The 72,089-nt window shown below is 36.9% G+C and overlaps 1 protein-coding gene across 2 annotated transcripts; it reads right to left on the bottom strand.

The window, feature by feature from the left end:
• Window positions 1-14,812: 14,812 nt before the first annotated feature.
• LOC145166016 (callose synthase 7-like) lies at window positions 14,813-45,025 on the bottom strand. Of its 2 annotated transcripts, XM_079084942.1 has the most exons (41): window positions 44,632-45,025; window positions 37,372-37,472; window positions 37,101-37,213; window positions 36,934-37,021; window positions 36,742-36,852; window positions 35,808-35,915; window positions 35,624-35,713; window positions 35,435-35,526; window positions 35,226-35,358; window positions 35,001-35,135; window positions 34,834-34,910; window positions 34,674-34,761; window positions 34,484-34,597; window positions 34,274-34,391; window positions 33,864-34,195; window positions 33,722-33,774; window positions 33,591-33,651; window positions 33,432-33,513; window positions 33,292-33,341; window positions 33,119-33,205; window positions 32,833-33,038; window positions 32,674-32,755; window positions 32,419-32,582; window positions 32,211-32,334; window positions 31,711-31,817; window positions 31,540-31,642; window positions 31,313-31,464; window positions 31,110-31,219; window positions 30,909-31,016; window positions 30,762-30,830; window positions 30,506-30,692; window positions 30,302-30,413; window positions 19,503-19,625; window positions 19,306-19,424; window positions 17,740-17,823; window positions 17,545-17,657; window positions 17,185-17,414; window positions 16,304-17,101; window positions 16,177-16,227; window positions 15,895-16,077; window positions 14,813-15,231 (listed from the first exon to the last, which is right to left on the bottom strand). In XM_079084942.1, the coding sequence occupies exons 1-41, from the start codon at window positions 44,837-44,839 to the stop codon at window positions 14,986-14,988; spliced, it is 5,712 nt and encodes a 1,903-aa protein (XP_078941068.1). In that variant the 5' UTR covers window positions 44,840-45,025; the 3' UTR covers window positions 14,813-14,985. The 2 variants fall into 2 exon arrangements, with proteins under 2 accessions (XP_078941068.1, XP_078941069.1); XM_079084943.1 differs by lacking the exon at window positions 15,895-16,077.
• Window positions 45,026-72,089: the final 27,064 nt, after the last annotated feature.

Genomic DNA, 72,089 nt, shown 5'->3' with positions numbered 1-72,089 from the left:
TATAGTTTTGGTTTAACTTCTCTGAATATGTAGATTAGTATAAAATAGATTGTATTAAGTTGTGAAGTTTATATATTAAACTGTAAATGGACTGTATTAAGTTGTATTTTATATAAATTGTGTGTTAAAATATTAAGGAATGCATAAATTAAAATATTAGACTATGAAATTACGATTTTTCCCTTTTCTTACCAAAAAAACAAATATCAATATTTTTAACATATTTAATAAGTATTCACGATACATAATTACTACCTGCCAATCTAGTGAATGCTACGGCCACCCTGCAGTTTTACAATACTTCATACTGTCATGGACCCAACCCCTGGTCTTACCGTCCATTTACCATACCAACTATAATCATCATGAGTCGAACCCACATCCGACTATTACCCAATCAGGTGTTTGGGTTATGCTTTGAACCCCAAAGCCTTTATCTGACAAGAACAGGAAGAGAGGCTCTAACACCACCCTCAACCTGAACCTAATCACATACCCGCCAAGAGCCACCACTAATGCACAAGGTAACCTGTAATCTCATTCCTTGTGCAATCCTTTAGTCCAAGTGGTTCTCCCCCACTTAGATTCTATTACACTCTTTCAACCACAAAATTGATAGATTTCCAATCAATCTCGCAACCTGACTACTCAAAGTTGTTGACAACCTGAGGTCACAAGTACTAGCATTCCATTACTAGCCAATCCTACCGAACACACACCTGCCAAAATTGAATGAATACTCCCTGAAATCTCAACGAGCCAATATTCCTGAGCACTTTCCACTGAATCCACAATAAATCATCGGTGACTTCATCGAATGACGAAGAACAAAATCTCAACTATCAAAACGGGTACCTAACCAATTCAACGACCTACTTGCACTAGAGTAATTCCCATGCAAACCTGCTACTGACCACACTTCGAAGGTATGAACTTGACAATTACTGATCTTATACCCACAATCAAACCAATTCCTCATTGCCTCATATCCCCGAAAGACACCTACAAATCCTGCATTCAAACCCAATATGCCTACCTTACGTATTCCTTAAGTTCCTTGCTAATACGACCAAAGATCGATATGGATGCTGGTTTTCTCGCTTTTAAAGCTTGCTCTGATGGTGGTCAATGCTTCCCACATCGAAATCCAAAAACGGCCTACCCAAATATCCTCTAAGAGCAACTCTCGGTATGGAATATGGCATATGAAGATTCTCAAAATAAAATGTTTGCGACGTCAACTGGTGGAACTCGGATCTCCTCGGCCTGTGACTGCAATGCTAGGCTCCTCACCATGGGAAAATCCAATCTGCCATCGCGACCATCAGTAATCCTCAGAGTGGCTGGAGCAGGTACCCTCACTGCCCCCCTCATCAACTCCGGTTAGTCGGCCTTCTTGTGGCCCACTTGGTTGTAGTGGAAACATAACGGACTCGTCCCCTAGGGACAATTTCTACTGACATGACCATGCCTGTCACACTTGTAGCAACCCAAACCCCAAGATCAACAAACTCGATCGTGTTGCTTCCTGCACGTGCACCACTGACCTCGGCCCTGTTGGCCTATCACTCGTTGATCAGTAGTCTTGGGTCTCTTTGCAGGACCCCCAATTGTTTTCACCTGTTCTGGCTTCCTCTTCCTGAGGTGCTCCAAATCAATATCCCGCTCCTGGGGTCTAGTATTCATATCATTCAGGGTCTTACACCCTGACAAGCTCATAAACTCCCTGATGTCATCCCTCATCATATGGTGATACCTCACCTTCTTCATCTCCAAGTCCGATGCATATTGCGGAGCCAACAAAGCCCTCTCCCGAAACCTGGGAGTGATATTTGCCACGGTCTCAATAGTCTAGCGAAGGCCCTGAAACTCCCTCTCCAACTGTTGTACTTCAATTGTCGGTGCAAACTCCTCTTATAATCTCATTACAAACTCTTCCCAAGACATGGCCACCACGATCGTAGATCCTAATGCCCTACTGACCTCCTCCCACCAATCACGGGCTCGGTCCCTCAAAAGACAAGATGCAAAACCCACATTCGCCCCTTCAAGGCAGAATCTCGTCCGCTGAGCATTCTCCATGTCAATGATCCATCTGCAGCTAGCAATGGGGTCCATAGCCCCCAAATAACTCTGGAGCTCCATAAACCATAAACTCCCTAAATTAGGAAGTTCATGCTCCCTACTGTCCTGCCGCGATCTCGACCCGAAAATCCCTGAGTCGCTCATCCAAAAACTCCATAATCCCATAATGGTGCGCATCCAGATGCTCCTGCATAATCTCCATGATCCCCTCCTTGATCGTACCAAAGATCATAGGAGCCTGCTCCAAAATACCGCGGGTGATGTCCAACGAGATAAACTCCTACAAATGCTCATCAATCGACTCAGTTACAACACCTAAGTATGAAATAGATCCTTCACCCTGAGTTCTCACCACCATACACAAATTCAACAATACAATAATCAGAACATACTCTAAGAATCCTCATGTAACGCTCGTAGATCCAGACTAGTCAATATAGAGATAATAGGGGTCAAAAACGACTTTTCAACAAAAGATTATTTAGAATAAATAATCTTAACCAAGTTGTAGAATATGTCTCAAGGGTTCCGTACATATAAAGAGCGCCGAAATCCGAGTTATAACGAAGAAGTTATGGCCCGTCGAAGTTTTTCGGCAAAACCGGCACGGCACCGGGAGACGTAAATAGTGAATTTACGATAGATGACTTTTTAGCCTTAGTGATATAAACAAAAGTTGTAGTATACGTTAAACCGAGAACATACAAAAAAAAGAACACCCAAATCTGACTTCGTAGGAGGAAGTTATGATTTTTCTAAGATTTGGCATAGCAGTGCACGACCCGAAACTTGAATTTTAGTTCGAGCGGTTTTTGGCTTATGCAACCTTAATGAGAGTTGAATATCTCATTAATAGGAACTCAACGGTAAAAAGACAGACGAAAACGGAGTCTGTATGAAGGAGTTACGAATTCTTCGTGGTCATTTAATAGTCTAATCTCCTCCTACTGTTAAATTTAAGATCGGTTCAGAATTAGCCGACGGAGTCTAAATGAAAGTTGTAGATCTTGTTCTTACCTATGCTTGGAAAAAAGAACGTCGAAAACGGAGCTCGTATGTGAAAGTTACGGGGTTTAGAAGTCGGCAGGGTGCTGCTGCAAAAGGGGTGACGTGGCTGAATATGGGCCAAGGCTTTCTCCCCAAGAAAAGCCATCAGGTGATGACACGTGGCACCAACTTGGTGAGTCAGTGAACCGAATTGGCGAGTCCATCAGGAATTCAGCCTATAAATAGAGGTTCCGGGTTCCATTCATTCTCATACCTTTCCAAACCATTCTTTCTCTCTCTAGACTCTCTCTCTAGCCCCCTAACCCCCCCCCCCCTAAAGCCTAGGTAAACCCCCTAGCACCCGAAGGAAGCCCCGAGGCTCCCGAAGTCCCGAGAAAAGATCCTTTTGGCTCGGGAACGCTGCTCCAGCGAAGCCCGATTTTCGAGAAAACCCGCTGTAAGTGAGCTACGCCTACGCTATTTTTAATATAGCTTCTAATTAATTATAGTAACATTATTAGGACCTTAAAATAATTATTTGTGATATTAGTTATATAAGAGTGTTTCTTAACGCTTATATAATAATAATAATAGCTAGACTATTAATTAATCGCGGTTAACGTTAGACTAAACCCTAGTGGTATTAATACTAGGTTTTGTCCGAGGGAAATTGTTTTAACAATAACGAAGTGTTGTCCGAGTGCCGAGTCACCACCTTATCAAGTGAGTGCATAGTTACTTTCATCTTACACATAGATATGAAGTATTTGATATAAATTATGTGCTATGTGTGCATATTATCTGAGTAGTTGTTGTCTATGCTGGATGAACGATTTTATACACGTTTTAAATGATTTAAACTGTATATGTATTTTATATCTACAGATATGTTGGGTAAAACATGGGTAGATGAAATATGAGTCGGATGATGAGGTGAGAGGTGAAATAGACCATGAGGTGAGGGTGAGAGGTGGACGATGTGAGAAGCATTGTACCCAAATGCTGGCCCGTCATCTAGCAGAGTATAGATGACAACCACAGACTATTCTAGACAGTCCAGTGGAACACTAGCAGGCTCGCAACCTGTAGGTGTTGTGAACGATGTGTTCACCGGTGTACTCTAAAAACCCATTGACATGTATTGCGAGTGAATTCTCGGAAACGATACTGTCGATAAACGAGATAACCCTGGCAGCTGCGCCTAAAGGACAATACCGGCAGATGCGCCTCGTAGAGAATGTCACAATTTTGGCAGCTGCGCCTAAGTGATAGAACTAGCAGCTGTGCTTGACAGATGTGTCATTGACAATGATGGACTTCGTACCTATTCCTTAGGATAATCCTTAGGAATAAATGAACGAGAAATAGCTGATTCTTAGGGTAGATCCTTAAGAATAAAGAAGATAATGGGGATGGGTAATTGGGTTAACTGTTTGAGGATTAAACATAATAATTATATTATTGTGGGTTGAAAACCCTATGTACTCACCAGGTTTCCCAACCTGACCCACTCAGTTTATTTGTATCACAGGTGTCGATATGAAGTTATATTACACTGAGAGATTAAGGAGATATAAATCACTGGTGTAAATGAATGTAAGTTCTGTTTATGCTTATGTTTCTGTATTGACGATGACATCCCAAATGTTTTAAAATGAATAAAATACGTTTCTTCGGAAATGATTTGATAACGTATTTATCGTGTTTTTCTAGGAACAAATTCCGCAACATTTTTATTAAAAGAGGTACTCTGATTTTCATAAAGCATAAACAAAATCGGTCTTTTCTGGCCGTGAAAATGGGGATGTCACAGTTGGTATCAGAGCATTAGTTTAAGTGAACTAGGAATTTGTAGGAAATTTCTAGACTTAAACTTAGAATGCTAAGCAATGATTGTGAGGAGTGTGTCTAATAAATTTAGGTAATACACCTGAATAGACAGAAGCACTAGCTTATTTAGGGAAAATGCCTAAAATGTTTTATGTGCTAAATGATTTATGTTATAGCTATAAAGATGCCTTATATGCTGTTATTTGTTCGGATCTATGGTCTGTTTCCGACCGGATCTGGAAACCTTATGTGTTCAGGATTCTAAGCGTATGATTACGATATTAGAACTAGCATGTAACGTTTCAGAGTAATAAGGAGATTTATACGTCAATCGTAAATAAGATCTTTCCTATCTTAAATTCTCGTCTTGGTACACCGAACGTCTGCTTGAGTGTACAAAACAAGAGGAAGATGACAACCTGAGCCTAAGAATGTGATGGGTCATGCATCGGTCGTTGCGCCTGCACCCGAACCTATCACAATGGCAGAAGTTCAGGAAGTGATGCGAACCATGATAAACTGAGAAAATAGAGGAAATGAGATGGCTTACGATACTGAATGATACCTATCGGAAGATATCATAAGAAAAGTATCTTGCCTTTAGAATACGTCTTATAAAATAGCGGTACGTCTATAAAAGTAGGGTACATCTGAATGTACACATTTGATTGGCGGGATGATAGAACGATTGGTGTAATTCCTAAAGTTTTCCTATCATCTGGAATGTCCATCACCAACCGAGTTGAAGCAGAATTGATGATTGAAGATATGCATGGAAGAAGTCCTAGTAGAGTCTAGGGAAATTTTTATGATTATTTGGACACACTCGTATGTGTTAAATTGTTTGTGATTTTAGGAATTGGGGACTGCGAGACAATACTTAGGACGAGTATGAGTAGGTGTGAAAGGTAGTAGATGCATATACTACCGGAAGCACATGACTCACGCTTGGATCAGGGAAAGTCACAAGGTTACCAAGAAGCTAGTAATTCATTCCGTTTTATTCAAGTATGTCATTACCATCGTTTCGGTAATGATTAAGAAGATGATTGTTATTCCGACCCTAGTGGTCATATCAAATTGAGTCCGACTACACTGAGTATGTTATGTGGTTCAGAGAATCAAGTTCGATGTAGCATCTGACTTAAGACGAAAGATTGAAATAAAAAGCGATCAGTAGAGGTATCGCGAAAAGTTGCTTGTAGCTAGAAATGCTACCTTTTAAGATGTTGTTAGAACATGAAGGAAGGTATAGTCTGTTCTGGAATTTGACTCTAAAAGACCTGAGTCCAAGCGATGCATCATACGATGAGAGGTCATTGAAACATGATCCATCGGTCTATTATGATAATCGAAGGAAGAAACTTATCTCAAGTTTGTTAAAGAAGGAGTCTCCAATAAAGATCGAGATCGCGACATGAAGATTATGATTGGAAGTCTAACATGAGATAGAGAGCGGGTCCAAGATCGGGCACCGCCTGCGGTCAGGAAGTCTTAGAGTTAGATACTCGTTCGAAGAAACATGAAAGTTACGGTTATTACTTAGGATGAAGAGATACCGTATGGTGTCATCATGTGAGTCCTGTTTCGTTGATGATTCCGGGACGTAATCATCCTAAGGGGGAGATAATTGTAACGCCCGTATATCCGGGCTAGTCAATTTAGAGATAATAGGGGTCGAAAACGACTTTTCGACAAAAGATTATTTAGAATAAATAATCTTAACCAAGTTGTAGAATATGTCTCAAGGGTTCTGTACATATAAAGAGCGCCGAAATCCGAGTTATAACGAAGAAGTTATGCCCCGTCGAAGTTTTTCGGCAAAACCGGCACGACACCGGGAGACGTAAATAGTGAATTTACGATAGATGACTTTTTAGCCTTAGTGATCTAAACAAAAGTTATGGTATACGTTAAATCGAGAACATACAGAAAAAGAACACCCAAATCTGACTTCGTATGAGGAAGTTATGATTTTTCTAAGATTTGGCATAGCAGTGCACGACCCGAAACTTGAATTTTAGTTCGAGCGGTTTTTAGCTTACGCAACCTTAATGAGAGTTGAAGATCTCATTAATAGGAACTCAACGGTAAAAATACAGACGAAAACGGAGTCTGTATGAAGGAGTTACGAATTCTTCGTGGTCATTTAACAGTCTAATCTCCTCCTACTGTTAAATTTAAGATCGGTTTAGAATTAGCCGACGGAGTCTAAATGAAAGTTGTAGATCTTGTTTTTACCTATGCGTGGAAAAAAAAGAAAGTCAAAAACGGAGCTCGTATGCGAAAGTTACGGGGTTTAGAAGTCGGCAGGGTGCTGCTGCAAAAGGGGTGACGTGGCTGAATATGGGCCAAGGCTTTCTCCCCAAGAAAAGCCATCAGGTGATGACACGTGGCACCAACTTGGTGAGTCAGTGAACCGAATTGGCGAGTCCATCAGGAATTCAGCCTATAAATAGAGGTTACGGGTTCCATTCATTCTCATACCTTTCCAAACCATTCTTTCTCTCTCTAGACTCTCTCTCTAGCCCCTAACCCCCCCCCCCCCCTAAAGCCTAGGTAAACCCCCTAGCACCCGAAGGAAGCCCCGAGGCTCCCGAAGTCCCGAGAAAAGATCCTTTCGGCTTGGGAACGCTGCTCCAGCGAAGCCCGATTTTCGAGAAAACCCACTGTAAGTGAGCTACGCCTACGCTATTTTTAATATAGCTTCTAATTAATTATAGTAACATTATTAGGACCTTAAAATAATTATTTGGGATATTAGTTATATAAGAGTGTTTCTTAACGCTTATATAATAATAATAATAATAGCTAGACTATTAATTAATCGCGGTTAACGTTAGACTAAACCCTAGTGGTATTAATACTAGGTTTTGTCCGAGGGAAATTGTTTTAACAATAACGAAGTGCTGTCCGAGTGCCGAGTCACCACCTTATCAAGTGAGTGCATAGTTACTTTCATCTTACACATAGATATGAAGTATTTAATATAAATTACGTGCTATGTGTGCATATTATCTGAGTACTTGTTGTCTATGCTGGATGAACTATTTTATACACGTTTTAAATGATTTAAACTGTATATGTATTTTATATCTACAGATATGTTGGGTAAAACATGGGTAGATGAAATATGAGTCGGATGATGAGGTGAGAGGTGAAATAGACCATGAGGTGAGGGTGAGAGGTGGACGATGTGAGAAGCCTTGTACCCAAATGTTGGCCCCGTGGAACACTAGCAGGCTCGCAACCTGTAGGTGTTGTGAACGATGTGTTCACCGGTGTACTCTAAAAACCCATTGACATGTATTGCGAGTGAATTCTCGGAAACGATACTGTCGATAAACGAGATAACCCTGGCAGCTGCGCCTAAAGGACAATACCGGCAGATGCGCCTCGTAGAGAATGTCACAATTTTGGCAGCTGCGCCTAAGTGATAGAACTAGCAGCTGTGCTTGACAGATGGTCATTGACAATGATGGACTTCGTACCTATTCCTTAGGATAATCCTTAGGAATGAATGAACGAGAAATAGCTAATTCTTAGGGTAGATCCTTAAGAATAAAGAAGATAATGGGGATGGGTAATTGGGTTAACTGTTTGAGGATTAAACATAATAATTATATTATTGTGGGTTGAAAACCCTATGTACTCACCAGGTTTCCCAACCTGACCCACTCAGTTTATTTGTATCACAGGTGTCGATATGAAGTTATATTACACTGAGAGATTAAGGAGATATAAATCACTAGTGTAAATGAATGTAAGTTCTGTTTATGCTTATGTTTCTGTATTGACGATGACATCCCAAATGTTTTAAAATGAATAAAATACGTTTCTTCGGAAATGATTTGATAACGTATTTATCGTGTTTTTCTAGGAACAAATTCTGCAACATTTTTATTAAAAGAGGTACTCTGATTTTTCATAAAGCATAAACAAAATCAGTCTTTTCTGGCCGTGAAAATGGGGATGTCACACCTCATCCCTCAGGCTTCCTAGATCCTCCATGACTCCCCTCGATTCGAGTAGGGATCCTGTGCTTTCAATAGTAGAGGACCAATACTACCTTCCACACCTACTCACACTTTCCTCAAGAGTTATCCAGAATCCTCCAAGTTACCTTCTCAAATAGGTACTCCAAGTACCTGCTAAACAATGCAATCATACCCACTAAAGCACTTCCTAGGCTCTCCTAGGTTCCTGACCTCACCCTACCATCAGCTGCTGAAGAACTCCCACTAAATGCAGCTAACTGCTTTCATGAATACAATTACATTCAATAAAGCTTAGATAATCCTTCGAGTAAAATACTCAATCCCTACAGCAGTTGGACTCGGACAAGAGTTGCGTAATAGGGTTAAGCCCATCACTCTAAGATTATTAACCTTTGCGGCATGCAACTTAACATATTCATGAAATAATTAGCTCACATTAATATGAGTCCCACAAATCACAAAGCATGCAACATTTGGACATCGAAAAATCTAACCAACACATCATATAATTAGGCCAAACTCTCCCAATCATCTGTAATCCATACTAGCATGCAATTCTCATAACATATATCATAACAAACATGTATAGGTATTCTGGGAATCAATTACTCTCACACCCATTTTTTCTTTATAAAAATCCTTTTAGAAAACTTATTTTCTTTCAAAAGATTACCATTTCCTCATTTTGAGTTCAGACACACCCGAGACTGTGTCTGAATCCCTCAAACCAAGGCTCTGATACCAACTTGTAACATTCCAAAAATTCAAAGTAAAATTTTCATATTTTTTTAAACAATAAACCATACAAACGAGTTGTTCCAAAACCGATCAAAGTGAATATATTATTTAAACATCAAAGAAAATATTGAAAATTGCCAATGCGAAAAACTCTGGTGGATGCGGTGCAGTCACACTGGGCCCTTTCCTTTCGTACCGGAAGTACCTGAAACCATAAATGTAAAACCGTAAGCACAAAGCTTAGTGAGTTCCCCAAAATACCTCATACCATACATACAATGGGCCTTGCCTGACAACCATCGGGCCCCGCTCGGAACATATCTGTCAGTAACATGCGATGGGCCCCACCCAATATACTCATCAGTCCCCGCCCGGTATACATACAAACACATACAATACATGCAAGAGTCACAAAGACAGCTAGCATTCTATAACATAATTGTAACACCCAAAAATTTCATGCCAATTTAAAACTTTTTCAAAATATTTAAAAACCAATCATTATTACAAAGTTGTTTTTAAAATATCTAACATCAAAGTTTTCCCAGAAACATAAGCAAATCATGAGGAGCGGTGCGATCATGCCTTCGCCTTGCCGCGGTCCCCTGATGTACCTGAAACAATAAACTGAAACTGTAAGCCCGAAAGCTTAGTGAACTCCCTCAAAATACCAACTCCATAACAAAATAACCACCACAAATAACAATTTCACATCAGCATGCATAATGAGCCTTCAGCCTGACTGGACCGCCTCACAGGGCCTACAGCCTATCTGGACCGCTCCCGAGCCTTCGGCATGACTGGACCGCCTCGCAGGACCTACAACCTATCCGGACCGCTCCCCGGGTATGTTGGCCTACAACACAAAGCAGGACCACCTCAACCCAACCCCCAGTCCACGAACGAGTGCACATAAATACCATACGCTAGCTCATATTGTATAACAGTCAAACCGATCTAACATATCACTAATCATAGCAACATCCCAATAACCGGGATACAGGCCTAACCGGTCACTAACATAGCATTATCCTATAACCAGGACCTAATCGATAAACATATCATGCCATAATCCTGATACAATATATAAAGGGTCGACCCTGGTGCCTTAGACCCTGTTGATATAGTGAGGGTAACTCACCTCATAATGTCGCACTGAAAATGTTAGGCTCAAACTCTCGAATCACCAACACGAACTCTACCACCTATAGTTACCATAAAACCCTTATTCCATAAATCTCCAAATTACCAAAATACCCCCAGAGGTCAACTAGTCAACCATGGGTCAAAGTCAAAGTCAACAGTCAAGGTCAACAGTTCATGTTGACCCAACTCGTCGAGTGCAGTTCACCGACTCGTCGAGTTCTTCCTGAACTCGAGAAGTCGTGAAATCCTAGGTTGACTCGTTGAGTTCCCTTATAACTCGTCGAGTTCATACGTGTCCAAAGGTTGAGAAAAACCCTAGCCGACTCGCCGAGTCTTCGCCTGACTCGCCGAGTCCAAGGCAATCTTCAACGGACTCGCCGAGTTGTTCATCAACTCGTCGAGTCCATGCCCATCTTCATATGACTCGCCGAGTCGACCTTGCGACTCGCCGAGTCCCTTCAATCCTTCATCCATACAGATGCTTTTTAATCCATGCTAAGGCTCCATATTGTAGATCCAGCTTCCCAAGGCATGTTTATCACGTAAAGTTGCAAACTTTACGTGCATGTAAGGCTCTAAAGGCTCTAAATGGAAAATCTATGACTATAATGGAGTTTTACACTCAAGGAAGGCTTCATGCAGGACCAAGTTCAAAACTTTATGAACCTGGAACCCAAGAAGGGTCCAGATCTGAAGTTGCAACTTCAGATCTAGTTCATACACCACAATATCATCATAACCAAGCCAAAAATACCCTAAACTCCACCCAAATGAGATCTAGAAAGGAATGAGGTAAAGGTGACGACTTGATACCTTCAAATGATGTTAACCGATGTAGATTTATGATCCCCACAAGTTCCTTGCTTCTAGCCACTTGTTTCTCCAAGCTTTCCTCACTAAGATTCACCTTCCAAAACTTATAACACACAAAATGAAGCACACACACGAATTAGGGTTGGTTTGGTTCTCAAAAGACTGCAAGGGGGATAAAGGGAGGCTGTTGATCCTTTAAATAGGGTGCAAAACCCCGGGATTTAGGGTTTCATCTGCCAGCTCCTACTCGTCGAGTCCCTCCTTGGACTCAGCGAGTAGGTCATTAAAACGCGTGGACTAACCTGCTGCTACTCGATGAGTAGGGCAACCAACTCGTCGAGTGGCCCTTGAAATCAAGAAACTTTATATTAAATCAATACCTGAAAATCGGGGCGTTACAATAATCCAATGGGCCGACATTGGTACCTTCGACCCGTAAGTACTGTGAGAAGACTCACCTCTCAATTTGAACGATCGCTGAACAGGGCACTGCTCCGAATATCAGCTCTACCAGTCACCTATTCATTGGATCATGATCAAACTTAATTTATAATCAATATATCCAAAATACCCCTAGGTCAAACTCATGGTCAAAGTCAAAGTCAAAGCCAAAGTCAACCGGGTCAACTCAGTGAGTACATTGGGCGTACTCAACAGATACGCAGGGTATACTATGTGTTTGACCAGAGTCGAGGGGCTGACCACATACGCGCATCATACCCTTTGGTATGCCCGACGTACGCGACTGTCACCCCCTTCTTCCCATTAAGAGCTTAATCCTTAAGCTCTTTCGTCCACAATTCAGATCTATCCCTCAAAAGATGTTCTTAAACATAAAGTTTCCAACTTTATGGTATTGCATGGCTAATAAGACCTTTACATCAAAACCCTATCTTTTTGACCCATTAAGACAACCTAGATCATGCATGGAAGGAAACTAATGCCCAAGATCACATTTTTATGGTTCCTAATAACTCCATAATGGATAAAGTTTCCAACTTTATCCATTAGAACGGTCCAAACAACCAAGATCTAGTATTTAAGTCTCAAAGGGACCAAAAGTGCATCTTTTTTTCAACTTAATACATTAAGTCCAAGCCTCCAACCTTTAGATATGAATCAATGTGATGTTTAGATAGATAAAGTTTCCAACTTTATCCATAACAAGGTCACAAACTTTCAACATCTAAACTTTATGCACTAAAGTGACCAAAAGCTCATAACATACAAAACTAGCTAGATCTAACAAATGCATCATCAAGATTCAAGCTTTATACCTCTAGAAGAAAGATCAAGGTGAACAAAGTCTGTATCTACAAGCTCCAATGCAACCAACACTTCTCCAAAGAGCTCTTTCTTCTCCATGATGCACCAAGAACACTCCAAAGCACTCAAGAACACCTTATTTTGCTCAAAAGGCTCAAACTAGGGTTAGGGTTTTCAAGGGAGGGTGTTGGAGAGGTGGAGGCTGAGAATGGAATGGGTTTGGGGAAGTTAAGGAGCTTAAATAGGGTTCAAACCACGAAAATAGGGTTTGGGTTCTGATCGCGTACGCCCATCATACTCCTAGTACGCCTAGCTTACTAGGGATTCCCAGTTGCCCAACGTACTTCCTGTACGCCCAGCATACTAGACTAAGCCCGAAACCTTCCTAACTTCTAACGATCATAACTTCTTCGTTCCAACTCCGTTTTCGATGATCTTTGTATCCACGGAAAGGTATTGAGGAGCTCTACAACCTTATCTAATTACTTTTGACTTAAAACACATCGAAATAAAAATATTAATTCATAATAGAAGTCTAAAACACCACTTTTCCCATTTTACCCTTTGACTCCAAAGCACAAACCGAACTCTTGGATCACATAATCTACATTACCCACATCTAAATGGGTCTACACCTCTCTTTCCCAAAGCCTGAAGCCTTTTGATACTTGATCTTCGGGTCATGGCCCTGTATTATGAAGCGACTCGAAACAAGGTGTTACAGGTTGTTAACCCAAGAGTCCAATAACGAATCCTTGCCCCATTTAGCTATACTTTTAAACCATAAACTGCTGAAAATCTTGACCTCATAAGCTAGAGTAGATAATCTCTTCATCTTGTTATTGAAGATCATACCATTCCTATACGCTTATATTGTCCGTAGCAGTGCCCTTGAAATTGATTCAAGAAATCTTGAGACATGTTGCCCACACTATAAGTCGAGTTTATCCCTAGGAAGGCATCAGATGAGTCATTCAAGATAAGATAATTCCACCAAATGATCAAGATCCCACGAATATGGGAATCTCCTTGGCTATGGAACAGTTCTTGAAAATGTGTATCTTGTGCTCCTCTCAAGCATTGCCAATGCCAAGCAGATACATGGTCGATGAAATGATTACTCCCTCCATGCGAAGTTGAATCTAGGTGTTATACTATATCTTTAAAATTGAATTTGTATGCATTAGCAAAGAGATTAAGTGTGGTACTGGGAGACGGTAGGGAGGAGAGTTAGGATGCAATCAACAATGAATCTCTCTAGCTTCATGGATTCAACAATGGTGCTCTCATCGGCGATGGCACTGGCCGTCGGAGAAAACAAAGGGAGAAGAAAGGTCATGCGATAGGGAAGGGGAGAGGGTGAGGGAGATGGAGGGGGCGGAGGGTGGGACCATTCATATATTTATATTAATTATTATAATATATTAAATAATTAATAAATACAAAAAAGAGGAGGGCTAATCGATCATTTTAAATCGACTAAGGACAAGAGTTGCAAATACCAAACCACATGGACTGATAATGGGAGAAGGAGATGGTTAAAGTTTTAGGATATGGACAATCAATAATTTTTGGCAAACTACAAGGACAATTTATATAATTCATTCAAAATTATTTCAAATATGTTGTCATGTCAATGATTTTACTATCATATCATTGTCAAGTCAATGGTGAAACAAGTTACATTTTACTTCTTTTCATTTAAATTGAACAAAAATAAAACCAGAATGGTAAAACTTCCTCGATTTTTTTTGAGGTGCCTAGGTGAATCAAAATAAGATTTGTCAAGAACTTAGAAATGATTATTGCAACTTCATCTAAGATTCAGGTTTAGAGAACATCAAACAACCGTAGACTTCTTCAAGACAAATCTGTTACCTTTAATGTCATCAATATATATATTTGAACATGTATGACTATAATCTCAGACAATGTTCATCAAGATCCGATCTCAAAAAAATAACTATTATAAGTTGTAATTACAATTAACATTAAAAAGAATTTTGAATTTGAAGAATACATTCAGATAAAAAACATATGTAGAAATGAAATCTTGGATTGAAGTGTTCTAAATTCAAAACTTTCTTTGAGTTGTTAACAAGGTGTTGACTGATTTTACCTATCAAGTTGGCTGAGTCTTGTCCTTGTCCTTCTTCCCAGCAAGAATCATTGAAATCTGAAGACCTCTTCTCAATGCTTGACTGAAAAGCAATTTTGTTTGGAACTCTGATACAAAAGGGAACCATGATAGTACGACAATTGGCATAAATATTACCAATCCCATCAAGCACTCATATGCACGTCCTAACTCCATTACCGAGTCCCAAAATCCTATGACTTTTACATAAGGCTTGCACGCTTGAGCAATCTTCATAGTTCCATAAAACAAACACTATCAATAAATATATTTTAAATAATGACAGTACACTTGGGGGAAATGGAAGGAGTGAGATAAATTAGTAAAAAGTTAAGACTTATTGGGGAAAGTCCTAGTTCCATGACATTCTCTATTAGTTCATTCTTTCTACATTAAGTAAAAAAGAAACACATAGGTTTGACTATTGTTTTATTTTTTCAAAATGCTTGATAAACTGATTAACTATTGTGAAAATTTGAACCAACAACTTAAGAAGCTGTTTTTTTCCCATCAACTCATGTATGAGTAAAGTGGATGAATAGTTAATGATGTTTGTCTGGATCTGGATAAAGTGTTGTTTAGGTAAGATCTGTCTCTAATCCTAATAAACCATTTGAATGAAACTAAATGACTATTTTACTTACATTTCACAATATTCATCAACTTTAATGTGACGAGTTGGGAGGAAAAGAAAAGGACACATAGGTAATAAAGGCCAAGTTAGTGTTAAACCATTAAGCCAGTTTTTATGTCTCAACCCATTAAGTCATTTTTTCTAGTTGAAGTGAGATTAACAGCCATGTATAGTTATCTCGATTAAGTGTTTAACTCATTAAGCCTATTAAGTAAAAAAAAACGCCACTCAAGTCTACACTGATCCAAAGGGTTACTTACCAAGATGAATGCCCAACCAGTTGGCACAAAGGCAAGGAAGGCAACAAATATGTCACTGATGGTCAGGCCACATACAACAAATAAGACCGTCATGTTCGAAAGGAAGACAAGGAAGAGAAATGCCTTTAAGATCCTGAACATGAGCTGTAAATATGTGCCAAACTGTTTGGCCATTGAGACCAACTGACAAAAAGAGTATACACCATACAATTAGGCTTTCAAGATTTGCATTGCCTTTCTAGGTCTACCACATAATCATAGATAATCAACTTAGTTTTTTACCTTCAATTCTAGAAGAGCAGATATCAAGACCAACCATGAAAGCGCATAAACCTGACAAAATAAAATAATTAATGAGAATAGATTGCACCCTATACAAGACCAATAAACTAGGAAGGAGGAAACAAACCAGTATACTTTTGCTGCCACCTGCAATATTAAGACGATACACAAGTCCATACTGATAAATGAAGAACCGACACGCAAGTATAATTTCAAGAATTCTGCCTCTTTTGTTTGTGTACTTAAGATGCTGCTGTTCTGCATCCCACCATGATTCCCAACTTTTATTTTGTGCAATTCCAATCCCACCACGATTTCCTACCCACCTTTTCCAATCCGTCCAATCCTCCACCGTTTTCTGCCAGTCAATTCCCAAAGGATTGAACACAAAAGGAGCGAACAACCATGAAGCAACCAGGAACCATATCGAGAACGTAATGAATAAGTATAGATTTGAACTTCGGTATGAGTTCCCATACGCCTGATAGATAATAAGCAGAATAGCCAATTCTAGCCCTTTCACAAAGTGACTACGCGAATACAGCCTGTAATTATCTGCAAATTTTGCATGGAAGACAATAAAACCACGACCCGTGGCGCGATATTTTGAACCTCCATGTAGAATTGTTCTTCCAAAGTAATGTGCTTTCGTTCCAAGCTGGAAAGTGAAAAACACAGAGGCTAGTTGGAGTTGCATTACGATAAAGTCGCGTAATGCGGTGCGAAATCCTCTTTCTAGACTTATTTCCATAACTATAGGAAGCATGAGAAGTAAACCGAGCTGAAAGACAGATTGGATGACTAAAGCTTCTTCTAGGGCTTTGTTGCTATTAAGACTTTCATCTTCTACTATTCGCCCTCCCAACCCACTCATAACCATATATATACGTCCATATAAAAATGCATAAACAATAAGCACAGTAACCTGGATCAAAAGAAGTTATTTAATGCAAGTAATAATATTGTAAAAGTAATAAGTAAATAGAAGTAGTTTTTATTTTGTTATACCATGCTGCTAAAGTAGAAACCAACTGTGGTGTAGTAGAATGACAACATTCGGTAAAAATCAAAGCGGCGACCAAGTCGGTAAACATCACGGCTAAGTGTCTGTTCACCATTTCCATTTGCAACTTTGGATTCAAAAAGGGATATCTGATTCATACCAACATCACGGCCCTTGCCTACTTGGATATATTCATAATGTGTGACATAACCTCCACGCAGAGTTGAACTATAACCTGGAAAAATGTAGGGCAGTTCAAGAACATAACTTTAAAGACATTAGAACTAGTTTTGCACTATTTTAAGTCTTTGTTGTGTGGAAACAGTTCTACAACATAATATCTTTGGGATGATGAGAAAGTTTACCTGAAAATATATCGCCGCTCATGTTGATGGTTCTTGAAGCTTTACTTATGCCACCCCTTGTGATGTGAAAGAGCCTGTCAAATATATCTGGGTGACCGTAATGGAATCGCACCCTGTGAAGCATAAATATTCTAACTATTAATGAATTCATAGAGCAAAGTTGATATTTCATTTAACCATTTTTCATTATCATACCTCAGAGGGTCTGCTAAAACCCTTTGGCCAATTGTCACAAAACTTGTCTCCTGGTTGGACGTGAACCAAGCTAGTGATGATACACTGCAAAATAATTCAACGAGTGAAAGAATTAAGGTAACCTTCCATTCATTAAAAGTTTTGGCCAACACAAGTTAGAAAGGCTTTGTCGGGGCTTATATGATCAATGTGTGTGTTGTAGTTTAGTGCTAAAAACCATAGAGAATGATTGGTTATAGTGGCCGGAAATACAAAGGAAAATAGATGGTAACATGGGACAAAAAATTAGGTGTTATCAAAATCCTTTTTACTAGAAAAGGCATTACTTCAATTGTGGGTTACAATGACCTGATACAACTTCTATTTATAAGCCAAAATGTAATATTATATATATATATATATATATATATATATATATATATATATATATATTGTTGGTGATTTTAGTGTTACCATGTCATTTTATGTAATTGGAACTTACATGTGAGCTAAGGGGCTTCATAATTTGTACTCTAATATATGTATAGGTATGTGCGAAGTGCACGCATGTATAAGATCAACTTAGAAGTAGGTTCAACGACAAGTCAGGAGTCCGGGGGCAGCGCCCCTGGGTCTGGGGTTTCCAAAGGGGCAGCGCCCCTTTGGCGGGGTCTAGGGGTAGCGCCCCTAGTGGGGTCTAAGTGGCAGAGACCTTGGCTGGGGTGATTATCTTGAGGTTGATTATGGTAAAACTGATCAAATTCGTCAGTTATGGAAACCATTGATTTCCTTATTAAATTCCGGATTTCCTTGACTTGCTTCCAAAGCAACCCATAACGGCCATCTCTAAGAGCCAAACTCTAAATCTCGTTTATTATATAAACGACTCTTCACTTTGAGAAGAGGGACGCAACCATTAGCTCTCTTTTCTTCAGACGAACATAGAATCCTTCCGGAAATTTGGCTTACGATTTTGTGCCTAGATTCGTACGTGTCATCTTGGATTATCCTAGGCTGAATTTCTTGCAACCCAGGCATAGGGTAGAAATATCAGTTCGGAAAGTGTTCACACGATCCAATGGGTATCCAGATCTCCAACATAAACCCTAATTATTCCAACATATATAACTTTAAAGGTATATAAGCTTAGACATCCAAGCTCATTATATTACTTCGTTTTGTATCATATATGCATTGTAATCGTCCAAAGTTCTTAAAATTCAAATACTAACTTGATTTACTTCCAAGATTTTTATAAATTCTACCATTATCTTCCTCTTAAGTAATTTTCATTTTCAATTATAATATATAGCCTGGTAGGTCTGCAGAAAGATGTGATGTAAGAGTAACATAATAGTGAAATTTTGAAAATCTTGAAAGTAAATCAAGTTAGGGTTGAAGTTTAAGAGCCTTATAATGCATATATGATACAAAACAGTGTATTATCTTAGGTTTGGATACCTAAGCTTATATACATTTAGGGTATATTCACTTCTCCCATATATATGAGATGCAAGTGGGGAATGTGGCTTTTGGAAGGTTTAATATCACAAGCTTTATAATAAGTAAATATGAAACTATACAGACCTTCCGGTGAAGATATGTTCTCTCAACCCCAATATTGTTGGTCTACGTTGGCCACGTTGATCCTTATGAAATTCCTCCAATACATTTCTCATTTTGAATGCTTCCTCAAAGTAATTGTCCTATATATATAATTTAAGATATTTGACAATGCTTCTAAAAGATAATAAAAAAGAAACTTTTGTAAAGTACTAAATTACCTGATTCATGTCGATTGTCTGCAACGCTTCTCCACGAGTAAAAATAATCGCATGATTTTGGTTTTCAGGTTTTCCTTCACCGATTTTTGAAGGATTACCTGGAAGCTTGATACGGTATATTTCCTATCATGCGAATATGCCATGATAACAATTAACACCAAAAATAAACAAAGGTAAACTTTAATCCATCATCAATTAGTTATTTTATTCATGTTAGAATGTTTATGTGTGATAATTCTCATTGAGCATAGAGATTATCTTTCCCTGGATTAGGGTTTCCCTCGGTCTATATATTACATTTCCCTAGTTTTAGATCAAGATGATACACATAAGTATTATTGAGTTTGTGATTATATTGTATCATAACTAGGTTAGACTATGCCCATTGGTGACAAAAAAATCAATCGGTCACCAAAATAATATTTAAAAAAATGAGAAATTGAAGCAAAACCCACCGACGGAGTGGGTGTATCAACGGTCAAGTTGGTCATTTTTTTTATATATTTTAAGCTACTTGTCTTAATGAAAATGAAACCTAAGACTTTTATAGGATAAAATTATATATCCAATAAAATTAAAAATTATCCATTTTAAAAAATACTGATATTTAAAACTTGTTTTATCTATAAATAAAGTATGATATCATCATATTTTCATATCGAATCTCCATTCTGTATTTTTAATCTCTTTTGATTTGTATTTTCTAAATATGGATGATTCGTTTCCAAATTTTTACATAAATCTTGGAGTCTCTTAAAATTATTCTAATCCTCAAAACTCTTTATTTTTTTTTCAAATCCCAACCAAGACCATGTTACAAATAATCTTCAAACATCACAAAATACTGAAAAACAACCACGAGGCTATAAATGGAATGATGTTGAAAATGTCGCTTTAATATCAGCATAGCATGGTGTTTTGCTAGTGAAGATAAGAAGTGTGGAAAAAACCAAAAAAAAAGCATCATTGGGGGAACAAATAAAGGAATTGTATGATGCCGATCAGGCTGAATATCCATAAAAGCTTAATAGCAGGAACGAAGATCAAATGAGTGGTCATTATAAGCAACTGAGTGAAAATGCACAAAAGTGGGTTGGTGTTTATAAGGAAGCAAATCGCCGAACAAATGGAATGAGTCAGAACGAGAAAGATGCTGAGAATGAAGCCCATAAAATTTATGAGGCAAGTAGGAACAACTTTAACGACATTATTTTTTTTAATGAAGTTATGTGTAAACACGAGAAATGGGTTTTAGAGTTACATCGTGACATAACATGTTATCGTCCTGAATGTGAAGCGGGTAATGAAAAAAGTGGTGGTAGCACAAAAAGATCAAGGACTACTAAAGAAGGGTAGTATTGTGTCCATTCCAACCCAAAAATGCCAACTAGAGAACAGTTAAACATCTAACATGCTGTGATGCAGCTAAAAAAGGGAAAAGGTAAGGCTTCTAATGAAATTACTATAGAACTTCATTCACTGTGTCTTACTAGAGAAAATAAACTTGAAGTCATGAAAAAAGAATCGAATTGGATAAAGAAAGGGATAAAATGGAAGAAAGGGAGCAAAAAATAAACAAAATGGAGCTAATGAAGATGCAACTTATGCATCTGAACACACTGCTACAAAAGTATCATTTATCACTTGAAGAAGAAAACATGAAACATTTTCTGATGTCAAAGTTTTATGAAAACTAATTACCATTCACTATGTGTTTTATTTTTGGTTTATCTTCTAATGCACTTGTAAGACATTTTATTATGGAGTTTTATGTGGCATGTATTTGTAAGATATTGTACTTTTGTATCTCACTTATTTGTAATATATTTTATTAAGTAATGTTGTTGTTCATAAATCCTTTTTACACATTGAGTCGTCAGTATCATATTTATTGAACATTGAGCTGTCAATTTCATCATATCATCTACCAAATCGAATATTATCTTCATTTTCAGGTGTCAACCTTGTATTGGATGCTTAGATTTTATTTAGATAAAGCAATTTAACATCATCATTATTCATAATTATATAAAAATTAAATCATTTTTTTAGTATCAATAGACTATAGGACCATTATACATTAATATCCAACACTAACTCTTCATTTATTTTACCTCTTTGAAAAATGTCTTATAATGAAAACTCATCTAGTTCGAATAAATATTCAAAATGGGAAGCACAGGTCGTTCAACATAATCGAAAACTTGATGAACTCATCATTGAATTATTAATATAAGATCACCCTCCCATATCAAGAAGCGGGTATTGTGATTAAGAACGTGAGCAGGATGAGACACGTTTAATGGAGGACTACTTTTTTGAAAACCAACATATTATCAAGATACCTTTCAGTGTAGATTTCGTATACAAAGATCACTATTTATCCATATAGTGAAAATTGTTACAACTAATGACCTATATTTTCAACAAACACTACCGGTAGACAAGGTCTTTCCTTATTGCAAAAATATCATACCTATGCAGGTCTTGGCATAGGGGACATCAACAAATGCACACAATGAGTATTTGAGAATGAGGGAAATTGTGACAAGGGATGTTGTAATAAAGTTTTTAGAAGGTATCATTTCATGTTTCAGTACAGAGTATCTTAGAAGGCTCAATGAAGCTGATTTGGCAAGACTACTTCGTATAGGGAGTAACGTGGATTTCTAGGTATGATAGGAAGCATTGATTATATGAACTGGATATGGAAAAATTGCCCAACCGCTTAGGCTAGAAAATATGCATGTAGAAGCAGTAAACCAACAATCATTTTGGAATCCATTGCATTGTATGACTTATAAATATGGAATACATTCTTTCGAACACCAGGTATGTGCAATGACATTAACGTCCTCAGCCGATCTCCTATTTTTGATGATGTCTTAGCAGGCTGAACACCCATACGAGTTACGTTATGAATATACGGGAAACTAATATGGCGTATTATCCCATTTTGATGATGTCTTAGTAGACCGAACACCCATAGGAGTTGCGTCAAGAATATACGGGAAACTAATATGGAATATTATCCCACTGATGGTATATATCCTTCATGGGTTGCTTTTGTCAAGTCAATAACTCCCCCCAACTTCGGAAACACAAGTTGTTTGTTGAACATCAAGAGGCCACTAAAAACGATGTTGAACAAGAATTTGGAGTTCTACAATCTCGTTTTACATTTCTTTGACACCCATTTTTTTATGGACAAGGATATTATGAGGAAAATTATGATTGTGTGTATTATCAATCATAATATTATCGTGGTACATACCTTCACTATTATGATCCATCTGAATTTCTAGATGACAGGTCGACAAATCGACAATGAAGAACCTCTATTGAAGTTGACGAAAAAATTTAGAATATTCCACTCAACGAATTGCAGACCTATCCAGTTATATGACCAAAATGGCACAACTTCATAATAAAGAAGGTCATAACACGCTTAAAACGATTTGATTGAGCATATACGGAAATTTTTTGGCATTAATGGACGATTATGTTGTTTTTGCACCTTCTATATCAGTAATCTTGTATTTCATGTTTTGATTTTAACTTAGTTTATCTATTTTATTAAGTTAAATTGTTTCATAAATGTAAAATACTTTTATTTAGTTTTATATTTAAAATAAATAATTTATTAATTTTAACTAATAAATTATTTTTATTTTTTTTAATAAATATTAATAGAATAAAAAATAATCTTAAAGTTTATTTATATAATAAAAAATGGTTTGACTTGGTTTGCTGACGGGTGTGAAAAGTTAGGGTTCATAGGTGGAAGAGAGAGAATTCTTTTTAATGGATAGTTGGTTTGGTTTTGGTTGTGAACGGGGTAATCTATAAGTACAAACCTATCAAATTTGTTATCACGAATGGCCATTTCAAGAGTGTGTTTTGTCTCAATGCCATCATCGTTGTCTTCAGAATTCCCTCATTAGGAAGTCCTGAAAACATGTCACCATTCTGAACATAGTATGAGCCACACGTGTTGCATCTCATTTTAAATGTTCGACCATGCACTGGCACGTGATAGCGTGTGAGCATGGTTTTGATTTTGATTTTTGGTGTGGTGCCGACATTTGGAATTCTACCAATCCTATTGGTTCATATTTCACCATTCGAGATTTTTTGGGTTCCAATCTGGTTCTATTCATTTTCTCATTTTTATGTGATTTTGAGTTCAAGTTGTCCTCTTAAAACTTCGGGAGGAGATGACAAATGTCTAGTAGTAGTAGTGGACCACGTATTGTTGTTAAGGTGGTAGCTGTTAGACTCACTGATAACAATTTAAACTACTCCAACTTACTTGAATGGAATGAAACTATTCGACTCTATCTCAAGAGCATGAGAATAACCTCCCATCTCACATACATTCCCCCATTTGTGAGGGTCATAACCTATGGTAAAGGAACTAATAGACTACCTTGAGTGTTAATATGAAAGTTATGAAAACTTAGGCATATTTCCATTATAAGTTTTCTATTCGTACTAATACCAGAGGTGGTATCAGATCTAAGTTTTTGAACGAATATGCATTTCCTTCCCATTAGGAAACATTTTTTTTTATGTTTATCAAAATAAGAACCATCATCCTCTCAAACCTCTGATCATTGTATTGCCTTAGTTAGTAAAAGAGGATTTCATGGCAGTTTTTAAGGAGGATCTCGTAGGGGCCACAGGGAACTTCAAAAGTGGTCATAGTAACCGTACCACTAACTCGCAAACTTCTGATGATGTCGAGTGTTACTATTGCCTTGATCTCGGTTATATTGAACACACATGCAAGAAGCTATTGGCTAGAAATCAGAAGGACCCATTCATCACATGTTTCCTCTACTTTTGGAGAACATTAACAATATACTTGGTGATAAGTATGCTCAACTCATGGGAACAGAGAATCCAACTGTTGTATTTACCGGGACATGTAAATCTAGTAAATACTTATTATCCTCTATCTCTAAATGGGTTATAGATTTAGGTGCTTCGGAATTCGAATCACATGACAAGTAATCATAGGATTATTTTCCAATTTCAGTAAACCTATGCCTTCATCCCATGTCACAATTGATGATGGTCGATGGGTCTACTCTACTTGTCCTTGGTTTTGGAACCATTAAACTTATCCCATTGGTTTCATTATATTCAGTCTTGAGCCTAACTAACTTTGTGTTTAATATGTTATCCATCAGCAAAATTATTGTGTTGTAAAGTGTATTGTCTCATTCTTCCTTCATTTATGTTCTTAGATTTATCGACGAAGAAGATTAGATTTATCGACGAAGAATATGATGACCTATATACATATTTGAAATTCAAACACCATACCTATTGACTTCCTCCAATTCATTGTCTCTAATTGAAGCCCACTTTAGATTAGTACATCCTTCTGCACATAATCTAAAGAAGTTATGTCCTGATTTTTCTTATTTATAATCTTTATAGTGTGAGTCATATCAGTTTTCTAAACATCAACGTATTCATTTAAGTCATAAAGTAAATAAAAGGGTTGCATATATTCCCTTTTGACTTAGTCCATTCCGATGTTTGGGGTTTGTATCATGTTACATCTAGAATTAGGTTTAAGTACTTTGTTAATCTTGTTCATGATTATTCTTGACTACTTGAGTTCACCTTATGAAAAGTTGAACTAAGTGTTCGACAGAACCCTATATATTGATAATGCAAAAGAATATTCATCTCAAACCGTTTAGTCTTATATGCACCAAAATAGCGTTCCATATACATCATGTTGCGTTGATGCTCCGACTCTATAAAACCTAAGAGTTGTCATTTACTTGAGGTATCGAGAACTCTTATACTCCAAATGGTTATCCTTAAAACCTTTTTGTCGATGCAATTTCCACTTCCAGCTTTCTCATCAGTTGTATAATCTCAGTTGATTTGGATGTTGGAATTTGACTCTCAACCTTATTCCCTACAAAATCATTGCTCCTCATTGATCCAAAGATCTTTGGTAATTCTTGTTTTGTTTGTGAAACCCGACCACACGTAACTAAGTTGGATCCAAAGTCCTTAAAGCATGTCTTTCTTGGTTAGTCCTAGATCCAAAAAGGATATAAATGTTTTTCTTCTACACTTAATAGATATATTTTATCTTGGTATGTTAAATTTCATGAAAATCTACCCTTCTTTCATGTGTTCGGATCATGAAATCATAGGGACAGTGATGACCAAGGGGCTCTTAGACTAGCTGTATTAGGTTTTTAAAGGCGTCCTCCCTTAAGGGGCTGAGGGTACATGTAACAACCTGAATTTTCCTGTTTTGTCATCGAGGTTAGTTTATGTTATGTATTTTCTTAAGTTAACCTTTTATCTTAGTTGAAGTTAGGTTACAAGGGCCAGAGTGTAAGAAAACGATCATTGATCATGTATATGGACCATGGGGTCATTTTCTCATACATTGAGGGCTTAGTTTGTAACTTATAGAGTATATAACATATCCCAACCCTAAAATCCAGGAATTTCATTCCATTTGCAGCCGACAAACCCTAGAGTGAGAGAGTGTTCTTGAGTGCTTTCCATAATTAGAGTAGAAGTCATTGAAGTGAAGATTGTTGCCCATTTTGGTGGAGTTTGGTGGTGTTCATTAGATTGTGTCCTCTCTATCCAATCCCTAGTGTTCTTAAGAATATTCCAGAAGGTATGTGTACTTTCCTTGAGCTCTTTACTATTCCTTTAAGTCACAATCAATAGATATCCACAGATTGTGAGAAATCCATGGTATAAAGTGTTGTGTTGATCCTCAAAGTGTTCTAACCATTATGGACACTTAATCATAACATGGTATGGTTGAAATCCTCCCTAAATGGTTTTTGATCAAACATGAGAGGGTAGATCATCGGAAAACATTTTTGTAAGGGTCAATTTTCCCACGGGTGACACACCGGTGTCTGCGGCGCGGTGAAGGAGTTTGTGTTTTTCCGATTCGCGATTTGTCGACCAAACCATGGCATGGTCTCACACTACTCGCGGCGCGGAAACTGCGTTGTGTTGGCCACTTTCTGTTTTAGGGATCGTTTTTTAAAGGCTTTTATATACTCTTTTAGGGTGCTTAATTTCTTCCAGAAAGAGTGTCTTCCTCTCTTCATTTCTTCCCATAACTTGGACTAGAGGTGAATCATCTTATCTTGTAATTCTAGTACTTTGTTGCGGAAATCTCATATCCTAGAATGTGTGAATTGATACTAGGATGTTATCGGAATTATGTGCCTGATTGTGAATGATGTATATGTTCGAAATGTCTTGTTCTTTACTATGGAAGGAATGTCTAGGGTGTATTGCCTGCTAGATATTTGATATTATGTTTGTGTGTGAATTGTGTGAATATGATCATGCTAGAAAGAGGGGTATAATTTGATTATGATATGTGATGTATGCATACTATGTTTTTCCGGAAATTATTTTGTCTATGATTATCACAATGCATGCTAGTGATATAACATGCCTATTAAAGTGATGATGTGGTATGCATGATTATATTATGATGAGAATACTGTATGTATTTAATAATAAAACTAATATGGGGAAACATACTTAGAGGGGTGAGGGTAGCAACCTAGACTTAGGTGTTCATCCTACTCGGATTTTCTGATGGCCTAATAGGTTGAAATAATACCGATAGCATAAGCGCTTAAGCCAAGTCTGAAGTTGAGTGGTTTTTTTGAGGCAGTCATTTTGTACATGGTCCATTGATGCTGGGACAGTATTAGTGTTGGCGATTAATGGATGCCAAGTACAAACATCATGTTTGAGTAAGAAGTATCTAATTACAGAAAGATAACAATAAGTACCACTCTCGAACAACAACTCATGTACTTGTATATGCATTGTCGAAGTAGTGAACGCATCACACGGGGGACAGATAACAAGTACCACTCTTAATCTAAAACTCATGTACTTGTATATGCATCGTCGGAGTAGTAAAACAACACACCGGGGACAACATTACTAGTGAGAGTAATGCCTCAGTTACTACATTAGGTCGATTCGGTCACGTTAGTAGTGAATGGGGTATTTCCTTTTGGGTTAATGATAAACATAAAGACTCATAATAAGGAAGTAAAGCGATAATAATGAAGATTAATATTTAAAAATATTATAGTGATGAAAAGTGATGAATAATATAATGATTAATGAAGAGTAATTATTAATGAAGATTAGAACGATGACTAATATCAACTTATTATAGTGATAAAAATATGAAGTATGTGTTGTGGTACAATTTATGAAACCGATTACATGTTATGTGATAATGAAATGACCCGTTTTGGGATATTCATGTTTTTTTAACATTGTACTTTTGATGTACTCACTTAGTAGTTTCTAACACTTGTTCTTTTCTTGTTGTTTTTGCCTTGCATTTGTTCACATATTGTGATTGATTGGCTTGGTGAGGATGGGGCTTTTTGGGTAGTTATGTTCTTTATAGTAGTCGATTGTTGAGATTTCATTTACAGTTGGTTTTCGCAAACTTAAACTATTTTTTAGTGTTGTTTTTTTATGGCAATGTAACTTTGGTGATGTTTTTGAAATAAACGAAAAATAAGACTTATGTTAACGTATTATGTTTTAAATGTTCTTTTAAATAAAAATGAGGTGAAAAATCACGACTTTATAGTTCACGTCTCGTGGTGGACAAAGGTGTAATATAGGAATAGGATTAAAGGGTGTATTAGCCATTCCAAAAAAAGACACTAGCAACTTGTTGGTATATCATACTAGTTCCCAATCCACCTCCACATAAGGCATCCACCCCATCCGCCTCCACTCAACCTCAAGATTTTGTTAGGCAACCAATTCCTCATATCTACCATATGTGAAAACTTTCTACATTAAATTTTGATCCGCTGCCATCTTTCTCGACAGATCAACCTAGCAATGAACCTCATGCCTCTGGTGCTCTATCACATGCAAATACACATGTCCCCTACCTTGATGTTCTCATTTCCATTTAAAAAGGTAAGCATTTTTGTACTTACCTTATTGCCTTTTTTATTTCCTATGATAAGATATTTGTAAATTCTTGATATTTGGTTTCTACATTCGACTCTATTTGTATCCCTAAAACAGTTAATGAAGTTTTGACCCATCCTGGATGACGAGATGTCATGATTGAAGAAATGAATGCTCTTAATCATAACGGTACATGGGTATTGACATACTTACCTTTAGATAAATAGGTGATTGGTTGTAAGCGAGTATTTACTGTGAAAGTTAATCCAAACGGTTCGATGGCTCAACTAAAGGCACAACATCTTGTAAAAGGAATGAAGGATATGTTCAAACCTATGAAGTAGATTAGTCATACACCGTTTTTTGGTGGCTAAGTTATCCTCCATCCATCTATCTGTCTTTCTCTGCCATGTATGACTAGACCCTTTACCAGCTAGATGTCAAAAATACATTTTTACATGGTGATTTACATGAGGATGTTTACATGGAGTAACCACTCTATTTTGTTGCTCAAGGGGAGCAAGGGGAGTATGGTAAAGTCTGAAAATTACAAAAATCTATGTATGGTATAAAGCAGCCCCCTTGTGTTTGCTTTGGATGATTTAACATGGTGATAATAGATTTTGGCTTACAGAGAAGCTCATATGAACACTCGATATTAGTTACTTCGTCTTCTTCTAGATGCATCTTGTTGTATATGTTGATGTGATTACTAGCAATAATGAGGCTAGAATAAAGAAATTAAAATATTTCCTTACATCTCGTTTTTCAAACAAAAGATCAGGTTCCTTTGAAATACTTTCGGGGAATCAGAGTCTTTAGTACTCATAAAGGATTCCTTTTATTTTAACAAAAGTATTGTCGGGATATGTTAAATCTCGTTTGATTAAATCAATATGTGTGAAGTTCCTATGATTATGAATCCCCCCCCCCCCCCCCCGGAGAATCAAGAAAAATGTAGAAGAATTATGGGAAAGCTGAACTATTTGACAATAACACAACCGAACATTGTGTTCCTGATTGATATAGTTAGGCAATTTTTGTTATCTCCAAGAAGCTCACATTGGGATGTTGTTGCCCAATTATGAAATATTTTAAGCGTTCATTGAATTTAAGTATTTATACCAAACTCATGTCATCATGGTATGTAAGGGTTTACATATTTCAACTATGATGGTGACCCTACAAACCAGCAGTCACCACTACATGATACTGTGTTTTTGAAGTGGAAAATCTAGTTTCTTGGAAGAGTAAAAAACAAAATGTTGTGTTCTCGGAAGAGTGCAAAATGTGAAACCAAGGCTACGGCTGAAGATACGATTAGGAAATCTACTTGTCGAAATTGATTTCCCTATATCCAAGCCAATGAACTTATGTTTTGAAAATCAAACAACCATTCACATTGCAAACAATATTGTTTTTCATAAGAGGACCAACCACGTTGAAGTTGATTGTCACTTCACACGCAAATAGATTGACGATAGAACTATCACTACATCTCATGTTCACTATGTCTCATGTTCGAACGACAAACTAGCTTCCTAATGTCTTCAATATTAAAGCAATAATTAGGAGAAAATTTTCTAATATTCGAAACAAGTTGAACATTATTAACAACTATGCTCAAACTTGAAGAGAAGTATTAGAATCTATATATATTATATTTCTCCAGGTAGGCCCGTTGAGCACACGGGCCGACTTTTCTTGAATTAGGGTTTCCCTCTATCTATATATTATGTACGTACCTTCCCTTGTTTTAGATCAAGACGATAAACATAAGTATTAATGAGTCTCCATTCAATACAAAAATATATAGTTACCTCATCTAACGTATGCCCGCCTTTGACTAGAACAGAGTAGTAAACCATCTCAGATCTACCATTGATGGTTGCCTCTCTCTCATCTATATAAGCGACACGTAAAGAAGGATATCTGACCGTTCAAAATATAATTAATTAAAAAATATACTTTTAAATTTTTGATTAATATACGATCATGATCACATAAATGATAAATACACTTACGTCAGCATGAGATTCAAGATGTTAGTATAACACCTTTGATCTCTCTCCTCACTGGATTTCTTTTGAGCACCATAAATCTGGCATGAGACAACATAGGTGAACTTCAAATCAGCCATTGCACTTGCACGTTCTTTGAGATCCATGTGATGGTGAGTCATGTTCAATGTCCGGAATCCAGTAAAAATCTCTATGGAAAAAACTTAAATTATTTAAAAAATATACCGACACTCAAATTTTTTTAATGGATCACACTAACCATCGTCTTCTGAATAGTCTAGGAAGCATTGAAGTTGAAGAGCTTCCTTATAGTACATCATCCCTCTCACTGAGAAATTTTTGTGAATGAGCTTCTAAATATATAAAATGTAAACTTTTAATTAAACTAGCATGCAAAGAGACAAACCTGTTCTGGAAAGAGTCTGCCCCCTATAAGAAACCCATTGACGTGTGGCTTCTGTTTTATCTCCTCCATATATACCTTTAGTTCGCTCTTCAAAATTCTTCCATTCATCTGGTTTTGCATTAACAACCAAGAAAAAAAATAATGTATTTTGATACTATATAAAGAGGACAACAGTCAAAACTAGCTAATATCAATAGTCACCTGGATATATCTTCTGGAGGTAAAACAAAATTGAAATTCCATCTTCATTTTCCTTGTGAAGCTCTTCTTCTGAATAGAGGACATCTTCTTTGTAGTACGGAGTCAAAACACTGACGTTTACATAAACAACAAAATATAATCTTAAGGATAATAATGTAGGGCATCCATGAGTGAAATATAAGAGTGGTTGGAAAATTGCTGACCTAAATGAGAGCATGTCACGGACAATTGGAGCATTTGGCATTTTCATATATAAGGAGTTTGCAAAGAAGGTGATACGCCTACGAGCTTCCAAATTTCTAGGCACATCAAATGCGGATTCCTTAACAGTCAAAAGCATAAGAAGCCTTACCACCTAGGCGCACAAATGGAAAATTAGAAAAAGGAATAATAAGAACAAAATTGTGAGTGTCCAGATGGCAGACGATACCTTTTCCTTCCATGATCTGATTTGCGTTAATCGGACATTGATTCGTGCAAATATTTCCTCTCTGTCATTATAATGATGATGAGCGTGAGCTCGTTCAAGTATCCTACAAAAGGACACAAAATAAATTTTACAACAGAATATTTAATGGTCAGTCCAAAATAAAAGACTTACTCGTGCCCGTTATTGATCATAACATCTTGTATGATAATCTCCATGACATCCTGAAAAACATTGATGATTTGGGATGTGTATTTCTCATCATCAACATTGTCTGCTAGCTGGCAGACACCCAATGGAGTAATCAGAAAAATAATTAAAAAAAAAAAAATCTAAGGAATATATTAACCAAGGTTCTAAATAACGTAAGGCGTGACTTGGCGGCAATGTCAAGCCTCAAGCTTTTCCGAGCCTTGGCGAGTCACGTCGTTTGTAAGTCGTGACTTAAGGCGGTAATTTTGTGTATAATTCATATTTTTATATGTATTTTCTACTATTATTCATTTTTATACACATATATGAGTCAAGGCGGCGTTTTGGTAAAGCTTGGCGGCACATACAAGCCTTGGAGTCATGGCGCGCCATGGCGGAGCCATGGCGAGCTTTTTAGAACCTTGATATTAACAATGACAATGAATAATAGCCCGCAATTTAAAAGAAATGCCTCGTCTTACCAGATGATCCAAGAACTTCACCAGCTTATCATTTAGTAAAGGCAATTCGCTCATACGAAATTTATTCAAAAACATTCGCTGTTGAATGCTAGTTTCTATTTCATGGCATATACGCTGTATGATCCTGTAAAAAGAAAATGAAAATGAAATAGATTTTCTAACTACTTGTAAGTATAAATTTGCAACAGGATCAAGATGTACGCCTTACATATTATCTCGGTCATCATCAATGAGTTCAAATAATATTTCCTTAAGTGTTTGGTAGCATTCCATCACTGCTGACCGCATATAATCATCACCAATGATCCTCCGGAACAGGTCTCCATCTTCCTTTCCTTTGAAATCTTTGGCCATGTCTAATGCAATGGGGATCTTAAGTGGCAAAAAGTCAAACCATGATTACGTTTAACTTCAGATAAACAATAACAAAAAGACGTCAAGCAAAGGCATGGAGGATTTCTACCTTACTAGCAAGCATGAATAGTGGCCACTGGACAACTGGAACATCACTTGTGGTATATGGTACAAGAAGCAGATCTCTCTCACTTCAAAAATAAAACGAATGTCAACAGTATATTCTGCTTCAGTTTGATTCCTTATATTAATAACAACTGTTTAAAACCTGTTGCTGATCAAGTCTTCTATCCGCATTGAAAATATGAATTCGTTCCACACCTGTGAAAATTTTGCTATGCTCTTTCTGGTCACCAATAAATGATCTTCCACGTGATCTCTTTTAGGCTCTTTTTTTTGCACAGGCATAAGGCGTTCACAGAAAGCTAAAGGAACCGATTTAAATCTTGACCGCAGCATGCCAAGTGTCCGTATCTAAGAATCAAACAACACAGAATGATGATGTCATCTTTCTATTTCAAAATTTAGTAAAGTAAAGATATATGCGTACTAACCTCACCCAAGTGACTGAAGGCCCCATAGATTCCACCAATAATAGTAGCATATATCACATACCAAATTTGTGTATCCATGAAATAGACCTAAAATGAAATTACATTGCAATTTACATACATTTAATCGGCCTCATAAATGCAAAACAAAAGTAATTATTTTCAAGAACACTCACCATGACAATTGGAGCCCATATAGAAATAACAACGCCAATATTATGGGTCACTACAAAATGCTCAAATAAGTAAGTAATCAGATCATAATATAGTAAGAATCGCAATTAGAAAAGTTTGTATATAATTTTTAAGATTTTACTGTTGGGAAAGAACTCATGCCACTCGTAGCTGCTAACATGCATTTTCATGATTAACTTTGTGGGCTTGACCAGTGGCAGTATCTATATGAAAATTGCAAATATTTAAGCATAAACTGTCTATAGAAATCATATGCAAACAAGCATTTTCATGATTATACCTCCACATAGTAGCTGAATGCGAACTTGCTTATTAGCAGCACTATCCAAAATAGAGTATACCTAAGATCAACAGTAACAAAGTAAGAAAAAAGAAATTTAAAAAATCACATATCAAACTTTATATCCCTACTTGAATAGAGACAAGATGTCCTCATGCATGCCTCTTCCAACATAGAGTTTTGGCTATAAAAATTTGCAAAATTCAATAATTAAAAACACAAGAAGCATGTAACATCGATACAAACTACCAATCCACACGTAAATGAACTTACTTGTGCCCACCACATTATAAGAGTGAGTATACGCCTATTGGAACTTTCCATGTGTCTCCTTATAGGTGGAAGCAGAAATAGCAAGGCAGCCAGCAAGTTGGGTATCAAGTAAATTGCTATAAGATAATTATAAAGTAATTGCCCTCTCCAATTTCCTCCCAAAGTACTGAAAAACTTCACAAATCCTGTTGGATTTGGAACTGATCTTAAGTAACAAATGGACAAGATTACCATCCAAAAAGCAGCTACAACAAATTTGAAAATATAGCAACGAATCTGTGTAGGTTTTAAGCTCCTCCATGCGTTCAAACTAAGGATTATGTCTAGACTAACTGTGAAGAGAAACCATAAATTACAAAAAGGACAACAGCTAGAAGTAACGAAAGAATGTGCAGGAAGTAAATACATACCTTGGATAAAATTAAGTATGGCATGAGTAATGAATATGCTGAAGATACTTTTGATGACACCTTCATCCAAAATTCCAAAGATTGATCCATCTCCATGCCATGCAACAATGATCATAGCCTACAAGATCAAAAAGAAATGATTCAGATGCTACCAGCCCTAATAAGAAATTATCAACTAATACTAACTGCATGATTCTGTTATATACCTACCTGCAAGACCAATATGAGGAATATCCACATCCGATCAAAACTCCTGTAAAGGTGCAAAAATGAACGCACTTCAACAAAATTTGTTTTAGTCTTCTTTACAACTTGATTGCGCCCCTGCAGATCAATTAAATTTGAGCATTTTTATTTGGTGAATAATGCTAGCTTTAAAGTTGCATAAATGCACACATACTACATGATGGCGCGATGACTCATCGGAGTGAATAAAAAAGTCAGATTTGCGATTCATTGGCCAGCCTAACTTAAAGCATTTGTCAGACCTGCAAGATAAAGAATTAAAGGTTGGTCAATAGTGTCAACATGAATGCCATATTTATAATATAAAGAGTTACCAAAAATATTCATTAAGATCATCATAGTTTCTCCATGAAGCATGGCTTGCATTGCCACCTTGATTTCTCCTGGCTTCCTGCCACCATTAAAAAAATAGTAAGTCTCATTAGGAAAGTAGATTTCATGATACAGGAACAGAACTTATAGTGCAGTCGGATGTTATTACCTTAAGAAGAACATCAAAAATAGGTGAGATGACATCACACAGAAATGCTTCCTCACCAACTGCTGCAGCTTGATTTTTCCCTCCACTTACAGATTGGACTTTGCCAAATAAAGTTTCATGCATTTCTTTTGCCATCTTTTTTGCTCAACGAAAATAAGATCACATCATAAATATAAACAAAATGATAACTGTATTCTTGTAAATATGAACAAAATAATAACATACATTATGAAAAATATAGCAAAGGCATTCAGGCATGAACCGTATGTTTGAAGCTTCACCCCAGATGAGTAGATAGAGTCCAATGTAGAGAAGATGCAACTGCTGCCTATCAGCACTAGGTGGAACCTTATTTGAACTTGAACAAACAAAAAAGATTAAATCCTCATTTTAAAGAACAAGAAACATGCTATGTCATCTTGCTAATAACTTACTCAATGATTGATGTTCGGTGCAAATAATGACACCATGAGACATAGTTCTTGAAAGTAATATCCAATAAATGCTTTACCGTTTGGCTACCCAACTGCAAAAAGTTCCTTATCGGTATTCAGTTCATCTCTAAAGATCAGTAAGCATTGAAGTTCGGTTCAAATATTATAGTGAAAAAGTGGGAGCTTTACCTGTTCATAGTCTTCGACACCCTTCAACCTTCTATGAATATTTGCAAGTAACAATACCAAGTGTTCCCGTTGATTTGCAACGTTTCCTTTCTTCATTTTAGAATAGCAAAAATTTAAACCAGTCATATTTGTAAACAATTTGTGCATAGTTAATTAAATAAAGCGGTTAATGACTACAAGTTACCTGAAAACCAAAAATTGATGATAACCACTCGAGAATATCATTAACAGATTTTTCTGAGTCAGATGGAAGGTTATCCATAGTGCGAATTGCTCGAAGAGCCGCTTTTATCTAATCACATATGAATACTAAAATTAATATATATATATATATATATATATATATATATATATATATATATATATAATACCTCCGTCCCAAATTAATTGTCCACATTCGACTTTTGAAGTATTTATTCTTCAACTTTGACCTTAAATATTTTTGTTTTTGATAGATAATACTTGATGTAAAATATATGAATGAATTTTATTTTAAATTCCTTTTCATTGTTATAAGTTTTATCAAGTAATATATAATACAAATAAAAATATTTAAGATCAAAGTTAAAGAAAAAAGACTTCAAAAGTCAAAAGTGAACAATTAATTTGGGACGGAAGGAGTATATATATATATATATATATATATATATATATATATATATATATATATATATATATATATATATATATATATATATACTAGGTGTAAGGCCCATATATTATACGGTTTGATTAGAACAAAATACTAAATACGAAGGAGTAAACCGAAAGTTTATTTATATTTAAAATTTGAAATAAGTGAAAATTATAAGAACAGAATGAAAAAAAATAATAAAAATAAACATACAAAAAGTAAATAAATAAAAATTACATGTTTAGTTGTCAGACCCGTGTACTAAACAGGTTATATAAAGCCTAACATAATCCATAATAGATGATGTAAGAAAGATGGTAGAGAAATTTGATTGTATTTTATTAAAAATGTGTTGTCTTGATGGTTTTATCCCTAATACTAGGTACATAAAGTCATATATATATATATATATATATATATATATATATATATATATATATATATATATATTAGAAAATAAGATTTATGTATAATTGAATACGACCTCGGGAATCTCCATAATTGCTGGTGTAATTCCAACGGCATACAAAGGAAGAATGTTATAGGGTTCATATTGCTTTTTGTTTTCCTCTACATCACGTGCGTAGTGTTGAGTCTACAATGCCATAAAAGCATACATGAGCAATATGATATTTAAACTTACATTACAAATAGAAATCAAATACACCAATCATACCTTTGGCTCGAATTTTGAACCAGGTACCACGTTCTTTAATACTTCATATAAAATAGTTGCAATCTGATAAATCTTGGCCATCTCTTCACTTAAAGGTGACAAAAGCAAAATAACAAGATTAACAAGTAAGTAGATGATAATATCTTTAAGCATTAAACAAGCCTTACGGTTTCTTTAAGTATTTGTTGTCTTTGATGTTTCTCTCATAGAAGATCTGGTAGAATTTTTGGATTTCCTTAGCATCATTTTGTGCTAGTCTAGGTTTTGTCATTTCTTTTTCCTACACCAATAGAACATTTGAAATTGTCATTAGAATTTCTAAAAGTTTAATATTATACAAATAATTTGATATTAACTTAAAACGGTATTGTCATATTAATGTAACTAGTAGGATGTGAAAAACTAGCTAAATATGACAAAAATAGTGAAAATTATAACCTTCTCAAGTCTATGCTGTAGGTATGTCATGAACTGGCGAACACCACGTCCACTAGATTTGTTATCCATCCTATAAGCCTTCTCGTATGCAAGAAACCGGCCTAATGCAACCAATTAAAGGCATTAAATGTTATAAGCAACCATAAATCACAACCATCATTATGTGTATTTGTCACTTATTCATAATAGATAAAGAAATATTACTAGGAATATGTGATTGCATAAAATTAGTAAATGACACTTCTAATGTAGGCACATAGGGCGAATCCTTCATAGAAGACCTTTGGCATAGGAAATAAAGAAAAAAAACCCAAGCCCACACTTCGTATTTTGTGCACATGAAAAAGTCCACCCACAATGGAGAAATAAAAGTGTTGTGTACTAAACAAAAAACACATCTACCAATAAAAGATTAAAGTGAAGAGGATTAAGGGTAAACAGTATTAGGTAAATATTAACGGATACGTAAATAGTGAAAGCGGATACTAGCAATAAAGTAGAAAGCGGATACTAGCAATAAAAGATGAAAAATAAAAAGGAAACAACAACTAAGTAGTAAAAAACTACACGACAAGCATAAATAGTGATAAGAAAGCTAGTATATAGTTTACTCCCATACTACTCCACTATCATAATTCTAAGCCTCCACACCCTCCTATCAGTGGCCATATCTTCTCGAAAAGAGTCACTTCTTCAAGTCTAACCTCACATTATCTTCTAACTTCCTTCTTGGGTGTCATTTACTCCTCACGCCTCTATGGTGACCATCTCCACCCCCTAGCCATAAAATTTTAGTTGTCTCTTATGAACATAACATATTCGAACCAAACTTTCTTTCATACAATTTCATTATAGTGGGTGTAATTCTCAAGTCTCAATGAATTTGTGATTCTCAGTTTCGCTACCCATTCTAATAATGTTCTACTATATGTCCAATTCAGCATCCTCGGTTCCACGACCTTTATCTTCCTATTGTGTTCCTTTTTAATCATTATTTAATTAATCCATAAAACATGATTAGTCTTACAATATCCTTGGACCTTTCTATTTTAACCATCCTACTAGACATGGCAATGAAGCAAGTTTTGACCTTGATATTATCAAACACATAAGTATCATAAGGGTTTAGATCTTAATTTTTTATTCGTATACCCGTTAACCATTTTATTAAAAGGTTTGGGTATGGATCATTACCGATCTGCTTCATTTATAACATGTCACTTATAAATATAAGAACTACAATTTTTAATTTTTAATTTACACGAACATGTTGATTTTTAATTTCAAATCCCAAGCCCAAACCACCAAAGGGAGGACCGACATAAAAAACTCCACCCTCAATGGAGAAATAAAAGTGTTGTGTACTAAAGAAAAAACACATACTAGCAATGAAAGTTTAAAGTGAAGAGGATTAAGGATAAACAGTATTAGGTAAATACTAAACAGATACATAAATAATGAAAGCAGATACTAGCAATAAAGCAGGAAGCGGATACTAGCAATAAAAGATGAAAAGTAAAGAGGGCACAACAACTAACCGGTAAAAAACTACACGACAAGCACAAATAGTGATAAGAAAGCTAGTATATATTTTACTTCCATACTACTCCACTATCATAATTCTAAGCATCCACACCCTCCTATCATTGGCCATATCTTCTCGAAAAGAGTCACTTCTTCAAGTCTAACCTCACATTATCTTCTAACTTCCTTCTTGGGTGTCATTTCCTCCTCACACCTCTATGGTGACCCTCTCCACCCTCTTAGCCATAAAATTTTAGTTGTCTCTTATGAATATAACATATTCGAACAAAATTTTCTTTCCAACAGTTTCATTATAGTGGGTGTAATTCTCAACTCTCAAAGAATTTTTGATTCTCAGTTTCGCTACCCAATCCAGTAATGGTCTACTATATGTCTAATTCATCATCTTCAGTTCCACAACCTTTATCTTCCTCTTGCGTTCCTTTTTAATCATCATTTAAATCCATAGAACATAGTTAGTCTTACAATATCCTTGGTCCTTCTTGTAAAACTCATGTGTGTGCTCTCTATTTTATAGACCTGGCAATGAAGCAAGTTTTGGCCTTGATTTTATCCAACACATAAATGTCATAAGAGTTTAGATCTTAATTTTTTATTCGTATACTCGTTAATCATTTTATTAAAAGGTTTGAGTATGGATCATTACCGATCTACTTCATTTAAAACATGCCACTTATATATATTAGAACTACAATTTTTAATTTCCCCAATCATGTTGATTCTTAATTTTAAATCCCAAGCCCAAACCACTAAAGGGAGGACCGACTACCAATACATAAGCAGACGAGAACTCGATAATTCATTCTCATTTTGGTTTTCCAAACTTTTTGGACCAATTTTCCATTTATAAATCATCAATTAGCAATATGGATCACAATCGAAAATCTGATATTCGCATTCACAAGTTATTCTAGCATCTTATCTAGAAATTGTAATCGAATGCAAAATTGGTTCTTGCACTTAAACTCTGTGACTCGCATCATGTTGAATCGCATACCTCAACTTCTTAACTTTACATGTCTACATGCTCTGATTCTTGTTTGATATAGTAGACATTTATTTTATTTAAGAAATTTTATTTTAAATATGAAGTAAATGTGATGCATGTTATATTTTATAGATAACACTTTATGGAATACAAACATTTTTGCAATCTTAATAATGTAAATGGGTTGGGCTAAGAAGTAGAATACTCATTGATTTGGGGATAAAGGTATGGGTTCGATTATTTAAAACCTTATGTGTTATGGATCAAGGTTGTTTCTCTCCAAACCTACTCTATTGCTAGGACCATGACTTTATGAAGTGGTAACGTGATCTTCAATACCGCTTCCTTATGGATCATAGACCCTAATATATGGAACTCTTTCCCTTAGTTAAAGTATTTTCTTACTAACTTGGTTTAAAAAAGCATGCTCATGGCCCGATACACACTAAGGTGTAACTATAAATGCATCAAACTAAGTGTTGTGATTTGATATCTATGATTCGAGTGGATGCATATGCATCAAGGTGCATACACGGAATCTCACATTTATGCATCCAAACACCTCATGGACTGGGATCACATAATTTATAATAATAATAATAAAAAAGTAACAACTAATTAAATATCCCATGTAATTGTTAAATTAAAAATCGCAAGTGTAAGAGAAAAGAATATATATATATATATATATATATATATATATATATATATATATATATATATATATATATATATATATATATGTAGAGAGAGAGAGAGAGCTAGGTTCATTTGTTTAAACTAAGTATTGTGTTATCGTATGCATAAATGTGGGTCAATCAAAATTAAATAAAAAATTAAATAATTAAATAAATAAATAAGGGTAATTTAGTCATTTGTTTAATAACTTCCAAAAATAATCCCTATAATCTTGCTAGCCTTCACTCTTAACCTAATTTATTTTCTTATATACAGCCGTCGATAATGACCTGAAACAAAAAGAAGGGCGGCCGTTATCGACCTTGTACATCGATAAAGGTGATAAAGGGCATCAGGAACGAGAGAATGAAAATGGCGCAGACGCATGGATTGCCAACATTATTTACACTTTCACCCACTAATCCTTCCAATATACACCTCAATTCTCACTCAAATTCTGTACGAGTGCATACTTCAAAAATTAGGGCAGATGTCTCACTCGAAGTCGAAGAACACCCTTTTCCTTTTCCCCCAAACGCCATGCGAAGGAAGCTTGATTCCAGGTGGTTGGGTGGATTCAGTCTAGGAATTGATCTTGGGTTGTCTCGTACCGGTCTTGCCATAAGCAAAGGATTCTCAGTTCGCCCCCTCAAGGTTTCTTCCTCACATCTCCATTTCCATTAATGGTCTTTTTCAATCTTCATTTAATACATAATTTCAATTTGTATAACTAATTCGCACAATCTCAATGGGTTCTTAGGTTTTTTATTTGGATTTTATCATGTGTGTGTCTACTATAGGTTCTGGAATTAAGGGGCCAAAAGCTTGAGAAGGGCCTGCTTGAAATTGCTCAAGAACAGGTATGTTCTTGTTTATTGAAATTCTACCCTTTAGATTCTAAAAATTAAAAATCAAAAACTGATCTATGTATATTTAACTTTGTAGCTTCAAACTAGTGTGATTTGAATAGACCATATGTTTTTTCTGTATGAACCAAAACAAGTTAACCATCATTTTAATTTGACATTCAAAAGTCAAATATTCAATAGAGGATAACGCACATCATGTTTACACTAGAATAATATCTCCATCTTTTTGAAATGAGTGTAGTAATATACATCAAGTTATGAATTTGTTATCCTTGTGCTATCAACATTCTTCATTTTGTAGTAATATCATGTTTGACTTGAATCGGTCAAATATTGACTTCTTTGACCTTGAATTTTGACAAGAATTCTATATTTAAGAATTTCATGCTTTTTAAGATTTTATTTATTTTTTATGACATTTTGTTAGAATATGTGTAATTATATTAAAATGTACAATTTCATAGCAGTTATTCTTATAGAATGCGTGAAGGAGACATGCTGATCAAGGGCGTGAACGTTGGAATGGAATGACGAATTCCAATTCTGTTGGAATCACAGAAGTTAATGCTTGAAGAACGGACCACATTATTCTTTTAGAATGTATTAGTCGTTGTTAGATTTTGATGTTTCTTCCCCGTTTTGATTGTTTTTTTAGTTTTATTCTTTAACAATAAATGTAATTCTTAACAATTGTTACCCGTATTCTATAAGAAATAATGTATTTTTTGTTTTTATTCTTCAATTGATTGTTCAAGATTTTGTTATTCTACAAGAAGTTGTTACTCTTCAAGAAGTTTTTAAAGTCATCATCAAGAAATAGGTTCAAGAATATTTTTATTATTTATGGTTCAAGAATATTTTTATTTTTGAATATACTCATAAACATATTCTGTCAGAATATCCGAATTAAAAGAATTATAATTCGTAAAATCGGATTTTTAAAATTAATAGAATCTATGATCCCTTAAAAAATGCAATTTTCCTTTATTAAATCTATATTAATTGACTAAATTACCCTTGTAATTAATTAAGATTAATTTTTCAATTATATTTATTTCAATAATGTATATTAATCACTTTCTTAAAATAAGTAAATTTGATTGGCCCACATTTATGCATACAATAACACAATAATTACTTTAAACAAAATAACCTAAGCCTATATATATATATATATATATATATATATATATATATATATATATATATATATATATATATATATATATATATATATATATATATATATACCATTTTACAAACTTTTACATTTTTAATCTCTTAGTAAACTTTTGTTGACCTTCATGTCACATCACTTTCCAAACTTTTACATTTTTAATCCCTTATTTGCTGCCAGCTAAAAATACGATATTCCTATGACTTTTGGCTTTTGTTTTCACGATGTTTCCACAATTAACAAAAAAAAAAAAGACCCGGGACAAAGCCGGGGGTTTTTTACTAGTTAATAATAAATATAACACAATAGCTATCAAACAAATAAAGTTATTCAAAATACCTATTTGAATTTTTGTAAGTTTTCTATTCTTTATAAGATTTTTAACAAAGTTATTATATATAAGATTTTTAACAAAAATCGATCGAAAAGGTCATATATATAGTATATGATTAGGATGTTGATTTGTAATTATATATTTTTAACAAATGAATTTGGTATTTTTTTTTTGTTTTATTAAATAACAATTAATAAGTAATATTAAAGCATTTTCCTTTTATATGTGTTGTGGTACTTTGAGTTTTTGAGCTCATAACCTACTCTGTCATTCAAATTTTATCATATCTAAGTTCTATTAATTTAACGAGAGGAAGAGTGATAGAGAAAAAATAAGAAAAAGCGAAGAAATTTACAAATTTAGCGGGGATGAGAGACATAGAGCTCATCAGCTACCGAGGTTGCTGGTCGGAATTGCAGATCAGCAAACAACGAAGATGAGAGATAAAAAAGTACACATCTTAGCGGTTCTTTTTTGTCCAAATAATAAGTCCTACATATGATTACTTTTTTTGTTTTCTTATAGAGTTTTGGTTTTCTTAATCAACCCAGAACCTAATTTTTCTAGGATTTGTTTGGTTTTTCAATAATTTTTTGAGATTTTGTTAACTACTAATCTATTTTTCTTACCTATTATCCCGATGTCTAAGGAAAGATAATGATATAAAATTGATTTTCAAGCTTTATTGAAGTTAATTACTATATAATCTAAAATTAATAATTTTCTTGAATTGCATAGCATATATGAAGATATATCATGAATTTGTAGGGGCCAAAAAGTTATGAAAAATTAAAACTACATTTATATACATTTATTTCAGGTATAATAACATCAAAAATCAGGGCCCTAAAGACGTTCCGCCCCAGGGTCCCAGCAACGGCTCTCCACGCTTGTGTGCCTCTTTCCTCTCCATCCAGCTCCCCATCCAATTTGTTTTAATTTTCTAGACTATTTCAAGGTTGTCTATGTTAATGAACTTTTGAGGATAAGATATTGAATTTTTCTTTTCTCTCTATTTTCGCTTTCCTTTTTTCTTTACTTTTACAATGCAGCATTTCTACCAACTTATGCATTTTCATTTTTTTTTTTTGTGAATACCTCAAAAGAAAAGTCCATCATTCTTTATTTAGTAATCCAAATTAATCTCTATGCATGTCCCTTTTTCCCAAAAGAATATATCAATCAAATTTTACGGTAACTAAAATTATACTATACAATGCAAAGTTGAAACAAAACTTATATTCTAATTAAACTAATCAAACCAATTTCAAGCAGAAACCAACTTAAGTAACTCCCAAGATTATTCCATTTTTCGTCTCATGATAACAAGGATCACCAAAAGACCCTAATTCATTAAGAGGTTAGACCTACGACTAGGTATCTCATCAGCAAGGTTTGAATCCCATTAGGTAGCTATAACTCCTTAAAAGCCACGCAGAGGCACCAGAAGGACTACATAGTACTAGAGACCATGGATCTGTGTGATTTGCTATTGTAATTAAAAGTAATTAGTTATTATTCTGATTCATTCTATTTATAGAAGCAATCTAGTCTGAATCAATATATTCTCTATTCATTCACTTTAAAAACTCATCTCCACACCCAAAATTATAAGAAATTCTGCATTTTATAGGAAAGGAAGAGTCAAATATAGTAAGGGGAAACATACACAAGTAAGCAACTCTGTCATTATCCTTCTCGATCTCATTGGCAACCCGAAGGATAGGAGCAATAGAAGCAAGGGAAGAAGGGACAAGCTCACTGTCAACAATAACATCGGCATCATCAGGTTCATCCATAGCGGAAATCCTCGTCATCCTCCTTGACATCGACCTCGGTGGACCCAACTCATCTTTGGTCCCACTCGTACTCGCCATTCCTGCCCCCCAACTCCGTCAGAACCCCTGATATCCACCTGAAAGTTATTGGAATTGTCTCTCCATCCACCCTGAACGCTGCTGAAAATTTGTACACGAAAACAATATTTGTATCTCTTAATATTGATATAAAGAGTGTGTAAAGATCCTTTGCTTGTTAATTTGGGGAATTACTTAGCTTTCAGTGCGTTTACTGATAGCAAGTAAAGAATGAAGCATTTCTCAACTTTTTATCAAGGTAGGGACGAAGAATATATATATATATATATATATATATATATATATATATATATATATATATATATATATATATATATATATATATATATATATATACGGTTAGATTCATGTGAGACGGCCTAATTTTGTGAGACCGTGAGATGCATTTTTTTATTTTTTTTATTCTTTTTTATTTTTTTTAGTTAATTCAAGTTCCGAAAATAATATTTAAGAAAAGAATTTTTGGATTTTTTCATTTATTTTGCATTTTAAAATTATTTTTTAGAATATGTACTGTGTAATATTCTATTAAAATATTTCACGTATTTTTCAAAAAAAATGGGATTTTTTTTTTATTTTTTTTTATTTTTTTTAGTTAATTCAAGTTCCGAAAATAATATTTAAAAAAAGAATTTTTAGATTTTTCCATTTATTTTACATTTTAAAATTGTTTTTTAGAATATGTCAGTGTAATTTTCTATTAGAATATTTTACGTATTTTTCAAAAAAAAGGGGGATTTTTTTTATTTTTTTTAGTTAATTCAAGTTCCGAAAATAATATTTAAAAAAAGAATTTTGGATTTTTCCATTTATTTTGCATTTTAAAATTATTTTTAGATTTTGTCTCACGGTCTCACAAAATTAGAATGGTCTCAAATGAACCTGAACCTATATATATATATATATATATATATATATATATATATATATATATATATATATATTCAAATGAAAACATTTTGTAAAACAAGAACAATTGAGAATAAATTCCAGCCACAAATTCGCTGTACATCTAAACTACTAAGATATATATTATTTATTATATTTTTATTAGACAAAAGCTCTATCCATATACCCACCTAGCAGCTACCACTCCCCCACCATAGAAACTTATTGTATTCTCTCTCATTTTATTTAAAGTTACACCACCACAGGACCACCATATGGCCGCCGTCGGACCACTATATTGTCGTCATCGGACCACCGTACTGCCGCCGCCGGAACCACCGCACCACCGTTGGTATACCATCGAAACAACTGGAACACTGTCGAAACGACCAACACATTGTCAGAACGTTGCCTATTCACTCTCTCTAAATCGTTTTGTCACTTCATCTTTTCACCTCCACTCATTCGATCGTCGGAAACTACCTCCCTCCGCCTCTCCTTCTTCTTGAACCACCTCTTTGAATTAGCCGAAAAAACATCTGGTATGAAACTACCTTCTCATAACCATCTCCGTCTTGTCTCCTCTCCAATCTCGCTTTCACCGGCCACTAGATCTGGTGTTATCGTTATTGATTCTGGATCTACAGTCGAAAGCCTCCAGATCTTGTTCACGAGCAAACAAGATCGTTGGACAGAGATAATTCTGAGCATATCTCCGACCATCACTCCGATGAAACCTAACAACTTTCGCAGTAAGTATAGACCCTTATATCAGCAACAACTATCGTTTTTGTTGCTCGGGCTGCTGTTGTGGACAAAATCTCCAAAAAGGAGAACAAACAAGAGCAAATTAATCTCACTTTCTATCTCTTCCAGAGAAGAAAGGTTTAAAGAAACAAGAAAGGCTTAAAGAAACGTGTAAAACCCAATCTGAATGTGTATCAATCGAAATCACTAAAATTGATGTGGAATCCCAATCTAGTGAATACCACAAATCGTAATAAGGAACAAGAACACAATTACCAAATCTTCAATGCACACTATATTGATAATAGTCTAGTACATAAGATGATGAATTACTCTCGGTTCTCTCTGTTTTTCTCTCTTGAACTCGATATGGATATTATGGAAATCCCCTGTTACATGTCTTAAACAAAACAATATATACCTAGACCTAATACAAAGCCCAGCCCAAAGCCCAACCGAAATCATTAAGAGATTTCGGTCCACACAACACCGAAACCATGGTGTTTTCGGTACTTAGACCGAGAACTCTAAAAGCTATGAAAAGCAAAGTATAAACCACAAATTTTATTTCCTAACAGTCTCCCCCTTGGTTTATAACTTTCTTTTCTTTTCAGTCTTCCTTGAACTTGACTTTCAGCTCTTTCCTCGATCTCTTCATGACTTGACTACAAGATGTACATATGAATCTTCTATATGAATAACTTCATCTTTAGTAGTTGGGCTTCCCTGAAATTTAACTTTAAACGCACATTGGGTATAGAGGCTTCTTGTAAATCAGCACTTCGCAGGTAGGCCCACTTAGGTTAGAGGGGTATTGCTCACTTTCAGCTTTGAGAAACTTCATAGACAATAACAGACAGACTGATTCTTTTGGATCACTTCAGCAGACTCATAAATAGCAGCAAATTGATTGAGGAGGCTTCAATGCAATTCGTCACATAACTTTAAAAACAGTTTCACCTTGCTTCTAGGGTTGAAAGATTGTGAGTTGAATAATAATCTTCACTTCTTGTTCCTTCAAATGAATATTCTTCGTCGATCATGGATGCGTCTTAAAAATAACCATGACTAAAAAATTTATATGGATCACAGAGTCATAAAGACCCTTCTCACCACAGTTGTTCAAGGACCCATCCTTGGCTCAGATGGAGACTACTCGCAGTATTTATGTGAACACGGAGGAACGCACTGCGATTTGTTGAGTATCGAAGAACTACTTGTGGCTATTTTTTATGTTAGCCCCTACATATCCTCGATCAAATATCTCAATACAGCTTTTCAAGTTAACAAGTTAACTTGGCCCTTGGCGAGACGTTCATCGATAATCGTGTCTTGCGAAGTGCATCGCCCTAGTGCCATAACAGTTCTTATGTAAAGATAACTGACAATACCTCTTGACAATCTGTACAGTTTCAGGCTTTTAATTCCTTAAATACGACAGTTCTTAGAAAGATATTGTCTAACTGACAGTTTGTACAGTTGCAAGCCTTCAATTCCTTGTGAAAGTAGTGTGAAGTGTAATAACCATCAATTCCTTTCCAAATTTCTTCTCCTTGCTAAGAAATTTCCGATACAGTCTCCTTGAGTCTCTTCTTCTTTTGAATTCTCCTTGAGTCACTGCTTCCTTTCGAATTCGCGTTTTAAGACAAATGAAATTTTGAGATAAAAGTAAAAATAAAAATAAACTTAGCACACAATAAAACAACTAGGAATAAAAATAAAATTAAAATACGCTCAAAACAATATTTTTGGATTTTTGATTTTTCTGAAAAATAAATAAAAACAAAAATAAACATATTTTTGGATTTTTTTTTAATTTTATGATTTTTGTTTGGTTTTTTTAATTATCCCCCTAAATTTGTGTATAGAGGAAAATTATGAACAAATTTAACAAAAACAAAAATAAAATAAAATAAAACATACACATTTTAATAATTAAATTTAAAACATTTTGGGATCAAAAGTTGTCAAGTAATTTAATATCGTTTCTCAGCACACACCTGCATGAATAACTCTGGTCAATCACCAATATTGTGGTCCACTTAAACACAAAGGATATTTTCAAGTTAGACAGATTATAAGTGACAAGACATTGCAATTATATTCCTAAATAGACCATTTTGCTGACGATGACCAAGGATATTGTTATCCACTTAAATTCAGCAGCGAGATCTACAATCAGCCTTTAATCATGAACCAATTTAATTTTAAGCGCACTAGAACGTGTTCCCCACTTCACGACGTACCCTAGCAATCAAGGAATTCCAAAGAGTTCTTTACTTTAGGTGAGTGTTCAGTTATTTGAGAGAGAAGATAGATATAGAGATGCATATGTTGTATCTCAGGTCGGATCTCTTCCAATCACGCAGAGGGACAACATATGACTAACATAGATAAAGGGATAGAGAAATAGAAAGATGCATATGTTGTGTCCCAGGTCGGATCTCTTCCAATCACGCAGAGGGGACAGCATACGACTAACATAGATATATAGAGAGATGCATAGATAGAGATGCATAGAAATAGAGATGCATATGTTGCGTCCTAGGTCGGATCTCTTCCAATAACGCAAAAGGGGAAACATATGACTGACATAGAGGATAAGAAAGAAAAACAATTTCACACAAACCTACTTTATCAGAACCCCCCAGTCACCCTATCAGCACCATAATTAAGGACATAAGTCTGTACGTCGAAGAAGTGTTGAGCCACAGTTCTAGATGATAAGTAGCTTTAATGTATCTCGTAGGCTCCCTTGTTTATCTCACTACTCAATCTATCCAAGCCTCATATGGTCAGTCCAAATGTGACTATCTAAGTCCAGATGAGTTAACACTATCAAGTCCTTTCATTATCAACAGTGTCTAGTCCTTTCATTCTGAATCCTTCGTGCCTACCAGCACATTGAACACAGAGTCTAAAACATTTAGGGTTCAATGCATTACACGTATTTCAAATTTCCCTTTAACACTAAACTTCATATCACTTCCCCAAAATATTATCAAAAGAAAAATGGAAGAAAACAAGAAATTACTAAATAAAATAGAAAAGAAATTTCAGTCTTTAAACTCATCATCTTAAGAAATCCCATAAGCATGAGCTTGGTTTTAAGAAAAATTTGGCTTTTGGAAAAATAAAGATCAGCATCATTATCATAGAGAAGAGAAGAGTTAAAAAAATTCAAACCGTAAATCAGCATATGAAGTTGTATCCAGATGACCTGAGAATAGCAAGCATATGCAACAACGTATTAATCCTCAGCTGTGTTTCAATTCCAGAACGAAGTTGACGTTATCAAACTTCAACACACCATTAAATACAGTCCCTATTTGTGATCTTTTCTTTCTCTTCCCGCAAAGGACACATACCTTCAATTAAAGTTTTGAATGCCATGCAGTTGAGAGATGTCTCCTATCATGTGCCTAGAATAGCCACTATCAACATACCAAGGTCTGAAGACATGACTCCATAGCTGCTCTGGCACATGTTGCGGGATTAATTAGTTTTTGGAACCCAGTCCATTTTGAAGTTAGATTTACCATTACAATCTACACATGATATTCTTGATGGGTTTTGAGCATTACAACATTCCTATGGTGCACATGCAACCCTGATTGCTTTGGATCTAGGTTTTTCTCAAGTTATACATGCATAATAATTTTCCAAAGAAATACCCTAATCTAGCATACATATTTTCGGATTTAGTGAATAAACATAAGTTAGAAGAATACCTTTCTTGTTAACTAGTAATAACAAGTAATCCTTTCCTTGATCTTGACCTTCAAGAGCTTAGTGCCTCAATTGTTGCACCTCTAATGGAGTCACGAACACCACTAGCAATTGGATGAACAAGAGAGAGAGGGAGAGAGAGAGAGAGAGAGAGAGAGAGATGGAGGCTAGGATTTCTGGCTAGGGTTCTCTTAGAAGCATAGGGAAATCGAAATCTGTAAGCCATGGGGTCTATTTATACTTGTGGCTACTAGGGTTTTAGGTGAAACCCTAATTTGACTGCTTAATCCTTAAGCAGCCCATGGACTCCTTCTAGAATACTCCTTTGGACGAATTCTCTATGGGCTTCCCATAGAATTCGTCCAAGCTTATTCCAAGGTGATCCATCAGCCCAATTGCAACTATCAGTGATTTGCAATATTAGTCCCCGTTCTTTTAATCAGTCTTTTTGATCACTAAATTAACTCCAAATTAATTTATGATCAATATTAATTAAATAATATGATTTCTTAATTAATATATTATTCTTATAATATATTAATAAATCATTTATCAACCTCTTTCTCATAATTCATCCTATCAAGTTGCTATGGTGAAGGCAACCCAAAAGGACCATGCTACTATTGGGTCAAGTACATACCAATTATAGTTATGGGCTTAGACATCTGATCAAATAGTCTCCCACTTTGATAAGTCTAATAACTATAACTGCAAGTATGACTTCAAAATCCGATTTCTAATCGTAGCTCTCAAAAGCCGTTGTCATACTCTGACCTAGTCAATGACGCCTCCTTTAGATAAGGGATCATATAATCCTCCGCTCTTCAAGGTATCATGTAGACAATGACATGGAACATAATCATTCTCAGTGTCCAACAATTTGTTTCCCGACTTCTGATTTGTTTGACATAGAACTTAATTGAACACATCAATTCAGTCCTAACCGGGCCCGACACATAATTCAACACAAAATCATCGAGGGGCCCAAGATATCGCTTTTACCCTCCTAGGATAAAAGGAACAGATAAAGTTTGACTTATATGTTTGTACTATTTACTCATCAAATTGTACACAACAACATGTTTTATAACATCAAGTTACTGATGCGTTTACGCATTATCAATGCACAACCGAGTTGTAAACAACAAATCATATATCTCGGTTTAAAGATTATACGATATTATCGTCTCATAATGTAGCACCTGGTTCCCGGTATGTATTTCATTCAAGTACCTTGAATTTTGGCCTTGGACTCGGCGAGTTGAGGTCCAACTCGTCGAGTCGGAGCGTCTTGGACGCGGAAGTTTAATGACCTACTCGACGAGTCGGCGGCCGGACTCGGCGAGTAGGCGCTATCTGGACAAAACCCTAGTTTGAGGGTTTGCACCCTATTTAAACCACTTATTCAGCCTCTCTTTCGTCCCTAATGCTTCTAGAACCCCCCCCCCCCCCCCCTCATAGCAAACCCTAGCCGTTTTTTAGAAGAACTAAGGAATTTTGGTGAATCTTGCTAGTTGTGACCATAAGGAGGAAGGTGAAAGACTTGAGGAAACAAGTGGAGACCAGGGGAACCCAAGTTTGTGCATCATCCACAGTTCATTGGAGGTATAAAGCTATTATCTTGCTCTTTCTTTTGATAGATCCCTTTTTGGGGATATTTAGGGCTTTTATAAGCCATTTTTGGTGACCAACCATGATTGCAAGCATGGTTGGGGGTTGAGGCTTCAGAATTAGGTCATTAAGGGAGTTATAAGGCAGTTAGGGGCTGCTTTTGCACCCATGTAAGGTCCCATGCATCATGAGGGCTTATTTTATGTCCTTTTGAGCTCAAAGTCCCATGCATGCACGTAAAGTTTGTAACTTTACATGCTAGAGCGATTGAAGGAGCTTAGATCTATCTTTTGGTCAAGAGTTGTACGCTGGAAATCGAGAAATGAGACTTGGACATACTCGACTCGACGAGTCGTTCTTAGGACTCGGCGAGTCCGAGGCGAGACTCCCCTTTTCTGTTAGGGTTTGAAGGAACCCAGTTGAGCGCAAGAAGGGTTTTTAGAGGGTCCAAGGGAGTGACCCAACGTATTGGACTTAGCCTTAGACCTGGAGTTCATGGGACTCGACGAGTGCTAGAACAGACTCGGCGAGTCCAAGGAAATCTCCTAATAGTTGAAGATGAACTCGACGAGTTGTTCATACAACTCGGCGAGTCAAGGACAGGACTTGTTCATCAGAAGAATGTGAACTCGACGAGTTGTTCATACAACTCAGCGAGTCAGATGAAGGTTCATTCGATGTTCATATAGATGAGGAACTCATCGAGTCGTTGCTAAACTCGACGAGTAGAGTCGTGGATAAGGACGGGTAAAGGGTTAGGGACTCGACGAGTTGACGACCCAACTCGGCGATTCGGGTCAACTGGAAGTTGACTTTGACTTGGACTTGGTTAGGGGTAAAATAGTCATTTTACCCTAAGAGTAGATATCAGATTCTGACTGAATGTTTTGTGGGGATTATAGCCGGAGGATTTCCGGAGCAGCCGCAGGCAGAGGTTTCCCGCACAGGTTATCAGCAGCTACTCGTACGAGGTGAGTTACCTTCCAGTAGCGGTGGGTCTAAGGCCACAATGTCGGCCAACCAGTAGGATTCGTATGATAGGTGATTGTCTTTGTGATACTCACCTAGGATTACTATTACCTGATATGTTTATATGCTAGCATGATATGTGTTTATATGGTAGTAGTAGGGGTGAAATAGTCCCCGGTAGTCGGGTGAAATAGACCGACGGGTACGTCAAGCACCCCAGAATGGCTTGACCTGGGTACGTCAAACACCCCAGAATGGTTTGACCTGGATAAGTCAGGCACCCCAGAATTTCCTGACAGTTTACTATATGGTATGTGGTACGATGGGGGAACTCACTAAGCTTCGTGCTTACAGTTTTCAGTTTTGTTTCAGGTACCTCTTCAGCGAAGGGGAAGGAGCCGGCGCGGTAGCTGCACATCATACACACACCTCAGATTCCGCACTATGAGATTCCTTGGGATTGTACTCTAACATTATCACTATTTTACAATTTGGGTTTTCAGACATTATACAATGTTTTATGAGATGTTATGATTCGACAATATTTTCCTACGAATGTTTTAATTAAATTAATTAATTAAAATGAAATTTTTGGACGTGAAAATATGGTCGTTACAAGTGTTGGGTTTTGAGCATTCTAACACTCCTATGGTGTACATGCAACCCTATAAACCTTGGATCTATGTTTTCTCTATTATACATGCAAATATTAAATATTCTAAAGTTTCATCCTAACTAGCATATTATGAAGCACCTATACTACAAAGTTCTAGTTAGATGACATACATTTTGATGTAGCTTGATGTCTTCAAGCTTTAAGAGCTTAGCCCCAATAGTGTGGAAGCCTCAAGTGGAATCACAAATCACCAAAACACCTTGGAAAATCTTTAGAGAATATGGATACTTGGTTCACACTATGAAATCGGTTATTGCCCTCTTTAGTGTATCCACACTAGCCACTAGCCACTAGCATAATTTCATGAACCATAAGACCCTTTATATAGTGTGGAGGATTAGGGTTAAACCCTAATACCCATGACCTTTCATTTCCTAGGATCCATGGGTTAAAGCTCCATGGACTATCCATGAAGACTTAGCCCAACCTAAATGAACTTGGCCCACTACACATATATATATCTAAGAGTCCATATTTAATTAGTTCCTTTTGATCACTTAATTAATTATAAATTAATTATTGATCAATACTAATTAAATAATATGATTATATTAATATATTAGAACTTATAATATATTAATATAAATCATAAATATACTATTCTCAAAAGACTATCCATATAAATTGTGTCGGTGAAGTGCAACCCAAATGGACAATGCCGGGTCGGGTCAAGTACATACCAAATATAGTTATGGACTTAGACATTAATCCAACAGTCTCCCACTTAGATAAGTCTAAAACTTTTATTGAGTATGACTTCAAAAACCAACTGGCAATCGTAGCTCTTAAAGCCGCTGTCGAACTCTGATCTTGTCAATGAACTCTAACCTTTGTCAATGACTTGTCCATTAGATAAGGGATCATATATTCCTCCATTCTAGATATCATATGGACTGAGTCATGGATTATAATCATTCTCTCTGTCCATTTGTTGTTTCCCGATTTTCGATTTATGATGACTGACTGATTGAACAAATCAAATCAGTCCTGGCTTGGCCAAGCACTCACATGTGTCATCGCTAAATCATCGAGGGGCCCACAGATATCGCTTTTATCCCGAAGGTAAAAGGAATGGATAAACTTCGACTCATATGGATTGTTCTACTACTTGTTGAATCATACACAAAGGCATGTTTTATAACATCGAGTTACCAATACGTTTTCGTGCAATCAATGTATAACCAACTCATATCTCTAGGTTTGAAGAATATAAGATATTATCATCTCATGATCACTCGTGATAAAATCCATGAAGTGATTCAAATGAGCGCGGGTTGAATCCAATACTCAGAACTTATGAGCACTCATGAGTGTTGTAGCACCACTTTGTCCACCAACTTGGACCTCTACAAACCAACCCATGACAGTCTTGATTCATATCTACTTCCAACATATGACCGACTGTGGATGGTTTGAATAACTTAATCATTCAGGAAGAGTGACTTAGTTATTCTGGAAGTCAAAACATGCAAAGTGAAACACAATAATAAATGAATCAAATATGGTATCAAACCCTATGAATATAAATAAACACTTTTATTTATCACCATACTGATTACTCATTATTCATTGTTTCGGTTTTATCAACTTTATACTTGAATTAAAAACACTAGTTGTCCCATGCTCCAAGCATGTACAATATGTTTTTCTTAAACAATAGCTTTTCCATACACCAAGTATGCACTCTATGTTTGTCTATGATCCTTACTTTGTGAAATAAACCAATTGAACATAATTTCAATGATTCTAATTTCACACTCCCAAATCCTTATCGAAAAATGTGAGAATTTCAAATTCCTATCATTTATCGAAATCTGTTTAGATTTTAAACTTATATGCACTGACCCTCCTGTAATGAATATGTACAAAGTCACAAAGACTTGTCAACAGTCATTATAAGGTATTCCAATGGAGATCAACTCCATGGAAACTAAGTCTCATATTCAAAGTGCATTGCTTTGGACATGCTTCTTGCATTAAGTTTTCTAATCTTACACAGATAACTTCCACCTATGGAGACAACTCCATATTCTCATTTTGACTATCACTTTTGAATAAGAGATGCCTCTTTTCATAATATGTCAATATGGTCCTTCCAAAATTAGCACTATACTTCCAACTGTCCCTGAGCAACCAATCTTTGGTAAACCTCAGATTGTCCTCGACAATTGCTTAATCATTTTAGTCATATCCAATTCTAGACCTTTTCCCTTCTTAATGCCTCTGGGCATTTGGAAAAATTTAGAAATGACAAATATTATAGCACATGCAATCGATCCTGTACCCAAAGCAAATGGTACACGATTCATGATGTCTCACATAAAGACATGATTCTAGACCAGTCTTTTGCTACAATATTTTTATTTGCCATGTTTTCAAAATTTGACTATGAAGAGGGATGCCGTAATCATAATCGAATTTTGAGAACGCAATATATAGAATTTCCTTAAGTTGAACCAATCCAACATGAAATTCATATATATATATATATATATATATATATATATATATATATATATATATATATATATATATATATATATATTCTTGACTAAGGATGATTAAGGTCTCAATCTAAGCCTTTAGAACTGAAATGAAGTATATCCTCTCCCTTAATTATAGCAAAACAACTTTTTCAATCCCTGCAGCCTCACGAATTGAAACTTTTGTTTTCTATAATTAACATTGCTAACTTGCAACACTAACAATAATTATCATGCTCCCACTAACAAGATGATTATTAGCATAACACTTATGCTCCCACTAGCTTTGACATGTACTCAAAAATCAGCTGGACTTCTAAAAATCAATACTTTATTGACTTTCTTACCAAAGTTCAGATTCTGATACGAGATGCTTTGATAAAGCTTTATTAAAATCATACACCTTTCCTTAGATAGCATGCATGTGTGTCTAAACAATTTCAGAACTATGAAAAGGGATGCCGTAATCATAGTCTCAGTTGTTTCGACGTTTTGCCATCTGCTTCAAATCTACTTGGTGGAAGTGTTTCCTCACCATCATTTTCATGAATCGGAGAGAAACCTTATGACACTTAGATTTTATGGTGTATGTGTTCTTATCCATGTGAATCGTCAAAACCATAGTCACAAGACAAGGATAATGACAAATCCAAACTCATATGGACTGAACTTATGCAATCTTAACTTCTTGCCACCTGGCAGTACAGGGCCTGCCATTGCTTCCAAGTTGTTATGCAACCAATTGAGAACTTTCAGAACTCCTATGCAAAGCCAACTTTAACTGGAATGGGCACAGAATATGTCAACACGATAGGTTATAAACCTCAAGTTGTGTGCTAGTGAAGAACCTCAGGTTTTATTCTTGATTAGTTCTTGAAATTCTTTTTAGGATCTTTAAGACTCCCACTATCCTCTTGACATATAAGACTATCTTGCCAAATATTCAAGAGATAGTGCGGATTCTTTATCAAGACAAACACTTCACACAATTGGCCTTAGTTGGTCTTTGTTTTATCCAAAACATCACAACTTACCAATTTCAAATGTACAAGAGTAGGACACTTTTACTCTTACATTTGACAAGTGTTTTAAACCTTTCTTTAAGATATGTCACTCAAGTTACAATCTTGGAGTATGACTCTAAGAATTGTTTTGGAACGAAGTATGACTCATCTTCCTGATCTAACCATTTCAACTATTCATGACTCCTCTTCTTAGTCATAAGAATGAACTAAGATGACCTTTAGAGGACTAATTGTGATATGATTTCTAAATCATTAAGATGATCACAAACATGATACTAAAGTACTCTCCCATCTTTTCAGATTTGAGAAACTTTTATCTTTCTCCCTAATTTGATTCTTCCCATTCGTTCTGCCATACATTGAGACTTTTCCAATGTTTCAGAATTATACTTAAACTTGTAAGTATAACCATATTTACTAAACTTTAGTAAATCAAATAGTCTTAACGAGCTTTGTGGTGGACATGACCAGTGCACAAGAATGTGTACTCGATCCCTTTAGTCCTTCACTTGACTCACACATCCATGTGAACAAGTAATTAGTCTTGATTTTCCAATGCTTGAAAGTTCTCATTCATCATACTATTCAACTTGCATGATTCCAAGTTTCGGTCCAATTGAAACTTGGGTGATGAGGAACTTTCCTGATTTGGTAAATTTAGACACTACCACAAATGAAAGAATCAAATCCATTTTCCAATATTGCTGTCAGTGGAATCATATAAGCAACAATTTTCCATAAATGCCATTGTAAGGATACTTCAAATAAATAAAATTAAACAATTTTCTTTTATTTTAAAACTTTGCGGAAAAACTTATCCTTACAATCCACATGGAAAATTGTTGTTATCTATTCCTTAGCAATATATCATAACTTCTTAAGCAACTGCTCAAAATTCTGATGCGATCGAAATCCACCTTCGCGATCAGAATCAGCATATACTTCCTTTAAGATTTCTCTCTATTCTTTGATTCTTAAAACATCAACATGTGACCCAATCACATCATGTAATGAGGATCTCAGAATAGAACTTAACAGAGTTAGATAATGGGCTCTACCTGATGTAGATTCAAACTTATTGACTTTAACATCCTTAGGTAAATTTGGCAGCTTTGCAATCAACGCCCCTTCCTTTGGCAAAATAAACATATGGACCCTTTGGTAATGGGACTATCTCAGACTTAGCCTTTCTCTTTACCATTTGGTCAACCGGGTTGACTATGGCCAATCCCTTTCCATTGGGAAGAGAATGCTTTTTCTGGATTTCCAGTGTCACCATTGTCACTGTCCATAAATTTTTTTGGAAGTTGATCTTCTAATCAAATTTGCTTTACTATCGTTCCAAATCATTGCTGATTCAGCAGCACCAAGCAAATAGATATGATCATTAAGGTTCATGTCATAGTCTGTTTCATAGTAGTCCCAAAGGAACTCACTATGTGACTTAGAAAGTGATTGAACATCCAACTTTCTCAAGACTTTGACACCCAACTCTCCCGGCTTGTCAATATGTGACTTCATCTCTAAGATGTGTCACACATAGACCTTGCTTGCCATTAGGGCTTGAGTGACCTTGAACTTGTGGGTTAGGGAGAATAATTGGAGGAGGTGGAGGAAGAGAAGTATGACTTCCATGATCCAAACTCGGGAAGTCATATTCATTAGGAAAGCTTGGTTTGGGAAGATCATTGTTGTCTAAACCAGACATCAACAATGGGAGAAATTCACGTAAAGTTGATTTAAGTCCTTAATATAACACCCAATATGATATATTAAGGCTAGGACCCAAGCTATAAAATATTTGAAGGTAGGTGAATGACGATTCACCAATTTCCACCAAGATAAACGAAATGTATTATTAGGTTTTAATTGGTTTTGAAACTCCTAGATTCTTTTGAGATTCATTGAACTTTTCAATGGCATGTTTCAATCTCGAGTGTGCCCTTCAGGTTTTGTGACTGGGATGTCGAGGATCACAAAACAAGGTGTGAAGTAACCATGCAAATATACTTGGTACCCTTAATATTTACCCCTCAATCGATGTGCCGGTTAACCACACACGCTCCAACGATACTATGATAAACATTAAGTTACCCTTTGCCTACCTTGTTAAGTCCAGGTTAGTGTGCCGGTTAACCACACACACTCCACTAACAGCTTAAACAAAGTGAAAAGTGTAATTTCATGGATTAGCACCTTATTCACATTTTCCTAAGTAACTAAGATTGGGAATTTATAAAAGGTTTAGTTACTTAGTATTTATCATTAATACTTTTAATGAAGGGAGAATTATAGTCCTTGTCCTACCTGTTCGGCTAACGACCCTCCACCGGTCAAGGAAGCGGTGGGTGAAAGTGGACACCCATTAAACTCCCATTTTATAGGCAGTAACCTTATACCCCCCTTATAGACCGACTTCGTGAATGAGACCTACTAATGGTAAGACGATTTGCTCTTATACATATAATATATTAAACTTTTAATATTATAATAGTATAAGGGTGTATTTTAGACATTTAAAATAGTTGGTGGTTTAATCTATTAATTAAACTAGACTTTTAATTTAATTAAACTCAAACCATATATTTATGGATTAATAATACTCTTTTAATTAAACGCTTTAATTAACTATTAATAAAGTCCATAAGAGTTAATTTGAACTATTCAACAAAACATCATAATTCCAATTATTAAACTCAAAATTAAAACCATTTAATTAATTGTTTAAGTTATGAACCCAAGAGTTTTAGAATTAAATTCTTTTTTTCATAAAAAACTTTTCTCAAATTCCAAAACTTGAGGGCAAGTTTTATAATTCTTGAAAACCTTTGGATTCCATAACTTATGGAATTAATGGTGTTTTATGATGAAACTTTCCATGTTCCATAACTTAAGAACAAGTTATGGAATTCTTTAAAACATTAACACCAAATTTTGTAACTCCATAAAAACTTTGAATCAATTTTTTTTTTAAAAAAAACTTTCATATCCATAACTTATGGAAGTTTCAAAAACCCTTAAGATCACAACTTTAAAAAAACTTTTGAGCTCCAAAATTTTATGACAAAATATGTAACTCCTTAAAACATTTAGATCAAACTTTTAAAACTAATAAAATAATCATATCATTTTATCTTTTACTAAATTTGACCTAATTCAACTCATATAACAAATGATTCAAATTTTACAAATAATTCGTTTTTCACAAAACAAGTAATTATCTTAAAATTTGACAAACGTCATGTTTTTTTCTTTTTTTTTCAACTTGAAAATAAAACATTTGCATCAATATAACAGAAAACAACCCATGGCTCTGATACCACTGTTGGGTTTTGAGCATTCTAACACTCCTATGGTGTACATGCAACCCTATAAACCTTGGATCAATGTTTTCTCTATTATACATGCAAATAATCAATATTCCAAGGTTTCATCCTAACTAGCATATTATGAAGCAACTATACTACAAAGTTCTAGTTAGATGACATACCTTTGATGTTGCTTGAAGTCTTGAACTTTAAGAGCTTAGCCCCAATAGTGTGGAAGCCTCAAGTGGAATCACAAATCACCAAAACACCTTGGAAGAACTTGAGAGAATATGTATGCTCACTAAAATCGGCCCACACTTTTTTTTCACACACTTGTGCCAATTTTGTGAGCCAAGGACCCCTTTATATATTATGGAGGATTAGGGTTACATCCATGTAAACCCTAATACCCATGACCTTTCATTTACATAGGATCCATGGGTTAAAAGCTCCATGGACCATCCATGAAAGCTTAGCCCAACCTAAATGAACTTGGCCCATTCCATATATATAAGAGTCCATATTTAATTAGTTCTTTTTGATCACTTAATTAATTCTAAATTAATCTTGATCAATACTAATTAAATAATATGATTCCATATTAATATATTAGAACTTATAATATATTAATATAAATCATAAATATATTATTCTCAAAAGACTATCCATATAAATTGTGTCGGTGAAGTGCAACCCAAATGGACCATGCCGGGTCGGGTCAAGTACATACCAAATATAGTTATGGACTTAGACATTAATCCAACATGGACTCCACTGGAAAGGACTGAAGGGACTCGACGAGTTGCTTAGGCAACTCGACGAGTCGGGTAGGGTTTACCCATTTTTGAGATTCTGAGGGATTTCGGTGAAGGATTAGAGTTTTCGGTCTACATGAGTTTTTGGCCTTCTGGACATTAAGGAACTCGACGAGTTACACAAGTAACTCGGCGAGTTGATGAGTTATTCAGGTAACTCGACGAGTTGCTGGATGCACTCGACGAGTAAAGTTCAACATGGACTGTTGATCTTGACCTTGATTAGGGTTGACCTTTCAGTATTGTAGGCCTCTTTGGGCATTGGTCCTTCTCGGGTTAGGCCCATGATGGATTTGGGCCTTTTTGGGCCTTGTGAGCCATTTTCGGTTTCGGGCTATCTTTTGGGCTTGTAGTGCATGGGCTTTGTGGGTCAATTGGAAACAGGATTATGGACTAAGGAATTATTGGGCTTTAGGATAAGGACCATTGTAAAGGTCCGGGCCCAATTTGGAAAATTTGGCCATTGATGGATTATGGACAGTGTAGTGTTGGGCTTTGTTTTGGGCTTGGGCCTCAGTTTTGGATCATACTGGGCCAGAGGTAGAATGGTCATTTTACCCCATAAATAGATTAAGGGTTATAGCATGGAACCCAATTGCTAATTGGGTATATTGATTGGTAGTGACAGCTCGGGAAGCTGGCGGGGCAGCATCGAAGGATCTCATGTGGGAAGCTTTTGCATTCGAGGTGAGTCTCCTCACCATACCAATGGGTCTAAGGCACCAAGGCCGGCCCATTTTATGATATGTGATATGGTAGTTGATTATGTGTTATGTTAGTATGACATTTGCATGAAAGACCCCGAGAGGTTACCGTGGCAATTAGTTATATGTGTTATGTGGTATGCTAGCTATTTATGTGATATATGGTATGCTAGTTATTTTTGCGATATGTAGTATGTAATTTGACTTTGTGTTGCTTGCATGGAAGACCCCGGGGGGGTTCCCGAGGCAGTTGGATATCAGACCATGTGGGGGAGCCCATGGCATTCCAGGTAAAGACCATGGTGGTGCCCATGACACTTGGCTGTTAGACCATGTGGGGGTGCCCATGGCGTTCCAAGTAATACCATGGGGTGCCCATGGCATATAGGTGTAAGACCATGTGGGGGTGCCCAAGGCATCATGGAGTAAGACCTTGGGAGGAGCCCACGGCATCCTTATATGTTTATATGCATGGCTTGCTTGTGTAGTGATATGATTTATGTGTATAAGACCTTGAAGGGTTTCCATAGCTCCCTTGTATGATTGATATGACTTATGTGATTGATATGGATTATGTAGCTGATATAGCTAGTATGGATTATGTGATTATGTGGATTGTGTGGGGTATACTCTGGGGAACTGACTAAGCTTCGTGCTTACAGTTTTGTTTATGGTTTCAGGTATCATTGTTTTGGAAAGGAAGGGTTCAGCTTGATCGCAACGCACACACCCGTGTTTTCCGCATTATGTGATTTTGGGATGGTCTCTGATAAATGTTTTTAATTAGCAATGATTTGGAATACTTGGATTTAAAGATATCGGTGTTTTTACTATAATAAAAATGAATTTTTTACCCTCGATTTTTGGGTCGTTACAAGTGATGGGTTTTGAGCATTCTAACACTCCTATGGTGTACATGCAACCCTAGAAACCTTGGATCTATGTTTTCTCTAAGATACATGCAAATGATAACTTCAAATAAATAAAATTAAACAATTTTCTTTTATTTTAAAACTTTGCGGAAAAACTTATCCTTACAATCCACATGGAAAATTGTTGTTATCTATTCCTTAGCAATATATCATAACTTCTTAAGCAACTGCTCAAAATTCTGATGCGATCGAAATCCACCTTCGCGATCAGAATCAGCATATACTTCCTTTAAGATTTCTCTCTATTCTTTGATTCTTAAAACATCAACATGTGACCCAGTCACATCATGTAATGAGGATCACAGAATAGAACTTAACAGAGTTAGATAATGGGCTCTACCTAATGTAGAGTCAAACTTATTGACTTTAACATCCTTTGGTAAATTTGGCAGTTTTGCAATCAAAGCCCCTTCCTTTGGCAAAATAAACATATCGACCCTTTAGTAATGGGACTATCTCAGACTTAGCCTTTCTCTTTACCATTTGGTCAACCGGGTTGACTATGGTCAATCCCTTTCCATTGGGAAGAGAATGTTTTTTCTGGATTTCCAGTGTCACCATTGTCACTGTCCATAAAGTTTTTGGGAAGTTGATCTTCTAATCAAATTTGCTTTACTATCGTTCCAAATCATTGCTGATTCAGCAGCACTAAGCAAATAGATATGATCATTAAGGTTCATGTCATAGTCTGTTTCATAGTAGTCCCAAAGGAACTCACTATGTGACTTAGAAAGTGATTGAACATCCAACTTTCTCAAGACTTTGACACCCAACTCTCCCGGCTTGTCAATATGTGACTTCATCTCTAAGATGTGATCACACATAGACCTTGCTTGCCATTAGGGCTTGAGTGACCTTTAACTTGTGGGTTAGGGAGAATAATTAGAGGAGGTGGAGGAAGAGAAGTATGACTTCCATGAGCCAAACTCGGGAAGTCATATTCATTAGGAAAGCTTGGTTTGGGAAGATCATTATTGTCTAAACCAGACATCAACAATGGGAGAAATTCACGTAAAGTTGATTTAAGTCCTTAATATAACACCCAATATGATATATTAAGGCTAGGACCCAACAAACTATTTTATAACTTGGAAGAGGGATGCCGTAATCCAAGCTATAAAATATTTAAAGGTAGGTGAATGACGATTCACCAATTTCCACCAAGATAAACGAAATGTATTATTAGGTTTTAATTGGTTTTGAAACTCCTAGATTCTTTTGAGATTCATTGAACTTTTCAATGGCATGTTTCAATCTCGAGTGTGCCCTTCAGGTTTTGTGACTGGGATGCCGAGGATCACAAAACAAGGTGTGAAGTAACCATGCAAATATACTTGGTACCCTTAATATTTACCCCTCAATCGATGTGCCGGTTAACCACACACGCTCCAACGATACTATGATAAACATTAAGTTACCCTTTGCCTACCTTGTTAAGTCCAGGTTAGTGTGCCGGTTAACCACACACGCTCCACTAACAGCTTAAACAAAGTGAAAAGTGTAATTTCATGGATTAGCACCTTATTCACATTTTCCTAAGTAACTAAGATTGGGAATTTATAAAAGGTTTAGTTACTTAGTATTTATCATTAATACTTTTAATGAAGGGAGAATTATAGTCCTTGTCCTACCTGTTCGGCTAACGACCCTCCACCAGTCAAGGAAGCGGTGGGTGAAAGTGGACACCCATTAAACTACCATTTTATAGGCAGTAACCTTATACCCCCCTTATAGACCGGCTTCGTGAATGAGGCCTACTAATGGTAAGACGATTTGCTCTTATACATATAATATATTAAACTTTTAATATTATAATAGTATAAGGGTGTATTTTAGACATTTAAAATACTTGGTGGTTTAATCTATTAATTAAACTATAGTCTTAATTTAATTAAATTTAAACCATGTCATTATGGAATTATTAATTCTCTTTTAATTAAACACTTTAATTATCTATTAATAAAGTCCATAAGAGTTAATTGAATTATTCAATAAAAACATCATAATTCCAATTATTAAATTCAAAATTAAAACCATTTAATTAATTGTTTAAGTTATGAACCCAAGAGTTTTAGAATTCAATTCTTTTTTTTTATCATAAAAAAACTTTTTCCAAATTCCAAAACTTGAGGGCAAGTTTTGTAACTCTTGAAAACTTTTGGATTTCATAACTTATGGAGTTAAATACTTGTTTTATGATGAAACTTTTCATGTTCCATAACTTAAGAACAAGTTATGGAATTCTTTAAAACATTAAGACTAAGTTTTGTAACTCCATAAAAAACTTTGAATCAATTTTTTTAAAACCTTTTCATACCCATAACTTATGGAGGTTTCAAAAAACTCTTTCGATCAAACTTTTAAAACTAATAAAATAATCATATCATTTTATCTTTTACTAAATTTGACCTAATTCAACTCATATAGCAAATGATTTAAATTTTACAAATAATTAGTTTTTCACAAAAACAAGTAATTATCTTAAAATTTGACAAACGTCATGTTTTTTTTCTTTTTTTTTTTCCAACTTTGAAAATAAAACATTTGCATCAATATAACAGAAAACAACCTGGCTCTGATACCACTGTTGGGTTTTGAGCATTCTAACACTCCTATGGTGTACATGCAACCCTATAAACCTTGGATCTATGTTTTCTCTATTATACATGCAAATATTAAATATTCTAAGGTTTCATCCTAACTAGCATATTATGAGGCACCTATAATACAAAGTTCTAGTTAGATGATATACCTTTTGATGTAGCTTGATGTCTTCAAGCTTTAAGAGCTTAGCCCCAATAGTGTGGAAGCCTCATGTGGAATCACAAATCACCAAAACACCTTGGAAAACCTTTATAGAATATGGATACTTGGCTCACACTATGAAATCGGTTATTGCCCTCTTTAGTGTATCCACACTAGCCACTAGCCACTAGCATAATTTCATGAACCATAAGACCCTTTATATAGTGTGGAGGATTAGGGTTAAACCCTAATACCCATGACCTTTCATTTCCTAGGATTCATGGGTTAAAGCTCCATGGACTATCCATGAAGACTTAGCCCAACCTAAATGAACTTGGCCCACTACACATATATATATCTAAGAGTCCATATTTAATTAGTTCCTTTTGATCACTTAATTAATTATAAATTAATTCTTGATCAATACTAATTAAATAATATGATTATATATTAATATATTAGAACTTATAATATATTAATATAAATCATAAATATACTGTTCTCAAAAGACTATCCATATAAATTGTGTTGGTGAAGTGCAACCCAAATGGACCATGCCGGGTTGGGTCAAGTACATACCAAATATAGTTATGGACTTAGACATTAATCCAACAACAAGTTGGTATCAGAGCCCTGGTTTGAGGGATTCGGACACACCATCGGGGGTGTCTGGACTCAAATCGAGGGATTAAAAGCTTTTACAAGAAAATGGTTTTCTAAAGAATAAGTTAAAGGAGTTTTGAGAAGGAACGAAGTGTGTGATGTGTGCGACCGGCCGAGATCAAGTAAGTATTCCCCAAAGTACCCATACAAGTTTATGTTATGTTTATCAGCTTTAGTAGAACAACATGCTAGAATAGGACTAAGGATCTAGGGATGATGCCTTATGTGCCTGCTTTACGTGTTTTCAGCTTGTGAGAATTGCATGCTAGTATTGAGTAGACAGCAGTAGGATAGCCTGTTTAGATTATGCCTGATAGTATGAGCTTAGCATTGTATGCTAGTACAGCTTCTCGTTATGAGGACAGGTTTGCTTGAGTAGTTCCTGCGTCCGAATGCTTCTTGCTTTGTGCTTTGTGGGACTCTGAATGATAGGAGTTAGCCATTAGGTGAGTACGTCGCGACACATGTGATTAGGGTTGAATAATCTCATAGTGCTGGATTTGGCCCTATTGCGCAGCTCTCGTTTGAGTCTAACCGTTGTAGGGGCGAGTCTTTTACTCGAAGGATTATCTGAGTCTCGTTACATGTGATGGTATTCAGGTGATGGCTAATTGGCATTACGAGGAGGCCTTCAGCAGCTGAGGACCGGTTTGGGTCGAGTCAGAGATTTTCCCTAGGGTAAGCCTAGGATGAGAGTAGTCGAGATCAGTAGTAGTAGTAGTGGCTTGGTGGAGTCGAGGCGGTTCTTGAGGAAAGTACGGATAGATGTGGAAGGTAGTATGGGCCCGTACTACTGAAAGCAGATGATCCTTACTTGAATCGAGGAAGGCTGAGGCAAGACCAAGGAACTCGTGATGGATGTGATCCCTCTAGATGTATCAGTATCACTAACGGTTGTCATTATGAATTGCAGAATGGTGGTACTACGTCCGATGCCAGCAGTTGGCAGCTCAGGAGAGGTATCGGGTTCGGGTTCAGGCTCCGAACCTGTGGATGAGAGGCTACACGAGTTCATCGCGTCCGAGATCACTAGAGGCATCCTTGATGCGACCCCGATCATCTTTGGGTCGATCAAGGAAGGGATTGTCGAGCTGATGGAGGATCGCCTTAGGGCGTTCAGGAGTGACATGGCGACCAGCCAGTCAGGATCACGCACACTGTCCTTTAAGGACTTCAGGTGCAGTGGCGCGCCGGATTTCCATGGGGTGAAGGACCCCATTGCTGCCAAACGATGGATTGCAGACATTGAGTCTGCACAGTTGACCAGCTTCTGCCCCGAGGGGTCGAAGGTGCGATTTGCGGCGGGATGTTTGAGGGACAGGGCCAGAGATTGGTGGGAGTCGGTTGGTGACTCTCTAGGAGCCTCGGATATTGAGGCTATGACATGGCCGGATTTCGTGACCCGGTTCAGGGCTGAGTTCGCACCCGCTATGGAACTCCAGCGGTTGGCCCGGGAGTTCCTCGACATGAGGCAGACGACTGAGACAGTGGCGGAAATCACCGCCAAGTTTCGAGAGAGGGCTTTATTGGTGCCCCAGTATGCGGGAGATGAGGTTATGAGGAGGACCCGCTACCACGACATGCTGCGAGCCGACATTCGGGAGCATGTCAGCTTCTCAGCTTGTCCCGCCCTAGATTCTATGATTTCCAGGGCAAGGGAGAGAGAGAGAGAGAGAGAGAGAGAGAGAGAGAGAGAGAGAGATCTAGAGCATATTGGTAAGAGGAAGGCGGAGGAGGGACAGGTGACTGGGGCTTCGGGGAAGAAGCCCAAGGGGTTAGATGGCAGGCCGAAAGGCCAGTCGGGACCGAGCTGCTGCAGGAAATGCGGCAGGTCACATGAGGGAGCATGCAAGATGGGATCGTCTGGCTGCTACAAGTGCGGCAAGACGGGACATTTCAGCAGGGATTGTACCGCCCCTGCACCCGCTATTCAGACGTCGGAGTTGCTGTGTTTCCACTGCAACTAGAGGGGCCACAAGAAGGCCAATTGCCCCCAGTTGACAGCAGCAACGCTAGTGAAAGTGCCAGCTCCAGCGACCCTGCGGATTACTGATGGCCGGCAGGGCAAGGTGGAGGCTCCAGTGGTGAGGAGCCGGGCCTTCCAGTTGACTACCGAGGAGGCACGCGCCGCACCCGATGTGGTGACGGGTATGATTCTTCCCCTCTGATCTATTTATATGATGTTTATGGTATTGATATATGCTCTGTATATGCATGTTTAGGGTCGTTCCATGTGAACGGTATTCCAGTACATGTGTTGTTTGATTCAGGTGCCACTCGATCTTTTGTTTCTCTTGCGCTTAGCAAGAGGTTTTCCGAGTCTTTGGACATGTTGGATTGCCCTTTAAAGGTAGAGATTGCCGATGATCGATCGGTGCGAGCATCAGCAGTATTCCAAGATTGTGTGCTGAGATTATTTGAGGAGCGCTACCTAGTAGACTTGGTTCCCATACCTTTGCGCGGGAACAAGGTTATTATCGGTATGGATTGGCTAAGCCCCAATGGGGCGGTGATCGACTGCGCGCAGCAGTTGGTGCGGATCAGGACCCCAAGTGGGGGAGAGCTGGTGATTCAGGGCGACAGGCCACAGCGAAGACCAGCTTTATGTTCGGCAGCGAGGGCTAGGCGTTACCTTCAGCAGGGTTGTGCAGGATATGTCGCCTATGTCATGGATACCCGGGAGACGGGTAAGGCGACGGTGAGTGACGTTCCGGTGGTGCGAGACTACGCAGATGTGTTCCCAGAGGAGCTTCCTGGGATACCTACGGACCGACAGGTGGAGTTCAGGATCGACCTAGTCCCCGGTGCGGCTCCGATAGCCAAGGCACCGTATCGGTTGGCTCCTCCCGAGATGCAGGAGTTGTCTATGTAGCTGCAGGAGCTGCTAGACAAAGGATTTATCATGTCGAGTAGTTCGCCTTGGGGAGCCCCGATTCTGTTTGTCAAGAAGAAGGACGGGTCACATCGCATGTTCATAGACTACCGGGAGCTGAACAAGGTAACGGTGAAGAACCGTTACCCACTCCCGAGGATTGACGACCACTTTGACCAGCTTCAGGGAGCATCTTGGTTTTCCAAGATTGATTTGCGCTCGGGTTACCATCAGATGAGGGTCAGACAGGAGGATGTGCAGAAGACTGCGTTTCGGACTCGCTATGGCCTTTATGAGTTCGTGGTGATGCCCTTCGGGCTCACCAATGCTCCTGTCGCGTTCATGGATCTCATGAACCGCGTATGTAGACCGATGCTAGATCGGTCCGTGATAGTATTTATTGATGATATCTTGGTTTACTCCAAGACGCAGGAGCAACATACGGAGCAACTGCGAGAGGTTTTGGATACTCTGAGGAGGGAGAGCTTGTACGCCAAGTTCTCCAAGTGTGAGTTCTAGTTGCTCGAGGTGCAGTTTCTTGGGCACCTTGTCAATCAGAACGAGATTCTGGTCGACCCGGCCAAGGTGGAGGTCGTGATGAGATGGGAGGTTCCGAAGTCTCCATCTGAGATTCGGAGTTTCCTGGGATTAGCCGGCTACTATCGGAGATTCATCCAGGATTTCTCCAAGATAGTTGTGCCTTTGACTCGGCTTACGAAGAAGGCCGTAGTTTTCCGTTGGGGACCCGAGCAACAGGCCGCATTCGAGACTCTGAGATAGAGATTGTGCGAGGCGCCGATCCTAGCCCTGCGTGAGGGCGTAGAGGATTTTGTGGTATACTGAGACGCATCTATTGCGGGTTTGGGCGCGGTTTTGATGCAGAGAGGGCACGTTATTGCATACGCTTCGAGGCAGCTGAATCCTCACGAGACGAATTATCCGACGCATGATTTGGAGCTGGGGGCTGTTGTTTTTGCCCTCAAGATTTGGCGTCATTACCTCTATGGGGTTCGTTGTACCATTTACACGGACCACAAGAGCCTGAGGTATCTCATGGATCAGCCGAATCTGAACATGACGCAGCGTCGGTGGTTGGACGTGCTGAAGGATTATGACTTTGAGATCCTTTACCACCCGGGGAAGGCCAACGTGGTGGCCGATGCGCTTAGCCGCAAGGCAGCGCCGATCAGAGATATCTGCATGCGGATGACAGTAGTGACCCCATTATTGGAGGAGATCCGAGAGGCCCAGCAGGAGGCTATGAAGGAGGAACATCGGAAGAGTGAGCGTATAGTGGGTCAGGTTTCCTCCTTCGACTATGACAGTAGGGGATTACTGACACTACACCGTAGGGTGTGGGTTCCATACCACGGAGGCGTGTGCCAGGTTCTAATGGAGGAGGCGCACAAATCCCGATTCTCCATTCATCCCGGGGCGACGAAGATGTATAGGGATCTTCGTCTTGATTATTGGTGGCCCTGCATGAAGCGGGATGTAGCATGGTATGTGGAGTGGTGCTTGACCTGCAGGAAGGTCAAGGCCGAGCACCAGAGACCACATGGCAAGATGCAGCTGTTGGATATTCCCCTGTGGAAGTGGGAAGATATTACTATGGATTTCATCACCAAGCTTCCCAGGACCGCACGGGGAGTGGATTCCATATGGGTCATCGTGGATCGGTTGACCAAGAGTGCCCATTTTATACCGATCCAGGAGAGCATATCGGCCTAGAAGCTGGCCGATATCTATATTCGAGAGGTGGTGGCTCGACACAGGGTGCCAGTCTCCGTGATTTTTGACAGGGATGTTCGGTTCACTTCCAGCTTTTGGAAGAAATTCCACGATGAGTTGGGTACCCATCTGCATTTCAGCACCGCCTTTCACCCGCAAACGGATGGCCAGAGCGAGCGGACCATCCAGACTCTGGAAGATATGCTGCGGGCGTGTGTGTTAGATTTTGGTGGTAGTTGGGATACTTACCTTCCATTGGCTGAATTCTCCTACAACAACAGCTACCACGCGAGTATCGATCGTCCTCCCTTTGAGATGTTATACGGGAGGAAGTGCAGGACCCCGATATGCTGGGGCGAGGTTGGCCAGAGGGTCATGGGGAGCACCGAAGTAGTGCTCAACACAACAGAAAGGATTCAGCAGGTCAGGAGCAGACTTCAGACTGCACAGAGTCGGCAGAAAAGCTATGCCGACAAGCGTCGTTCACACCTGGAGTTCCAGGTCGGGGATATGGTTCTCCTGAAAGTGTCGCCTTGGAAAGGCGTCATCCGATTCAGGAAGCGGGGCAAGTTGGGCCGCAGGTATATTGGACCTTTCAAGGTCATAGCCTGGGTGGGCAACGTGCCGTATCGGTTGGACCTGCCAGCCGAACTCAGTCAGATTCATAGCACCTTCCACGTCTCCCAACTACGGAAATGCCTGGTGGACAACTCGGTAGTGGTGCCCCTAGAGGATATTCAGGTTGATCACAGTCTGAACTACATTGAGCGGCCTGTGGTGATCCTCGACCGGAAGTCGAAGGATCTGAGGAACAAGAAGGTCGAGCTTGTGAAGGTGCAATGGCAGCATCGGAAGGGCTCGGAATGGACGTGGGGGCCGGTAGACGAGATGATGGAGCATTATCCAGAACTCTTTTAGGATCGAACAGCAGACTTCGAGGACGAAGTCTAAAATAAGCGGGGGAGATTTGTAGCACCTGCTGTGACATCCCCATTTTCACGGCCAGAAAAGACCGATTTTGTTTATGCTTTGTTTAAAAATCAGAGTAACTCTTTTAATGAAAATGTTGCGGAATTTGTTCCCAGTAAAACATGATAAATACGTTATCAAAGCATTTCTGAAGAAATGTATTTTTATTCATTTTAAAACATTTGGGATGTCATCGTCAATACGGAAACATAAGCATAAACAGAACTTACATTCATTATCACTAGTGATTTATATCTCCTTAATCTCTCAGTGTAATGTAACTTCGTATCGACACCTGTGATACAAATAAGTTGGAGTGGGTCAGGTTGGGAAACCTGGTGAGTACATAGGGATTTCAATCCCACAATGTTATATCATATATA

Source organism: Lactuca virosa, chromosome 3 (assembly GCF_052849685.1).
Source record: "Lactuca virosa cultivar CGN04683 chromosome 3, Lactuca_virosa_CGN04683_v6, whole genome shotgun sequence".
NCBI classification, from domain to species: Eukaryota; Viridiplantae; Streptophyta; class Magnoliopsida; order Asterales; family Asteraceae; genus Lactuca; species Lactuca virosa.
This window is presented reverse-complemented; position numbering and strand designations above follow the sequence as displayed.

Bases quoted from the DNA above. Each gene is read 5' to 3' on its own strand.
- LOC145166016 (XM_079084942.1), bottom strand. From the start codon at position 44,839: ATGGCGAGTACGAGTGGGACCAAAGATGAGTTGGGTCCACCGAGGTCG. The intron at 37,022-37,100 runs GTAAGGCTTGTT...GTCACCTTTAAG, and splicing joins AACAAATACTTAAAGAAACC to TGAAGAGATGGCCAAGATTT. The intron at 33,039-33,118 runs GTTAGTACGCAT...TTTGATTCTTAG, and splicing joins CCTTCAGTCACTTGGGTGAG to ATACGGACACTTGGCATGCT.